Source organism: Oncorhynchus keta, chromosome 35 (genome assembly GCF_023373465.1).
Source record: "Oncorhynchus keta strain PuntledgeMale-10-30-2019 chromosome 35, Oket_V2, whole genome shotgun sequence".
Taxonomy (NCBI): Eukaryota; Metazoa; Chordata; class Actinopteri; order Salmoniformes; family Salmonidae; genus Oncorhynchus; species Oncorhynchus keta.
The window spans coordinates 68235787-68307875 of NC_068455.1; the positions used below are offsets into that span (position 1 = coordinate 68235787).

Consider the following 72089-nt stretch of genomic DNA (forward strand, 5'->3'; position numbering starts at 1 on the left):
TAGGCTAGTTGAGAACACTTTTAATTAACCAGGTACGCTAGTTGAGAACACCTTTATTTAACCAGGTAGGCTAGTTGAGAACACTTTTAATTAACCAGGTACGCTAGTTGAGAACACCTTTATTTAACCCGGTACGCGAGTTGAGAACACCTTTATTTAACCAGGTAGGCTAGTTGAGAACACCTTTATTTAACCCGGTACGCTAGTTGAGAACACCTTTATTTAACCAGGTAGGCTAGTTGAGAACACCTTTATTTAACCAGGTACGCTAGTTGAGAACACTTTTAATTAACCAAGTACGCTAGTTGAGAACACCTTTATTTAACCAGGTAGGCTAGTTGAGAACACCTTTATTTAACCAGGTAGGCTAGTTGAGAACACTTTTAATTAACCAGGTACGCTAGTTGAGAACACCTTTATTTAACCAGGTAGACTAGTTGAGAACAAGTTCTCATTTACAACTGCGACCTGGCCAAGATAAAGCATAGCAGTGTGAACAGACAACACAGAGTTACACATGGAGTAAACAATCAACAAGTCAATAACACAGTAGAAAAAAAGAGTCTATATACATTGTGTGCTAAAGGCATGAGGAGGTAGGCGAATAATTACAATTTTGCAGATTAACACTGGAGTGATAAATGATCAGATGGTCATGTACAGGTAGAGATACTGGTGTGCAAAAGAGCAGAAAAGTAAATAAATATAAACAGTATGGGGATGAGGTAGGTAAATTGGGTGGGCTATTTACCGATAGACTATGTACAGCTGCAGCGATTGGTTAGCTGCTCAGATAGCAGATGTTTGAAGTTGGTGAGGGAGATAAAAGTCTCCAACTTCAGTGATTTTTGCAATTCGTTCCAGTCACATGCAGCAGAGAACTGGAACGAAAGGTGGCCAAATTAGGTGTTAGCTTTAGGGATGATCGGTGAGATACACCTGCTGGAGCGCGTGCTACGGATGGGTGTTGCCATCGTGACCAGTGAACTGAGATAAGGCGGAGCTTTACCTAGCATGGACTTGTAGATGACCTTCGTAACAAAACGGATGGCACTGTGATAAACTGCATCCAGTTTGCTGAGTAGAGTGTTGGAAGCTATTTTGTAGATGACATCGCCGAAGTCGAGGATCGGTAGGATAGTCAGTTTTACTAGGGTGAGTTTGGCGGCATGAGTGAAGGAGGCTTTGTTGCGGAATAGAAAGCCGACACTAGATTTGATTTTAGATTGGAGATGTTTGATATGAGTCTGGAAGGAGATTTTACAGTCTAGCCAGACACCTAGGTACTTATAGATGTCCACATATTCTAGGTCGGAACCATCCAGGGTGGTGATGCTAGTCGGGCGTGCGGGTGCAGGCAGCGAACGATTGAAAAGCATGCATTTGGTTTTACTAGCGTTTAAGAGCAATTGGAAGCCACAGAAGGAGTGTTGTATGGCATTGAAGCTCGTTTGGAGGTTAGATAGCACAGTGTCCAAGGAAGGGCCGGACGTACACAGAATGGTGTCGTCTGCGTAGAGGTGGATCAGGGAATCGCCCGCAGCAAGAGCAACATCATTGATATATACAGAGAAAAGAGTCGGCCGAGAATTGAACCCTGTGGCACCCCCATAGAGACTGCCAGAGGACCGGACAACATGCCCTCCGATTTGACACACTGAACTCTGTCTGCAAAGTAGTTGGTGAACCAGGCAAGGCAGTCATTAGAAAACCGAGGCTACTGAGTCTGCCGATAAGAATATGGTGATTGACAGAGTCGAAAGCCTTGGCCAGGTCGATGAAGACGGCTGCACAGTACTGTCTTTTATCGATGGCGGTTATGATATCGTTTAGTACCTTGAGCATGGCTGAGGTGCACCCGTGACCTGCTCGGAAACCAGATTGCGCAGCGGAGAAGGTACGGTGGGATTCGAGATGGTCAGTGACCTGTTTGTTGACTTGGCTTTCGAAGACCTTAGATAGGCAGGGCAGGATGGATATAGGTCTGTAACAGTTTGGGTCCATGGACTTTACAGTGTCCCAGAACTTTTGGGAGTTAGAGCTACAGGATGCAAATTTCTGCCTGAAGAAGCTGGCCTTTGCTTTCTTGACTGACTGCGTGTATTGGTTCCTGACTTCCCTGAACAGTTGCATATCGCGGGGACAATTCGATGCTATTGCAGATCCTTAAGAGATATTAAGTAAGAGCGGATCCTTAAGAACTCAATGTCAATAGTGAGATCTGTCATGAGATTGTAGAATACATGAGATGTATACTAAACAATCATAAGATTAATGTTATGGTTGGATTACCTCAGAGGAGCTGGTGAAACAAAAAGTTTTTAAAATGTTTTCACATTCTAACACACCAAGTATACACATACTTGAACTATCTTTAAGATGTAGGACAGCAATACATATGAGAGCAATACGACAGCAGAGGACAGATTTGAAATCAAGCAATGATTATGAGGTTAACTTCCAGACTGTAAGCTTTAATTTCAATGTATTTTCATCCACATCGTGTGAACCATTTAGAAATGGTTCACACTTTTTTTTGTGCATAGTCCCCCTATTTTAGGAGACCAAAAGTATTCAGACAAATTAAAAAAGTACAAAGTTAATTGGTCCCATATTCATAACATGCAATGACTACAACAAGCTTGTAACTCTACAAATCTGTTGGATGCATTTGCTATTCGTTTTGGTTGTGTTTCAGATCATTTTGTGCAAAACAGAAATTTACGGTAAATAATGTATTGTGTTATTTTGGGGTCACTTTTATTGCAAATAAGAATTTTGTTTCTAAACACGTCTACATTAATGAGGATGCTGCAATGATTATGGATAATCCTGAATGAATCGTGAATAATGATGAGTGAGAAATTTACAGACACACAAAAAGCATACCCCCAGCTATTGAAAGGTTAAATTGTCTTGGGGGTATTTATTTAACTAGGCAAGTTAGTTGAGAACAAATTCTTATTTACAACGACAGCCTAGAAACTGCCTTGTTCAGGAGCAGATCAACTGATTTTTACCTTGTCAGCTCAGGGATTTGATCTAGCACTCTTTCGGTTGCTCGCCCAACGCTCTAACCACTAGGCTACCTGCTGCCCACAGCTCACTCATAACTATTCACAATTCAACTTCCATGTAGTTCACATAATCTGTTGTAAACAAACCAGTTTAAAATCTATAGGTTTACCAAACAGTTAGGTGATTATTAAAAAGTTCATCCTTTAAATCAACATTAACTCAATGAGAGAATTAAATACTATCTTTGCCTCTCTTTAAAAGGTGTAAGACCATTCTCAAGAGCCTGGATCAATTTCTCAAGATGGCTAGCTTAGCTTCAAATGTCTGTCAAGAGATTAGTCTCGTGTAATTCTGACTTTGTGATGAGAATGCCATTTTAGAGGCACGTTTTCAAAATCCAAACTAAATCCTTACCGCTGAAGAGACACTTTATAGCTCAATTGAAATGTAAAGGTTTCATCAGACCAGAGAATATTGTTTCTAATCGTCTGAGAGTCATTTAGCTACCTTTTGGCAAACTCCAACCGGGCTCTCATGTGCCTTTTATTGAGGAGTGGCTTCCATCTGGCCACTCTACCATAAAGGCCTGATTGGTGGAGTACTGCAGAGATGGTTCTCTTTCCGGAAGATTCTCCGATCTTCACATAGGAACTCTGGAGCTCTGTCAGAGTGACCATCGGGTTCTTGGTCACCTCCCCGACCAAGCCCTTCTCCCCCTATTGCTCAGTTTGGCTTGGTGGCCAGCTCTTGGAAGAGTCTTGGTGGTTCCAAAATTCTTCCATTTCAGAAGGATGGACGTCACTGTGTTCTTGGGGACCTTCAATGCTACAGATATGTTTTGGTACCCTTCCCCAGATCAGTGCCTCAACACACTCCTGTCTCGGAGATATATACACAATACCTTCAACCTCATGGCTTGGTTTTTACTCTGACATGCACTGTCAACTGTGGGACCTTATATAGACCGGTGTGGGGTTTTCCAAAGCATGTCAAATCAATTGAATTTACCACAGGTGAACTCCAATCAAGTTGTAGAAACATCTCAAGGATGATCAATGGAAACAGGATGCACCTGAGTTCAATTTCGAGTCTCATAGCAAAGGGTCTGAAAACACATGTACATTAGGTATTTATGTTTTTTAGAATAAGGCTGTAATGTAACAAAATGTGGAAAAAGTCAAGGGGTCTGAATACTTTCCCAATGCACTGTATATACACACATGGGAAATGGGGATTATTACATGGCAGTCTACAACCATATACTGTATTATAAGTTGTTATTAATAAGATGCAGAAGGTTTGATTGGCCTGCAGGGGGAAGTTTACAATCATATATTGTTAAACTTTAGAAATAAATAACTCTGTCATGAAGTAAGAAATAAAATATCTGTACTTGTCCTTGTCTTATTATTTACCTATTTTTTTGTTGTTGTAAGTGACAACTTATAAACAATAATTGGATACAATCCAGTATCGCCTTAAATTAAACGAATCACATGCATCTAGCACAGGATCATAAGATCTTGCATTCTGGAAGCACTGCAAGAGCTGCTGACCCAACCACACCAATGACACACACATCAAATATATGTGAATGTGTTTCGTTAACATGCAGCATCAATATACGGTATCACACACCACGAAAAAACGAACAAGAAGTTAGAGAAAGCTAACTGTATTCCTAACGTTATCATGCAAGTAACACTAACACACAATCACTGATGACTAGTCATATTACAGTACATTCAACACACCATGTAAAAACCAACAAAGAAGTTAATTGTTTAACTGTATTCCTAACATTATCATGCAAGCAAGCACATTTTAATAGATACAAAACATGAGCAGGAGAAAGTCAATAATCCATACAAAACGTACCATAGTGGAGGATAGAGAGTAGGAGTATTCCCTGTTTGGAGAAGCAGGAGAGGGGACCACCAGACATCTCTGTTAGGAGTTGTAAGTCTGTTTTCTCTATGACTGACAAGTAGCTTGCTAGACTCACCAAAACACACAGAGAAGAGAGATTAGAGAAGATATTTATTTTGATGAGACAGGTAGCTAGTAGAAGGGGGCCTTGTCGTGTTAGTTGAAGGGGGGCTTTGTATGTTAGCTGAAAAGGAAGTCGCACTCTATAGTCATTCTCTGAAAATCCCCTTTCACTCAGCTTCAGAGTTAGACCAAGAGGAATGGGTGTGTTGTCGTGGTAATTTCCTGTATTACTAAACATTGAGAGAGCAAACCACACACAAGTCAGAGTTATATTATAAAGTCCATCTTTAATTATATGAGCTTCACCATAGCCCTGTGACTCTCAGATCAGTTCAGTGTCTATAAATGAATTATCTGAGAGTGTTTACAAAATGGCAACTGAGATGTTTTATAGCAAAGATCCACCCCTAGTCGACATGACAAACCACAGATAATAGGAACTTCACAAAGTGCCTTTTACTTGAAAGAGGAGTATCCCATAGCCAGATAGCATTAGCTATAAATTATTGTTCCGTTTGGTCTCCTAAACTAAGTTCTTATCTCGTTCTTGGTACAACATACTGCCAAACCATTACCTCATCCAATGGCATATATCAATGGTCAATTCTAGATACTTCCATCTCAAATTCACCTCCTCCTGGACAAGATCAGAAAAGACAGTGAGCCTCTTAGGTCATATACTAGGTCAACATCAGAGGGGACATACAATGGTTCCAGACACTGCCATACTCTTCCCCCAAATGGGAAAAGTAGGGAGTGACAAGCACACAGACATTGTGGAGCCAAGAGATAATTGATTCCCCCTCAAACATCCCTTCACGTGGTTTAAAAGATACATTCACATATGAAGACAAGCCTGACCTCTCCCCTCTCTGGGGCCCAAGTGACTTTTCCCACATTAGCATACTTATGAAAATCGATAAAACATCTTATTTATCAATGCTACCTAACTTTGGGGTCTGTTACTGTGCTGATCAGACTGATGGTATCAGAACTGTGTGTGTGTGAATTTTCATGTAGGTGTTGCATGCCTGCAGAAGAGTTTGCATGAGTTATCTTCCATGCTCAGTGTGGCTGAGGTACATGAAACACCCGCCCACTTGTGCTTTTTCAGGAGGAAATGGGTCCTAACTTACTGACAAAGTCCCCCTAATTTTTAATACATTTGCAAACATTCTAAAAACCTGTTTTTGCTTTGTCCTGATGGGGTATTTTGTGATTAATGAGGAAAAAAATATATTTAATTCATTTCAGAATAAGGCTGTAACGTAACAACGTTGAAAAAGGAATCCTTCCAAATCCACTGTATATATTTAGGCTATTAGATCAAGGCATATGCCATCATTGTAGGCCTTCTGCCTCTGCCCAGATGAATACTAGACTTTGATGGCAATAGCTGTTAGAGCTCACTTTGCTGTGTATCAGCCCTGGTTAGAGCCCCTGTTGCAGCTTTAACTTTCTTCAGTTACACTGGTGGCAGCATTGGAACCACGTCCAGCTCACGTCTAGTTATGTGATCTAGTGGTGGGAAGCATTATTTTGTCCCACTTTGAGTTGGGTGTAATTCCATTGATACTTCTAGTGAACAATGGATAAGCAACAATGAGCATGACAGACAGACGTAGTCACTCCAGCTGTGATCAAAGTTGCCTGAATCTGAATGGAAAGTGCTAAGCGCTGACCAGTTATTCAGTAGAAAATCCTCTGTGACAGTCTAATTTAAATAAGTTGACTTACCAGTGTTGACCCAAAACAAACACATTCTACACATTTACAAACTACCTGTTTAAAGTGTTATTACAACCATGTTGTTAGTTTGTTACTGAAGCTTATATATCTAATAACCCGACAATATCCACATCATATGGATAGACAAATGATGTAAGTGTGTTATGAAGCAACAAACAAAATAACTATCCTTTTTTTGGATGCAAACCAGTATTGTGAGTCACTGTTGATCCATCCTGTTCTGATTTGATGTGATGGATTTAGGATTTTCAATGAAAGAAATGGTGTAACATACATGAAAAAGTGGAGACTTGTACTCAATGCATTTAAGAAAATTGTGTAATGTAAGCTCCACGGAATATGCGGAATATGCGTTATGAAGAAGATCACGTAGAGATCGCGTAGGCCGAATGTTGACTACAAAAGAAGGGCCTTCCTTACTACAAGTGCACCAGAATCCCAAAGTTAAGTGAAAACAACCATAGAAAACAGTATTGGCATTAATAAAATAAAAAATAACGCAAGGATACTATTATATTATAATTATATCGGTGTGTTGTTAACACGTTTGTTTTTGTTGGACTCAAAAAAGCAGTGTAGAAACACCATTGTCCATCATGCATTGATTATTATTATTATTATCTAATAACTTTCAAAAGACGGTTCGGAAGTTTGCCCCCCAACAAAAGTTTTTTCCTATGAATGAAGTTGCACGAAAATGTGTGTCTTTTTCTACGAATTACGATACTGTCACGTTCTGACCTTTATTTCCTTTGTTTTGTCATTATTTAGTATGGTCAGGGCGTGAGTTTGGTGGGCAGTCTATGTTTGTTTTTCTATGTTTTGGGGTATTTCTATGTTTCGGCCTAGTATGGTTCTCAATCAGAGGCAGGTGTCATTAGTTGTCTCTGATTGAGAATCATACTTAGGTAGCCTGGGTTTCACTGTGTGTTTGTGGGTGATTGTTCCTGTCTCTGTGTTTTGCACCAGATAGGGCTGTTTTGGGTTTTCACGGTTCTTGTTTTTGTTAGTTTGTTCATGTGAAGTGATTTATTAAAACATGAATCAAAACAACCACGCTGCGATTTGGTCCGCCTCTCCGTCAATGGATGAAATCCCTGACAGATACCACACAAAAATCTGACAAATACAGGTTTTTTTACTCCAATCTGGCAACCCTCATAAAATATTAAGCGAAAACAAGCATAGAAATGTAACGTCGTTCTTCGTTTGTCGAAAGAGAGTCGGACCGAAATGCAGCGTGGTTGTTACTCATGTTCTTTAATGAATGAAATGACGATACATGAAAATAACGTAATATAAAATACAAAACAACAAACGGAACGTGAAACCTAATTACAGCCTATCTGATGAAACTACACAGAGACAGGAACAATCACCCACGAAATACAAAGCGAAACCAGGCTACCTAACTACGGTTCCCAATCAGAGACAACGAAAATCACCTGACTCTGATTGAGAACCGCCTCAGGCAGCCAAGCCCATACAACACCCCTACTCAGCCGCAATCCCAATAATACAAAAACCCCAATACGAAATACAACAACATAAACCCATGTCACACCCTGGCCTGACCAAATAATTAAAGAAAACACAAAATACTAAGACCAAGGCGTGACAGAACCCCCCTAAGGTGCGGACTCCCGGACGCACCTCAAAACCATAGGCAGGGTCCGGGTGGGCGTCTGTCCATGGTGGCGGTTCCGGCTCGGGACGTGGACCCCACTCCATTAATGTCCTAGTTCCTCCCCTTCGCGTCCTGGGATAATCCACCCTCGCCGCCGACCATGGCCCAATAGTCCTCACCCAGAACCCCACAGAACTGAGGAGCAGCTCGTGACTGAGGGGCATCTCGGGACTGAGGGACAGCTCGGGACTGAGGGGCAGCTGGGGACTGAGGGGCAGCTCGGGGCTGAGGGGCAGCTCGGGACTGAGGGGCAGCTCGAGACTGAGGGGCAGCCCAGAACTGAGGGGCAGCCCGGAACTGAGGGGCAGCCCGGAACTGAGGGGAAGCCCAGTACTGAGAGAAAGCTCAGGCAGGTAGTAGGCTCCGGTAGATCCTGGCTGGCTGGCGGATCTGGAAGATTCTGGTTGACTAGCAGATCTGGAAGAGACTGGTTGACTGGCAGATCTGGAAGAGACTGGTTGACTGGCAGATCTGGAAGAGACTGGCAGATCTGGAAGAGACTGGTTGACTGGCAGATCTGGAAGAGAATGGTTGACTGGCAGATCTGGAAGAATCTGGCTGACTGGCGGATCTTGCTGCTCTAGCAGACGGACAGCTCCTTGCAGACTGACAGCTCTGGCAGCTCCATGCAGGCTGACAGCTCCTTGCAGACTGGCAGCTCTTTGCAGACTGACAGCTCTGGCTGCTTCATGCAGACTGACAGCTCTGGCTGCTTCGAACAGACTGACAGCTTTGACTGCTCCATGCAGGCTGACAGCTCTGGCTGCTTTATGCAGACTGACAGCTCTGGCTGCGTCATGCAGACTGACAGCTCTGACTGCTCCATGCAGGCTGACAGCACCCTGCAGACTGGCAGCTCCTTGCAGACTGACAGCTCCTTGCAGACTGGCAGCTCTTTGCAGACTGACAGCTCTGGCTGCTTCATGCAGACTGACAGCTCAGGCTGCTCCATGCAGACTGACAGCTCAGGCTGCTCCGAACAGGCAGGAGGCTCCGGCAGCGCTGTAGAGGAGGAAGGCTCTGATAGCGCTGAACAGGCGGGAGACTCCGACAGCGCAGGAGGGAAGGAAGGCTCTGGCTGTGCTGAACAGGCGGGAGACTCCGGCAGCGCAGGAGGGAAGGAAGGCTCTGGCTGTGCTGAACAGGCGAGGCGCACAGAAGGCCTGGTGCGTGGTGCTGGAACTGTTGCTACAGGATCGAGGACACGCACAGGAAGCCTGGTGCGGGGAGCTGCTACCGGAGGACTGGTGTGTGGAGGTGGCTCTGGATAGACCGGACCGTGCAGGCGCACTGGAGCTCTTGAGCACCGAGCCTGCCCAACCTTACCTGGCTCGATGCCCACTCTAGCCCGGCTAATACGAAGGGCTGGTATGTGCCGCACCGGGCTATGCACCCGCACTGCTCCATAGCATAAAACGGTGCCTGCCCGGTCTCTCTAGCCCCCCGATAAGCACAGGGAGTTTGCACAGGTCTCCTACCTGGCATAGCCATACTCTCATTAAGTCCCCCCCCCAATATTTTTTTTGGGCTGCTTTTCGGGCTTCCTTGCCAACCGTGTTCCCTCGTATCGTCGGCTCCTATCTCCGGCTGCCTCTGCTCTCTCTGCGTCGGCCGCCCACCTGTCTATTTCTTCCCACGTCGTATACTCCATGCCATTGCTGTCCATAACGTCCTCCTTTTTCTGCTCCTGCTGTCGCTGCCTGTAACCACGTCACTCGGTCCGTGTGTGGTGGGTGATTCTGTAACATCGTTCTTCGTTTGTCGAAAGAGTCGGACCGAAATGCAGCGTGGTTGTTACTCATGTTCTTTAATGAATGAAATGACGATACATGAAAATAACGTAATATAAAATACAAAACAACAAACGGAACGTGAAACCTAATTACAGCCTATCTGGTGAAACTACACAGAGACAGGAACAATCACCACGAAATACAAAGCGAAACCAGGCTACCTAAATACGGTTCCCAATCAGAGACAACAAGAATCACCTGACTCTGATTGAGAACCGCCTCAGGCAGCCAAGCCCATACAACACCCCTACTCAGCCGCAATCCCAATAATACAAAAACCCCAATACGAAATACAACAACATAAACCCATGTCACACCCTGGCCTGACCAAATAATTAAAGAAAACACAAAATACTAAGACCAAGGCGTGACAAGAAAACAGTATTGATATTAATAATGAAACATTTAAAGACATAAGTCAACTATTATAAGTATTTTGGTGACAACCTGGTTGATTAACAATATTGGGTTGTTAACACATTTGTTTTTTAATATAAATTAATATGGGACACAAAAGGCAGTGTAGAACATAATTTTCCAAAATGCATTGCTCCCAAAACTTTCGAAAGACTGTTCCGAAGATTGTCCCCCCAAAAAAATATTTTTCTATGAATCAAGTCGCACAAAATGTATTTTCACACGAATTACGCCACACAAAAATGCACAAAAAAACACAAAATCTGCTGAAATACTTTTAGTACATATTTGCACTAATTTAGTGTGAGATTGTGTTGGATATAAACAGACACAGAAATCCCCTAACAGGAACAGTGGCCTTACCAACCATGAAGGGACACTGTCATTAATCACGGTGACCTCGTCTGTAGGATGGTGAGGCTATTAGCAAGACCTGGTCAGGTAGTTTATACATGGAATGTAACACAGTAATGGAAATATTGATACTATTTCCATGTAGATACCACACCCAGTCTTATGAGTCTGACCTTGCGTTTGTTGGTTCCACTTTTCTGGGCACGGTTATTTACTTAATTAACAAATAAGGAATGTTCAAAATGTAATTTTAATCAAAATACAGCTGTAGACAGAAGTCAAACATCAAACATACAACTGATGTCTCTCCTGAGTTCTGCAAAATAGGAAAAGTCCAAGTTGCTTTTAATATGCTTGCATTCAACCCCTAGTGATGTAACTGCCTACGTCAAAACCTTCTACTCATGAAACCAAGACCATGCATATACAGTTTTACAAACTTGCAGGAGAGACAATAGTTCCAGTGTTTTCTAAGGACTCAGCAATAATCTTCCACTCTCCTAGTTGCTTTATAGTGGTATGTCTGACTAGTCTCTTATCTCTTTCAGTCCCCTGCAGGGTTCTGTGTCTATGAATCTCTTTTAGCTTTGAGGCGCTTTCTCACAGACACCCTGTTTTGACTGCAATAACTCACATCTCTCAGGCCATTTCTTAAAAGAAGCAAAGACTATGAATGAACTGGGGAACAATACTAAACCTTATAATGAATATGTATATTGCTAATCTGTAGTCCTGGACCATATAAATGTAGTGAGGGAGGGGTCAAATAGCCCTTCCCCTTCTATTAATACAACATAAGCATAATCAATTATTATAATACATCAAACATTTGGTGCAGCCCCTATCATGACCCCAAGTTGACCCCATCATGTTCTTGGAAGACCCTTTTGCAATCATAGGCGTGCATGTCCACATTTCAAAATAAAAAAACACAAGGTATTTGTGTGTGATGGTTTTTAGAACAACAGTAGTTTAATGTTAAAGTATAGTGTGAGGTCCTTTAATTGCCATGATGGCACCACTATAGCAGCCATGGATGATCACGCCCACAATTTTTTATTTGTTTGATTTTTACATATAATCATATTTAGTTGTTTTTTAACGGTCCAATGTCACTGATTTTATCTTAATACCAAATCATTTCTGGGTAACAATTAAGTACCTTATAGTTTCTCAGCAAAGAGTGATTTCCCAAGCAACAATGTTGCTAGGACTGACTGTTAGTGGTCTGAGTGGGGAGGGGGAAAATAAATTGGTGATTTAGGCCATGACGTCATACCACCAAAACAGGCTCAAATATCAGGCAGTCCTTTCAAACATCTAACACTAAAAGGGTATTATCTTTTTTACAATTTCGCAGTATTAGTCCAACCTCATAGGGTGGATATACAGTATATACACGTATATATAAATATCACAGGAAATCACGTTTTCGAGTGCGCTGGGCCTTCAAGTAATTTCGTATTGCAATTTTTCTATCAGCTTTTTGTTTTTCGATTGCTTTTTCATAATCCGTTTCACAGTTCGACTGTGCCAGTTTTTTGGCTTACTCGCTAGCTTGGAGACTTTTGATTTGTATGGATTAGAAAGCCACAACACTGGTTTGGAGAGAAGCAGAAGAAGTGAGAGAACTGCATGAGGAGATGGCTGGGACTAGTGGATAAGATACTCTGACTGCTAATGTTATTCTTCTAGTGCCTTTATGGCAGTATAATAGCATCACCCAAGTGGGAGTTACATAGAGTTAGTGGAGAGGAGTGGCTTGTCAGCGAAGCTAACTAACACCAGCCCAGATCATGGAGGACATGAGGGGACAGCATGGTGCCCTGCTGAGGCTACAGACACTGACTGTCTTTCTATTCTGACCGGCTCCCTCCTCTGCTCATAGAATCAATAGACAATCAAATCTGCTTCCCTGATCATTCATCATCTCTTCCAGTTCCATTACTCTCACAATTTATAGATTTGTTGATGTTTTTTTGTTTGTACTTCTATAAGCAATTCAGTTTTTAGCTGCTATTTATTGCAATAAAATATATAAACTAATCCAGGGAAACTGCTAGCCTCGTGGTTAGGAGCAACCAGAATACCTGAACCTACTAAGTGAAAAAATGTGTCTGTACCTCAAGGCATGTAACCCTAATTGCTTGTGTAAATCACTCAGGATAAGAGCATCTGCTAAATGACTCAAATTTAAAAAGCAACAAACACTTTAAATAGGTACAGCATACTTTGATATCAGAGCATTAGTTCCATAAGTGTATGGTGTAGGATCTTAATTTGATTACACTGTATTAAAGAGTATTCTAGAATTTTAGACTTGATTTTCCCTAACTACCAATGTATCAAGCCCTACAAAAATGTCCATTATACACATTATGCATTATACACACAATAGTTCAGATTTCCTTTTGCTGCAGGATTACTTTCCTTCTGTGAGAAACTGGTCAAATTAAGATCCTACACCTGTCAATAGCATATGGCTATTAGTCTTACAGGGGGCTGTGTGTGGCTTCACCTTAGAATAGACTGAATCTACCTCTGGTGGGGTTGTTGTTTCTGTAGTCGGATAAACATCAGCATAATATAGTAGTCATATCCAGAATAATATCCATGTCACGTTCGTCGTATTGATGAGACCAAGGCGCAGCGTAATATGAAGACATACCTCTTTTAATAAAGAAAGAACACTAAACAAAATAACAAAACGAACGTGTCGCTATATAAACCGAGTGCAGACAGGCAACTACACATAGACAATAACCCACAAAACCAAAATGGAAATGGCAATCTAAATAGGATCCCAATCAGAGACAACGATAAACAGCTGATTGGGAACCAATTCAGGCCACCATAGACCTATAAACCTAGACTAACAAACACCCCTAGATATACAAAAACCCTAGACAGGACAAGAACACCTAGACAATACAAAAACTAAACCAACCACCCTTGTCACACCCTGACCTAACCAAAATAATAAAGAAATCAAAGATTACTAAGGTCAGGGCATGACAGTAACCCCACCCCCCAAAGGTGCGGACTCCCGGCCGCAAACCTAAACCGATATGGGAGGGTCTGGGTGGGCATCTAACTTTGGTGGCGGCTCTGGTTCTGGACACCTCCCCCCTTCTTTACACCGAGTCCGCTCTTGTAGCACTGACCCATGGATCATCACCGGATGTTCTGGACTGGGGACCGTTGCTGGAGACCGTCGCTGGAGACCCCGGACTGGTGCGGGGAGGAGGAACAGGGCGTACTGGACTGCTGAGGCGCACTGTAGGCCTGGTGCATGGTCCCAGCACTGGTGGTTCCGGGCTGGGGACACGCACCTCAGGGCGAGTGCAAGGAGCAGGAACAGGGCGTACTGGACCCTGGAGGCGCACTGGAGGCCTGGTGCTGGCACTGGTGGTACCGGGCTGGGGACACGCACCTCAGAGCGAGTGCGAGGAGCAGGAACAGGACACAACGGGTTGTGAAGGTACACTGGAGACGTGGTGTGTATAGCCAGCATCAATTTTTCTGGAACTTTAACACGTTTCAGGATGAGTACAAGGAACTGACACAAGTGGCATCGGACAGCTAACACGCTCCACAGGGCGAATGCCGTGCATACTACGCCAAACCAACAGCTCGCTCTCTTCACTCTCCTCCAATCTCATCAACAACTCCTCGAATATCTCATAATCACCCCTCTGTTCACTCTCCTCCAATCTGTCCAATAACTCCTCGACAATCTCAGGCTCACCCCTCAACTTCGCCGACTGCTCCATGTGCCCCCCTGGAAAAAGGGATTGGGGTTTCTGTGGCCTACCTCCCCGACGTCGTTTCTGTCCTCTCTTACTTCGCCGTTCCTCCTGCTTTGTTTCCATCTGCTTCCATGGTAGGCGATCCTCTCCTGCCAAAATCTCCTCCCACGTCAAGGATCCTTTACCGTCCAGTATTTCGTCCCAGGTCCATTTTTCCACCAAGCGCTGTTCCTCCCTTTCACGCTGCTTGGTCCTGGTTAGGTGGGTTATTCTGTCACGTTCGTCATATTGATGAGACCAATACGACGAAGTATGAATACTTACTTTTTTTAATAAGTACTGTCCTCCATCAGAGACACTGACCCAGCTGAGTGTGTAGGAGTATCCAGAGGTTGTGGTTACTGGTGTAGAGTCTGGTCTGTGTCTGTATCAGTAAAACTTCCATCCAGAAGACTCTGCAGTACAGCTCAGTGTCACTCTGTCTCCTAGGAATATGTCCTGGTTGTCAGAACCCAGTGTGGCCGTCGGATGACTATCTGTTGGAATGAAGAAAAGGTTGTGATGTATCTAGAAAACATGGATCTGATCTGCTGCAAGATGTCCTCTTGAAAAGTCTACAGACACAGAAAATGTCTACATGATTGACTCTGAAACAACAGTGTCTATGTATCTGTATGACGAGAGAGAACAGAACAAAGTACTTTACCTTTTACAGTGAGAGTAATAGCATTACTTGGTTGTGAAGATGTGGGTCTAGACACTCTGTTCCCTTCACACCAGTACTGACCCTGGTCAGACTCAGCAGCTCTACTGATGTGAGAGAATCCAATGTTACTGTAACCAGACTGGGATCCTACATTATAATTCCTGTCTTTGTACCACTTAAAGCTCCAGATACTGTCAGACTCTACTGAACACGTCAGAGTAACTGTCTCTCCAGGAAACACAGGGTTGGGTTTTACAGTCAGTGTAGCTTTGGGAAAGGCTGAGAAAATAGAGCACAAAACATCTGGATACCTACGTGGTAATTCAGCTGATGCTGAAACGTTGTGATAAAATGTATATTTTACATATGGGTATGTTGACTCCATACAGTTAGAATTTACAGTGTATATATCTGTATTTAGATTAACTCTTATTGGCTCTGAATTTACAAAGTCCAGATTGAAGACAAACAGTGAGCTCACCAGTGATGATGATGGGGGGAGAAAAGCTGTAATATGACTTCTGGGGCCGACTTCTCCTCATCCCATCACACTGGTACTGACCAGCCTGGTCAGGGAGAGAGATGGTGATGTTTTTCCTGGTCTTAATGAGAAGCTCTTCATTGTTTCTGAACCAGTGGTATGTCCAGTCTGTGTAGTCTGATATGTCACACTGCAGACTGACTGTCTTTCCAGGGTAGAGGAGACCCTGTGGAGTGACTATCTTCACTGAGGCTGTGGGCAGAGCTGTGGAAACAGTTATATGAAGACAAATGCAGTCAGAGCAACAATCTTTCCATAGTATGATCTGACTTCAGTAATATGGTCACTTTTATTTTGGATTTACATACAGACCAGCAATGTCACCTCTAAACTGCGCACATGCGGACCAGGGGAACTGCCGTGTGCAGATGAAATAGCAACTAGATTGAACTTCACAGTTTTCTCCTTTAGGTAACACTATCAACTTTGCACGCTACAGTGGGAATTGTGATCGAATCAACACAATATTAGCCACTTTCAATATAACATATCGAAACAAAACAATCTATGCAAGACTTAGTATGCACAACTAACCGTGTTAGAGATGTTCCTGTAGGCAGAGGACAGTACTCTACACAGACCACATAACCGATCAGAGCTGCAATAGGCATATTTTGCAAATAGCCATTGCCATATGGATCTGTGCCATTCACTTTGAACTGGACTGTATGAGAGGTCGCAAGTAGATGAGCTTGTTTTGAGCTCAAGGCGAAAGCTACATGTGGCAATAGATGTGGCAATGTGTGCACATTGTTCATATTCTTTGTTCGTTAGTGAGTTTTTAGCCTAGTTATAGCTCATTTCTAGTCAACAATGGGGGAGTGGTGGCTTCCTACAAGAGCACAACATGTGTACATTTCTAGCCATCTTTGAAAAAGGAGTCAGGTAAAGAGCTATTTTTTATGTCTTAAAGGGGCAGTGTTGTATTTTGAGACGGCCTTGAATAAGTTAAGTAGCCAATAGGCAGAGTGCAGCATAATTTGTCTGATTTGCTAATAATGGCAATGGTATATTAACTAATGATATGTTGTAAAGTGGATAGAATTAAATGAATTAAATTGAATTAAACAACAACATTTTTAGTCACAGGTCAACTCTCTTTGAGTGTGTCCACAGATGAATAATGCAGAGAGAGAGAGAGAGAGAGAGAGAGAGAGAGAGAGAGAGAGAGAGAGAGAGAGAGAGAGAGAGAGAGAGAGAGAGAGAGAGAGAGAGAGAGAGAGAGAGAGAGGATTCATGAACCGTGACAATTTGCCCAGCCAGACACCAAATAGCCTAACGGAGATTCAGTGAAGTCAAGGCAGGGAAGTCACAGGCTTTAGGTCAGGCGTAGGACTAGTCTACCCATGTTAAACTACATAACATGCTGGCTAAAGTTTCTAATAAATGAGCCAACTAGACAAGATGATCATAGGCAGCACTCACCTCAACCGGAGTCCCCACAGTGCGATGGCGCTGGCCCAATCAAACCGGTGCTTAAGTTGTCATCTAGTTGAATACACACAGGTAGGCTATTGCTGCAGATTTATTATCATGATTGGATGACTTTGGAGGTTTCAGTAAGCAACAATTGGATACATGACTTCTATTGCATTAAACTACTTTATTTCAATATTTTCTAGGTTCAGTGATTTTTATTGTGACAGTAATTCTTTATTTTATTTTACCTTTATTTAACTAGGCAAGTCAGTTTATGGATCCATCCAATTGTGGTTAAGAAAACAGTGCATGCTTAGTGGTGGGCTATGTTAAACGATGGGAGAAGTGACATGCCTCAATGATAAGAACTCGCAGGAGGATGGTTAACTGGCGCTGCCTAGCAATCATCAAGGGGTTTACAGAAAGTAGTCATACCCCTTCACTTACTCCACATTTTGCTGTGTAATCTTCCAAATGGATTTGATTTCTTTTTTCTCACCCATCTACACCCATCTACAGTACCCCATAATGGCAAAGTGAAAATATGTTTTTCGAAATGTTTACACAATTAATGAAAAGGAAATACAGAAATATTTCATTTACATAGGTATTCGCACCCCTGAGGCAATTTTTTAAATGTAATTATTTTTATTTTTAAAAATTAAGTTTTACTTTCTGGGTAAATACCTAATAGTTTCCACACCTGGATTATGCACCTGGATTGTTGTTAGACAACCATTTGAAGGTCTTGCCATAGATTTCTAAGTAGATTTATGTAAAAACTGTTACTCGGCCACTCAGGAACATTCACTGTCTTCTTGGTAAGCAACTCAAGTGTAGATTAGCATTGTATTTTGTCCTACTGAAAGGTGAATTCATCTCTGGAAAGCAGACTGAACCAGGTTAGCCCCTAGGATTTAGCCTGTGCTTTAGCTCCATTCGGTTTCTTTTTTATCCTGAAAAACTCCCAGTCATTATTAACATGTTAAGGATACCCATAACATTTTTTTTTTTTTCACCTTTATTTAACCAGGTAGGCTGGTTTTCATTTGCAACTGTGACCTGGCCAAGATAAAGCAAAGCAGTTCGACACATACACAGAGTTACACATGGAATAAAAAAACATACAATCAATAATACAGTAGAAAAATCTATATACAGCATGTGCAAATGAGGTAGGAAAACACGATGCAGCCACCACTATGCTTGAAAATATGGAGAGTGCTACTCAGTAATGTGGACAGAAAGTCAATTGCTTTGTCACATGTTTTACAGTATTACTTTAGTGCCTTGTTGCAAATAGGATGCATGTTTTGGAATATTTTTTATTCTGTACAGGCTTTCTTTTCACTTTGTCACTTAGGTCAGTATTGTGGAGTAACACATGCAGGTCTCCTATCACAACCATTAAACTCTAACTGTTTTAAAGTCACCATTGGTCTCATGGTGAAATCCCTGAGCAGTTATCTTCCTGTTTGGCAACTGAGACAGGAAGGAAGCCTGTGTCTTTGTAGTGACTGGGTGTATAGATAAACCAGCCAAAGTGTAATTAGTAGCTTCACCATGCTCAAAGGGATATTCAATGTCTGCTTTTTTTTACCCATCTACCAATAGGTACCCTTCTTTGCTAGGCATTAGAAAACCTCCCTTACAGATAATTGCATGTATCAGAACTCAGGATAAGACCGTGATGCAGACAGTTAGAGTCACAGATGTTTATTGGCCATGAACAGGGGTTAGGCAAAAGACAGGTCAAAGGCTGGCAGAGGTCTGTAATCCAGGGCAGAATCAATAAGGTACAGAACAGCAGGCAGGCTCGGGGTCTGGACAGGCAGAGGTCTGTAATCCAGGGCAAAATCAATAAGGTACAGAACAGCAGGCAGGCTCGGGGTCTGGACAGGCAGAGGTCTGTAATCCAGGGCAAAATCAATAAGGTACAGAACAGCAGGCAGGCTCGGGGTCTGGACAGGCAGAGGTCTGTAATCCAGAGCAGACTCAATAAGGTACAGAACAGCAGGCAGGCTCGGGGTCTGGACAGGCAGAGGTCTGTAATCCAGGGCAAAATCAATAAGGTACAGAACAGCAGGCAGGCTCGGGGTCTGGACAGGCAGAGGTCTGTAATCCAGGGCAGAATCAATAAGGTACAGAACAGCAGGCAGGCTCGGGGTCTGGACAGGCAGAGGTCTGTAATCCAGGGCAGAATCAATAAGGTACAGAACAGCAGGCAGGCTCGGGGTCTGGACAGGCAGAGATCTGTAATCCAGGGCAGAATCAATAAGGTACAGAACAGCAGGCAGGCTCGGGGTCTGGACAGGCAGAGGTCTGTAATCCAGGGCAGAATCAATAAGGTACAGAACAGCAGGCAGGCTCGGGGTCTGGACAGGCAGAGGTCTGTAATCCAGGGCAGAATCAATAAGGTACAGAACAGCAGGCAGGCTCGGGGTCTGGACAGGCAGAGGTCTGTAATCCAGGGCAGAATCAATAAGGTACAGAACAGCAGGCAGGCTCGGGGTCTGGACAGGCAGAGGTTGTTAAACGGGTCAGAGTCAGGCAGGTACAGAACAGCAGGCAGGCTCGGGGTCTGGACAGGCAGAGGTTGTTAAACGGGTCAGAGTCAGGCAGGTACAGAACGGCAGGCAGGCTCGGGGTCTGGACAGGCAGAATGTCACGTTCTTTCAAAATCGAACCCAGGAGCAGACCAGGACAAGGAGAGTAGGAAGAAGGTGAGTAATTATTTACAAGTGAATGTGAATGGGTAGATATATCCAGGTGGCGTAGCGGGCAGCGGTGGTGAGTTGATGGGAGTAAATAGGTGGATCCAATGTGGTAGCGGAATTCTCCGACGATCAGGCGGGAATGGGGTAAATGATCCGGGTGAGTAACTGAAGACAGAACAAACGGAGGTAAGTTTAAGGCAAGCAATACGTAAAAAAAAAAATTCTATCCAACTTGAGGCTGATACTATGGCACAACATACTGTTCATGGCTAACGATCCGGCAGGGAATGGATGTCAGGTCCGGGCTTATGAAGAGGAGAGATGATGATCAGGACCAGGTGTGCAGATAGCTGATGGGATACAGGTGCGGGTAATCAGAACTCCCAACTGGCTACATTGCCCGGCAACCAGACAGGGTGCGTTCCAGGACGCCGGGGAAAAAAACACTCCAGGACAGAACACAGGCAAAAAACAGACTCAGGAAACGGGATTCGTGACACAGAATGGTCGGAACTGGGGAAACTAGGAAACAGAACTTGAGAAATCAGGTAGACGGGTAAACACGGTGGAAAGACCTGGCAAGTGAAGACGAACTAGCAACAGACAAACAGTAAAACATGGGGATAATGAGGAAGATGGACAATACCTGGAGAGGGGTGGAGACAAGCACAAAGACAGGTGAAACAGATCAGGGTGTGACAGTATGTGTGGGTTACAGAGAGGAGGTAGACATTAAAAGTAATTGATAAGCACATTTACGCCATTGTTTATTTAGGCTTGCAATAAAAAAAGGGGTTGAATACTTATTGGCATATATAAGACACTTATAAGACATTTCAGATTTCATTTTTATTAATTTGTAAATCTTTAGAAAAACATAATTTCACTTTGGCATTTTGAGGATTGTGTGTAGGCCAATGACAAAAAATACCAATTTAATCTATTTTAAATTCAGGCTGTAACACAACAAAATGTGGAAAAAGTCAAGGGGTGTGAATATATTCTGATGGCACTGTATATTGTGTGCTCCCCCCAAAAATGAGAAATTGTTTTATAAATGATTGATCAGAGAAGAGATTGTGTTTAGGCAACCGGTGAGACTGGAGGGAGCGCAATTCAAATGAATAATCATACAAAATTATGGATATTAAGCATTTAGGAATATACAACTGTCTTATATTGGTTAAAAGCTTAAATTATTTAAAATCCAACTGCCCTGTCCGAATTTACAATAGGCTTTACAGCGAAAGCTTTCCATGCGATTGTTTGAGGATGGCGCCCCACATCAAAATATTTTTCCATCAGCACAGGTTTCATAGTTTCACAAATAGCGATTAAATATTCACTTACTTTTTGAAAATCTTCCTCTGATTTGTCATCCAAAGGGTCCCAGCTACATCATGTAGTGTCGTTTTGTTAGATAAAATCCTTCTTTATATCCCAAAATTCAGTTTAGTTGGCGCCATTGATTTGAGTAATCCACTCATTCAACTGCAGAGAAAGGAATCCAAAAATCTACCGCTAAACTTTGGTAAAACAAATCAAAATATGTTTCTATGTAACCCTCAGGTATCCTAAAATGTAATTAAACTATAATATTTCATACGTAAAGAAGTATATAATATAGCAAAATAATATTTACAGGTGCGCATCCTCTTCATCATGCGCGCACAGACTGATTTCCAAGTCTGTATCCCAGTACGAAAGCTCGTAATTCTTCCTTGTTTGGGAAGAAACAAGACTGAAACCTTATACAAAGACTACTGACATCCAGTGGAAACCATAGGAATTGCATACTGGGATCTAGATTATTTATATTCCCTGTAATTTCTAATGAAAAAGCATGGGCTCTCAAAAAAAGGTTGATTTTTCTTTAGATTTTCTCCTACCATATCTATTGTGTTATAGTCTACATTATTTTAACATTTTCACAAACTACAGAGTGTTTTCTTTCCAATGATACCAATTATATGCAAATCCAGGCTTCAGGGCCTGAGCAACAGGCAGTTTACTTTGGGCATGTCAGTCAGGCGGAAATGGAGAAAAATAGACCCTAGCCTAAGAAGAATTATAAAACAAAAAGTTAGGTTTCAAAATGATTGTTAATTTTGGTTGTGTTTCAGATCATTTTGTGCCCAATAGAAATTAATGGTAAGTAATGTATTTTGACATTTTGGAGTCACCTTTACCGTAATCAAGAATAGAAGACGGTTTAGACGTCATCTAGTGAAAGCCCCTGAGGGAGAGGTAAAGAGACTACCTAGGACTACCCCTCTGTCTTTCCATTTCCTTCTTTCTCTCTCTCTCCAAATGTATAGGTCAAACATGTAGAACTGTCTAATAGGCACATTTTTCCAAGATGGCGTAGCAGTCAGATGTCTTTGGCTTTGTCTTGTCTCGTCCCATGTGTATATATCTTTTTCTTCGCGTTCTTTTTTATATTTTTCCTAAACCTCAACTTCAAAATACTCTCCTGCAAACCGCCTCACCCAATGTGGTGTGGGTCTTTTTTTTTCCTAAAGTATTTCTATTTACCTCCGAACTGGAATACCTCAACTGAAGCTAGCTAACTAGCTACCAGCTATCAGTCAGCTAACAACTGCTAGCGGTCATCAGCTAACCTATAGCTCGGAAAGCTCTCGCCAGTTCATACAACGCGTTTCAAACCAGAACATAACGGACCTATTTTTCTCTCCATATCCCCGAATTCCTACCACAAACTCTGAACCTTTTCATATGGATCATCACAGCTAGCTAACCTCAACCCGGGTTGACTACTCCTGGCTAACGTTTCCGTCCCAGAGCTAGCACCAACTATCATGGAGCTATCCCATGCTAGACCCATCTCCCAGCTGACTCCTGGGCTACAATATCCAGACCCCTTCGGAACCCCGCCGATCCTCTACGACTGGAATACCGACAGGCCCTTAGGCACAACGCCCGCTGAAGGCCCATTCTGCTAACCTGCTAGCTACTTAGAGCAACTTGGAACCTTATTAACTCCACGACTGGTCTAGCGACGTCACCGCACGAAGAGGCAAAAACAGACTTACCCCCATCGTGATGTCCCCCAAAGGCTAACTTGCTAGCCCCGGTCTACTAACTGCAAGCTTGCCTGCCCCAGTCTGCTAACTGCTAGCCCCTGGTAACTGCTTGCTTGTTAACCCGGTCTGCTAACTGCTAGCTTGTTTAGTACACTATGCCTTGAATCTATGCTATCATGCCCAGAAGCCTGCTCCTTTTACTCTCTGTTCTGAACGTGCTAGACGGCCAGTTCGTATAGTCTTTAGCCGTACCCTTATCCTACTTCTCCTCTGTTCCTCTGGTGATGTAGAGGTTAATCCAGGCCCTGCAGTGCCTAGCCCACTCCCACTCCCCAGCTGCTCTCATTTGTTCACTTCTGTAACCATAAAAGCCTTAGTTCCATGTATGTTAACATTAGAAACCTACCCCCTAAGTTTGTTTTACTCACTGCTTTAGCACACTCTGCTAACCCGGATGTCTTAGCCGTGTCTGAATCCTGGCTTAGGAAAACCACCAAAAACCAAAATGGAGTTCCAAGAGAGCCCTCAAAAAAGAGTCAAATTGAAAGGAGCTGTCATTATGAAATGATTATTGTAACACATAATTTGATGATATCTGATGTTCTATGATATATTAGGATTATAGAAATAATGTATTATCTGATGGCTTTCTTTAACGATCTATCATGAATTAAACTTATCTGAAAGATAACATTTTATATCGCTATATACTTACAGCTAGCTAGAATCCTACCTACAGTAAATTCTACAGGCCATGTTTGTATGAGCATGACAAGCCAACTGTCCTGGAACTGCCATTAGAAATGATATCAGTAATACAGATCAATGACAGGGTTGCTAGTTTACAACATATTCAAATGACGTTCTAGTTTATCACATATTCAAATTAAGCCCAGCTGTAAATAGGAACTGAATATACGTTTTTTTACTGCACCTCCCTACCCCACTGCAGTTCCTCATCATTCTCCTGGGACGTGTGAGTGTGTGTGCGGGCATTCGTGCGTACATGTTTGTGTGTGTGTGTGTGTGAATGTTATTTGCATAACATCCTGTGTATTCCATAACAGTTGTGGTTGTGTACTGCCAGTGTGTGTGTGGTTGAGTGTGTGAGTGTTTGTGGGATTTAAATGAGTGAGTGTGTGTGATGAGGGCCATCTTCCTCTTCTGGTCCCCACTCTGAAAGAGAACTTAGAGCTGTGATGATGTCTGGTGAAATCATCTACTCTGATGTTACATTCACTCGGCATCAGAACCAAGATACTGGAGCAGAAAGTGAAGTTTCTAATGGTGAGTTCTCTCTCATTTATATGGCTTTATTAGTTTTCAACATTTCATCACATTGGGGGGCGAGGGTGGAGATGTCATAATTCAACTAGGAGTTAGTAACAGAAGAAGGCTGTATAGACTGTTGTTAACTGGTTATAATTATAGTGATGATGGTTTACTGTATGGTTGTGTCATGAACATTAAATGTGTAAACCCAGGGGCTATAGGGAAAAGAAGACAGTATTTTGGTTGGGATCAATATTTGTAATTGTACTTATTAATATGAATTAGTATTATATGTTTAACATGTGGTAGTGTATGAGTCACTGGGCATCTCTTTTAGAATGTACTATAGCATAGTTATATATAGTGCAATGTTTGTGTTTTATTTATGACTCTCAGACACGTTCATTTCCTTTTGAATACATTCCACATGGCCTCAACAATGGTTCTCCACAGAGAATCCTATTTTGAAGGATATCTACAGGAATAGATGCATTATAAAGCACATGAGAATATGACAGTTCCATCTAAATGAGTTGTTACTCGTCACCCTCTGGACGTATCTGTTGGATTTCACACTGTCAACCATCTTACAGACAGACAGACAGCCAGACAGACAGCCAGACAGACAGCCAGCCAGCCAGCCAGCCAGACAGACAGACAGACAGACAGACAGACAGACAGACAGACAGACAGACAGCCAGCCAGCCAGCCAGCCAGCCAGTCAGACAGACAGACAGACAGACAGACAGACAGACAGACAGACAGACAGACAGACAGACAGACAGACAGACAGACAGACAGACAGACAGACAGACAGACAGACAGACAGACAGCCAGCCAGACAGACAGACAGACAGACAGACAGACAGACAGACAGACAGACAGACCAGCCAGCCAGACAGACAGACAGACAGACAGACAGACAGACAGACAGACAGACAGACAGACAGACAGACAGACAGACAGACAGACAGACAGACAGACAGACAGACAGACAGACAGACAGAGCATCAACCTGTAACATTTGGTTTATGGCCTAAAGTGTTTCCTCATTTCTCATAACAATATGTCAGCTTTTCTTCATATATGTTGAATTAGAATATTAGACGTTGTATATTTTGGTTAGTGACCCGAACAGTTAATAAAGTGATTTGCATGTTGGGACTGTCAAGGGACTGTAACTTAGTAGAGCTCAAAGGAAATAATGCTGAGATAGTGGATTGTTAAAGAGGAACTAGAGTGATATCTTTCTAATAGAATGTTGATATAGTTGATTGTAAGAGAGGTACTAGAATGGTATATTTCTAAAATAATATTGAGATGGTGGATTGTGAGAGAGGAATGAGAACGGTATCTTTTTAATAGGATGTTGATATAGTTGATTGAGAGAGAGGAATGAGAACGGTATCTTTCTAATATAATGTTGAGAGTTGATTGAGAGAGAGGAATGAGAACGGTATCTTTCTAATATAATGTTGAGAGTTGATTGAGAGAGAGGAATGAGAATGGTATCTTTCTAATATAATGTTGAGAGTTGATTGAGAGAGAGGAATGAGAACAGTATCTTTCTAATAGAATGCTGAGATCGTTGATTGAGAGAGAGGAATGAGAACGGTATCTTTCTAAGATAATGTTGAGAGTTGATTGAGAGAGAGGAATGAGAATGGTATCTTTCTAATATAATGTTGAGAGTTGATTGAGAGAGAGGAATGAGAACGGTATCTTTCTAATATAATGTTGAGAGTTGATTGAGAGAGAGGAATGAGAACGGTATCTTTCTAATATAATGTTGAGTTGATTGAGAGAGAGGAATGAGAACGGTATCTTTCTAAGAGAATGTTGAGAGTTGATTGAGAGAGAGGAAAGAGAACGGTATCTTTCTAAGAGAATGTTGAGAGTTGATTGAGAGAGAGGAATGAGAATGGTATCTTTCTAATAGAATGTTGAGAGTTGATTGTGAGAGAGGAATGAGAACGGTATCTTTTGTAAGAGAATGATGAGAGTTGATTGAGAACGGTATCTTTTGTAAGAGAACGCATGGTCTGCGGTTGACATTAGCAAACTGCTTGCCCACACAAAGACATACGCATGGTCTGTTGTTGACATTAGCAAACTGCTTGCCCACACAAAGACATACGCATGGTCTGTTGTTGACATTAGCAAACTGCTTGCCCACACAAAGACATACGCATGGTCTGTTGTTGACATTAGCAAACTGCTTGCCCACACAAAGACATACGCATGGTCTGCGGTTGACATTAGCAAACTGCTTGCCCACACAAAGACATACGCATGGTCTGCGGTTGACATTAGCAAACTGCTTGCCCACACAAAGACATACGCATGGTCTGCGGTTGACATTAGCAAACTGCTTGCCCACACAAAGACATACGCATGGTCTGCGGTTGACATTAGCAAACTGCTTGCCCACACAAAGACATAAGCATGGTCTGCGGTTGACATTAGCAAACTGCTTGCCCACACAAAGACATACGCATGGTCTGTTGTTGACATTAGCAAACTGCTTGCCCACACAAAGACATACGCATGGTCTGTTGTTGACATTAGCAAACTGCTTGCCCACACAAAGACATACGCATGGTCTGTGGTTGACATTAGCAAACTGCTTGCCCACACAAAGACATACGCATGGTCTGTTGTTGACATTAGCAAACTGCTTGCCCACACAAAGACATACGCATGGTCTGTTGTTGACATTAGCAAACTGCTTGCCCACACAAAGACATACGCATGGTCTGTGGTTGACATTAGCAAACTGCTTGCCCACACAAAGACATACGCATGGTCTGTTGTTGACATTAGCAAACTGCTTGCCCACACAAAGACATACGCATGGTCTGTTGTTGACATTAGCAAACTGCTTGCCCACACAAAGACATACGCATGGTCTGTTGTTGACATTAGCAAACTGCTTGCCCACACAAAGACATACGCATGGTCTGCGGTTGACATTAGCAAACTGCTTGCCCACACAAAGACATACGCATGGTCTGCGGTTGACATTAGCAAACTGCTTGCCCACACAAAGACATACGCATGGTCTGCGGTTGACATTAGCAAACTGCTTGCCCACACAAAGACATACGCATGGTCTGCGGTTGACATTAGCAAACTGCTTGCCCACACAAAGACATACGCATGGTATGCGGTTGACATTAGCAAACTGCTTGCCCACACAAAGACATACGCATGGTCTGCGGTTGACATTAGCAAACTGCTTGCCCACACAAAGACATACGCATGGTCTGTTGTTGACATTAGCAAACTGCTTGCCCACACAAAGACATACGCATGGTCTGTTGTTGACATTAGCAAACTGCTTGCTCACACAAAGACATACGCATGGTCTGTTGTTGACATTAGCAAACTGCTTGCCCACACAAAGACATACGCATGGTCTGTTGTTGACATTAGCAAACTGCTTGCCCACACAAAAGACATACGCATGGTCTGTTGTTGACATTAGCAAACTGCTTGCCCACACAAAGACATACGCATGGTCTGCGGTTGACATTAGCAAACTGCTTGCCCACACAAAGACATACGCATGGTCTGTTGTTGACATTAGCAAACTGCTTGCCCACACAAAGACATACGCATGGTCTGTTGTTGACATTAGCAAACTGCTTGCCCACACAAAGACATACGCATGGTCTGTGGTTGACATTAGCAAACTGCTTGCCCACACAAAGACATACGCATGGTCTGTTGTTGACATTAGCAAACTGCTTGCCCACACAAAGACATACGCATGGTCTGCGGTTGACATTAGCAAACTGCTTGCCCACACAAAGACATACGCATGGTCTGCGGTTGACATTAGCAAACTGCTTGCCCACACAAAGACATACGCATGGTCTGTTGTTGACATTAGCAAACTGCTTGCCCACACAAAGACATACGCATGGTCTGTTGTTGACATTAGCAAACTGCTTGCCCACACAAAGACATACGCATGGTCTGTTGTTGACATTAGCAAACTGCTTGCCCACACAAAGACATACGCATGGTCTGTTGTTGACATTAGCAAACTGCTTGCCCACACAAAGACATACGCATGGTCTGTTGTTGACATTAGCAAACTGCTTGCCCACACAAAGACATACGCATGGTCTGTTGTTGACATTAGCAAACTGCTTGCCCACACAAAGACATACGCATGGTCTGTTGTTGACATTAGCAAACTGCTTGCCCACACAAAGACATACGCATGGTCTGTTGTTGACATTAGCAAACTGCTTGCCCACACAAAGACATACGCATGGTCTGCGGTTGACATTAGCAAACTGCTTGCCCACACAAAGACATACGCATGGTCTGTGGTTGCAGTTCGGTTGCAGAATTCTCTTAAACGACGCTGGAGGCGGCTTATGGCTCTGGTGACATTCCTGCAGTCACAATTCCAATAGCATGTTCCCACAAAACTTGAGACATCTGTGGCATTGTGTTGGGTGACAAAACTGCCTTTTATTTGTGTCATCATAACGTTTTTTAATCCGCTTCTTAATATGCCACACCTGTCAGGTGGATGGATTATCTTTGCAAAGTAGAAATGGTCACTAACAGCGATGTAATTTTGTGCACAAAATTTGAGAGCAATAAGCTTTTTGTGTGTATGGAACATTTATGGGATCTTTTATTTCAGCTCATGAAACATGGGACCAACACTTTACATGTTGAATTTATATTTTTGTTCTGTGTAGACTGATACATTTCTAATAGAGTGTTGAGATAGTGGATTCATAGAGAGGAACTAGAATGGTACAATTCTAATAGAATGTTGAGATAGTGGATTCATAGAGAGGAACTAGAATGGTACAATTCTAATAGAATGTTGAGATAGTGGATTGTTAGAGAGGAACTAGAATGGTACAATTCTAATAGAATGTTGAGGTAGTGGATTCATAGAGAGGAACTAGAATGGTACAATTCTAATAGAATGTTGAGATAGTGGATTGTTAGAGAGGAACTAGAATGGTACAATTCTAATAGAATGTTGAGATAGTGGATTCATAGAGAGGAACTAGAATGGTACAATTCTAATAGAATGTTGAGATAGAGGATTCATAGAGAGGAACTAGAATGGTACATTTCTAATAGAATGTTGAGGTAGTGGATTCATAGAGAGGAACTAGAATGGTACAATTCTAATAGAATGTTGAGATAGTGGATTCATAGAGAGGAACTAGAATGGTACAATTCTAATAGAATGTTGAGATAGCGGATTCATAGAAAGGAGCTAGAATGGTACAATTCTAATAGAATGTTGAGGTAGTGGATTCATAGAGAGGAACTAGAATGGTACAATTCTAATAGAATGTTGAGGTAGTGGATTCATAGAGAGGAACTAGAATGGTACAATTCTAATAGAATGTTGAGGTAGTGGATTCATAGAGAGGAGCTAGAATGGTACAATTCTAATAGAATGTTGAGATAGTGGATTCATAGAGAGGAGCTAGAATGGTACAATTCTAATAGAATGTTGAGGTAGTGGATTCATAGAGAGGAGCTAAAATGGTACAATTCTAATAGAATGTTGAGGTAGTGGATTCATAGAGAGGAACTAGAATGGTACAATTCTAATAGGTGGTAATCACCATGGGGTTAGTTTTAGGGAAACAATATAATCACGCATGGGGTGCAATATGTGTAATATGTATAAAAATATGTATAAAATAAGTGAAAAAAAAGTATCTTTCTTCATCTCTCTCTCTGTAACCATAGGAGTAGCCGAACGTGAAGAGGATGTCACATACTCTGAGGTTAAAAGACCGGAAGGTAGAGCTAGTGAGCAGAAGGATCCTGGGAAAGGTGAGATGTATTTGTGTTACAGTTAGCTAAGGGTTATATTAAGTACCCCTTTCAGAGTAAATAACTCACAGACACCAGAGAAGCTTTAACCAAGTTTAATTCTTCCCAAAGGGTCGTTACAGCTGTAATTCAGACAAAAACATGTTCTCACCATCACAAGTATATATCCTCCACTTTGGACACTCCTCCTTCTCTCCAATCCTTACATCTTATGGTTCCACGGGAAGAGGGTACTAGGATAATAAACCCTTATTACTTCCTTCAGGGGATCTGACCTGACCTCCTGACCTCAACTCCTCCTTCGCCTAATCCACAGATGTCCATCCGCTTCCCCTATAGCAATCCAGTGGTCTCCTCCCGTCCACCCAACACATTCCAAAGCCATCTGTCTTTCTGCAGAGACCCACCACCTCCTGACATAAAACCCAATCTCTTCCATTTCTTATTCACTATGCGTCTGATCTATCATGTATTTAATATCTCAATGTTCAAAGTTTACCCTGAATATAACAAACCTTATGACCTTTTAAACTCTGACACCCACTTCTTTTACAGGAAGGGACCCTGGCAATAGTGACCCCACTCCCCCAGTGGGGTCAAAGGCTACAATCCCTGAGGGAGGGTCTGGGAGAGTTCCCGTGGCGACCCTGGTGTGTCTCTGTGTTCTACTGCTGGGCCTGGCAATCACTCTGGGAGTCCTCTGTGAGTATATAACCATTATACGGAACCCTGACCCTTTTACACTGCTGAACCCTTTTACACTACTGAACCCTTTTACATTACTGAACCCTTTAACACTACTGAACCCTTTTATACTACTGAATCCTTTTACACTACTGAACCCTTTTATTCTACTGAGCCATTTTATACTGCTGAACCCTTTTACACTACTGAACCCTTTTATTCTACTGAGCCATTTTACACTACTGAACCCTTTTACACTACTGAACCCTTTTACACTACTGAACCCTTTTATTCTACTGAGCCATTTTACACTACTGAACCCTTTTACACTACTGAACCCTTTTATTCTACTGAGCCATTTTACACTACTGAACCCTTTTACACCACTGAACCCTTTTACACTACTGAACCCTTTTACACTACTGAACCCTTTTACACTACTGAACCCTTTTACACTACTGAACCCTTTTACACTACTGAACCCTTTTACACTACTGAGCCCTTTTACACTACTGAACCCTTTTACACTACTGAACCCTTTTACACTACTGAGCCCTTTTACACTACTGAACCCTTTTACACTACTGAGCCCTTTTACACCACTGAACCCTTTAACACTACTGAGCCCTTTTACACTACTGAGCCCTTTTACACCACTGAACCATTTTACACTACTGAACCCTTTTACACTACTGAACCCTTTTACACTACTGAGCCCGTTTACACTACTGAACCCTTTTACACTACTGAGCCCGTTTACACAACTGAACCCTTTTACACTACTGAGCCCTTTTACACCACTGAACCCTTTAACACTACTGAGCCCTTTTACACTACTGAGCCCTTTTACACCACTGAACCATTTTACACTACTGAACCCTTTTACACTACTGAACCCTTTTACACTACTGAGCCCGTTTACACTACTGAACCCTTTTACACTACTGAGCCCTTTTACACAACTGAGCCCTTTTACACCACTGAACCATTTTACACTACTGAACCCTTTTACACTACTGAACCCTTTTACACTACTGAGCCCGTTTACACTACTGAACCCTTTTACACTACTGAGCCCGTTTACACTACTGAACCCTTTTACACTACTGAACCCTTTTACACAACTGAACCCTTTTACACTACTGAACCCTTTTACACTACTGAACCCTTTTACACTACTGAACCCTTTTACACTACTGAGCCCTTTTACACTACTGAACCCTTTTACACTACTGAACCCTTTTACACTACTGAACCCTTTTACACTACTGAGCCCTTTTACAGTACTGAACCCTTTTACACTACTGAGCCCTTTTACACCACTGAACCCTTTAACACTACTGAGCCCTTTTACACTACTGAGCCCTTTTACACCACTGAACCATTTTACACTACTGAACCCTTTTACACTACTGAACCCTTTTACACTACTGAGCCCGTTTACACTACTGAACCCTTTTACACTACTGAGCCCGTTTACACAACTGAACCCTTTTACACTACTGAGCCCTTTTACACCACTGAACCCTTTAACACTACTGAGCCCTTTTACACTACTGAGCCCTTTTACACCACTGAACCATTTTACACTACTGAACCCTTTTACACTACTGAGCCCGTTTACACTACTGAACCCTTTTACACTACTGAGCCCTTTTACACAACTGAACCCTTTTACACTACTGAACCCTTTTACACTACTGAGCCCGTTTACACTACTGAACCCTTTTACACTACTGAGCCCTTTTACACAACTGAACCCTTTTACACTACTGAACCCTTTTACACCACTGAACCCTTTTACACTACTGAACCCTTTTACACCACTGAACCCGTTTACACAACTGAACCCTTTTACACTACTGAACCCTTTTACACCACTGAACCCGTTTACACTACTGAACCCTTTTACACTACTGAGCCCTTTTACACAACTGAACCCTTTTACACTACTGAACCCTTTTACACCACTGAACCCTTTTACACTACTGAACCCTTTTACACTACTGAACCCTTTTACACTACTGAACCCTTTTACACAACTGAACCCTTTTACACCACTGAGCTGAGCTGGACTAGTTATGCATCCACCATAGTTGCTGGCCTGGAACTCTGTTGAAAATGACAATGTGCAAAGAAAATATCCAAGCCAACCCAGACCAGTACATTTCAGGTTGGTACAATAGTGACAAACACAAGAGAAAAACCACAACCCTCCATCTTGTCTTATTGTCTCTGTTCCAGATGCTTCCAACATGACTGGTCTTCAAGCTGAGGGGGCTCGCTTTGCCCAGATGAAAGAGAATCTAACAGGTGATTCCCATGATCAAACCCTTATATAAATGTTTGAGAGAATCCTTCATATAAATCATTAAGATGCAGTTTGTCAATGGGGGACTGGCTCAGATTAAAATACTGCCATTTCACTGTAATATATAAAGAAAATATTGTTTCATTTGAATAGGTCTATTGTTGGATAATAGGTCATTCTAGCTTGTACAAGGTTTACTTTCTTACTTTATGGTTAGATATGTAAATAAATTAATGTTATTCCTTCATATGATTTGCTCTTTAATAACAGGGAAACTGCATGAACTGCAAGACAGCTATAAGAGACTACAGAATGAGATCCACAACGTAACAGGTAGGTAGTCTAGGACAGGACTCAACTGACTGACCACAACACTCCTATTCATATCATATATTCATTCATTATTCATGTGAAGTTTAAAAGTGGAAGTTGAACCCAATTTAACTCAAACTTCTCATTTCAGTACAAAGTTCCATGTTATCAAGGTTAGGATTACATTTACAGCAGTATTGTAATGTATATGAGGAAGCAGAGGGGTTTTACTTGGCCAGAAAATACATCTGGCCCTAATGGAAACCTAGTCATATCAGTGTGGTGAAGTGTATTGGAAAGTCATTTTGTGTAAGGACCGACGCTGGAGACGAGAAGCAGGTACGGGGAGTTGACATTTAATTAGGAACAGACAAAGAGCAAGACAGAAACAGCGCCAGCACACGGATACATAACGACAAACGACAATCAATGCAGCAGAAGGGGAACAGAGATGGGGAACTGATAAATATAGGGGAGGTAATAAACAGGTGATTGAGTCCAGGTGAGTCCAATAATACGTTGATGCGCGTACTGGGGAAAGGCAGGTGTGTGTAATGATGGTGACAGGAGTGCGTAATGCTGGGGAGCCTGGCGCCTTCGAGTGCCAGGGTGGGGGAGCGGGAGCAGGCATGACAATTTTGTACTTCCAATGTTTTGTTCGTCAAATACATACCTTTGTATTACGGCCTTATTTCAACAGTTTTATAATAAAGGTAAATAGGTTTAAAAAATACGTTTAAAAAATACATGTATATATTTTGATTTGATTAACACTTTTTTGTTACGACATGATTTCATGTGTTTTTTCATAGTTTTAATTTCTTTACTATTATTCTACAATGTAGAAAATTATAAAAATTAAAGATAAACCCTTGAATGAGTAGGTGTGTCCAAACTTTTGACTGGTACTGTACATATTTTAAATAATATATACACTACCGTTCAAAAGTTTGGCGTCACTTAGAAGAAAATGTGTCCATTATTAAAATAACCTCAAATTGATCAGAAATACAGTGTAGACATTGTTAATGTTGTAAATGACTACTGTAACTGGAAATTACATATTTTTTAATGGAATATCTACATTGGCGTACAGAGGCCCATTGTTAGCAACCATCACTCCTGTGTTCCAATGGCACGTTGTGTTAGCTAGTCCAAGTTTACCATTTTAAAAGGATAATTGATCATTAGAAAACCCTTTTGCAATTATGTTAGCACAGCTGAAAACTGTTCAACTGGAGCATCAGCCTTTGTGGGTTCGATTACAGGCTCAAAATGGCCAGAAACATAACCCTTTCCTCTGAAACTCGTCAGTCTATTCTTGTTCAGAGAAATGAAGGCCATGCGAGAAATTGCCAAGAAACGGAAGATCTCTTACAACGCTGTGTATTACTACTACCTTCACAGAACAGCGCAAACTGATTCTAACCAGAATAGAAAGAGGAGTGGGAGGCCCCGGTGCCCAACTGAGCACGAGGACAAGTACATTAGAGTGTCTAGTTTGAGAAACAGACACCACACAAGTCCTTAACTGGCAGCTTCATTAAATAGTACCCTCAAACACCAGTCTCAAGGTCAACAGTGAAGAGGCGACTCCGGGATGCTGGCCTTCTAAGCAGAGTTGCAAAGAAAAAGCCATATTTCAGACTGGCCAATAAAAAGAAAAGATTAAGATAGGAAAAATCTTCTAATAAGATATCAATCTATTCTGTTCTCAGTCCAGAGAGACCTGTTTTCCTCAGAGCTACAAGACTGTAATGACAACCTTACTAGCGTCAAATATCTCCTGGCAACCATCCAAGGTTAGTTCTATCCTCCTCCAATGCATGAGAGTACAAAAGTGGATGCCTCATGAACAGTTATAATATACTGCCATATAGTACTACCATATATTGTAGTTCTGAATATTATACTGTATTATATTGTACTTATATTATTATGCTGTATTTACTGTATATACATATAAGTATAGGACATACTATAGTACTGAATATTATACTGTATTATACTGTATATCCTGGATATACATATAAATATAGTATATACTGTAGTACTGTAAGTCATCAAATACAAATGGCATCTCATTGTCTCTCGTCTCCTTGTCTTCTTGTGTGTTCTTGTCTCTCCTCTCTCTTTTACAGGGAATCAGAAGAGATGTAATACCAGTCAGCTGTGTTCTCCTGGCTGGGAGTTCTACAATGGATCATGTTACTACTTCTCTAAAGACAAACTGACCTGGGAACAGAGTCAGTACGCCTGCATCCACGATGGAGGACACCTGGTCATCATAGAGAGTCAGCAGGAGCAGGTAGGATTGGAGGTGTAGTACACTATATATACAAAAGTACATGGACACCCCTTCAAGTTAGTCAATATGTCTATTTCAGCCACACCCGTTGCTGACAGGTGTATAAAATCGATTACACAGCCATGCAACCTCCATAGACAAACATTGGCAGTTGAATGGCCTTACTGAAGAGCTCAGACTTTCAATGTGGCACCTTCATAGGATGCCACCTTTCCAACAAGTCAGTTCCATTTTTGCCCCATCGAACACCTTTGGGATGAATTGGAATGTCGACTGCAAGGCTCTTGTGGCTTAATGGAAGTAAGTCCCCACAGCAATGTTCCAACATCTAGTGGAAAGCCTTCCCAGAAGAGTGGAGGCTGTTATAGAAGCAAAGGGAGGACCAAGTCCATATTAATGCCCATGATTTTGGAATGACATATTTGAGGTGTCCACATACTTTTGGTCATTTAGTGTAATTAACTGCTACTTGACTCTCATATAAAGGGCGGACTTCAAGTTAGGATATGGCCTTCTTTAAGTGTCTCTCTGTGTTTTGCATGTCTGTCTCCATTGGTTGACTTGAGTGGAAAGCAGACAGGGTTCTCGCTCTTCAAGTTAAAAATATACTTTATTTAGAGAACATAAGGATGAGCACCTTGGGTCCATTGGTTGACTAACATGTGGTTTTCTCCATAGGAGTTTATAAAACAGAGAGTGGTAGCACTGGGAATTGATCCTTATGATCACAGCCCCTGGATTGGACTGACAGATGAGAAGCATGAGAAATTGTGGGTCTGGATGGACAATACAACTCTTAATGAGAGCATCAAGTAAGGATGTTTCTAAGGCATAAATTCACACACACACACACACACACACACACACACACACACACACACACACACACACACACACACACACACACACACACACACACACACACACACACACACTCAAAGACAAATCAGCTGTACACTCAAAAGCACAACATAGTAAACATAGTTTTGTAAGCCTTGTACAGTTGAGGGCAAATATATTGGCACCCTTCCACTTTTATTAAATCATTCCATATTTCTTCACAAATAAGTTGAAATAGAAAAAATGCCTTTAATATCCACACCTTGTTATTGGATTTTCATGGCATCGACAATGTGCTTGGAGCTAGTACTTGATTGTGCAGTCTTTTGCCAACATAACTGAAGACAAATGCTTCTTGTAGCCACAAATGAGCTTGCTGCAGCTTTCTACTGGCAATTTGACCCAGTATTTAGCAGCAAACCACTCTAATTCTTCAATGCTTGATGGGTGCCCTCAACCAACTGCTTTTTTGGCCGGCAGGTAGCCTAGCGAATTAGAGCTAAACCGAAAGGTTGCCGATTTGAATACCCGAGCCGACAAGGTGAAACAATCTGTTGATGTGCCTTTGAGCTTCATTTCCAGAGTACTACTATAGCTGACCCTGTATAACAACACATTTCACTACACCTATCATACTACTATAGCTGACCCTGTATAACAACACATTTCACTACACCTATCATACTACTATAGCTGACCCTGTATAACAACACATTTCACTACACCTATCATACTACTATAGCTGACCCTGTATAACAACACATTTCACTACATCCTATCATACTACTATAGCTGACCCTGTATAACAACACATTTCACTACACCTATCATACTACTATAGCAGACCCTGTATAACAACACATTTCACTACACCTATCATACTACTATAGCAGACCCTGTATAACAACACATTTCACTACACCTATCATACTACTATAGCAGACCCTGTATAACAACACATTTCACTACACCTATCATACTACTATAGCAGACCCTGTATAACAACACATTTCACTACACCTATCATACTACTATATAACTGTATAACAACACATTTCACTACACCTATCATACTACTATATAACTGTATAACAACACATTTCACTACACCTATCATACTACTATAGCAGACCCTGTATAACAACACATTTCACTACACCTATCATACTACTATATAACTGTATAACAACACATTTCACTACACCTATCATACTACTATATAACTGTATAACAACACATTTCACTACACCTATCATACTACTATATAACTGTATAACAACACATTTCACTACACCTATCATACTACTATAGCTGACCCTGTATAACAACACATTTCACTACACCTATCATACTACTATATAACTGTATAACAACACATTTCACTACACCTATCATACTACTATATAACTGTATAACAACACATTTCACTACACCTATCATACTACTATAGCTGACCCTGTATAACAACACATTTCACTACACCTATCATACTACTATAGCTGACCCTGTATAACAACACATTTCACTACACCTATCATACTACTATAGCTGACCCTGTATAACAACACATTTCACTACACCTATCATACTACTATAGCTGACCCTGTATAACAACACATTTCACTACATCCTATCATACTACTATAGCAGACCCTGTATAACAACACATTTCACTACATCCTATCATACTACTATAGCAGACCCTGTATAACAACACATTTCACTACACTTGTCATACTACTATAGCTGACCCTGTATAACAACACATTTCACTACACCTGTCATACTACTATATAACTGTATAACAACACATTTCACTACACCTATCATACTACTATAGCTGACCCTGTATAACAACACATTTCACTACACCTGTCATACTACTATATAACTGTATAACAACACATTTCACTACACCTATCATACTACTATAGCAGACCCTGTATAACAACACATTTCACTACACCTGTCATACTACTATAGCTGACCCTGTATAACAACACATTTCACTACACCTGTCATACTACTATAGCAGACCCTGTATAACAACACATTTCACTACACCTATCATACTACTATAGCTGACCCTGTATAACAACACATTTCACTACACCTATCATACTACTATATAACTGTATAACAACACATTTCACTACACCTATCATACTACTATAGCTGACCCTGTATAACAACACATTTCACTACACCTATCATACTACTATATAACTGTATAACAACACATTTCACTACACCTATCATACTACTATAGCTGACCCTGTATAACAACACATTTCACTACACCTATCATACTACTATATAACTGTATAACAACACATTTCACTACACCTGTCATACTACTATAGCAGACCCTGTATAACAACACATTTCACTACACCTATCATACTACTATATAACTGTATAACAACACATTTCACTACACCTATCATACTACTATAGCTGACCCTGTATAACAACACATTTCACTACACCTATCATACTACTATATAACTGTATAACAACACATTTCACTACACCTATCATACTACTATAGCTGACCCTGTATAACAACACATTTCACTACACCTATCATACTACTATAGCTGACCCTGTATAACAACACATTTCACTACACCTATCATACTACTATAGCTGACCCTGTATAACAACACATTTCACTACACCTATCATACTACTATAGCAGACCCTGTATAACAACACATTTCACTACACCTGTCATACTACTATAGCTGACCCTGTATAACAACACATTTCACTACACCTGTCATACTACTATAGCTGACCCTGTATAACAACACATTTCACTACACCTATCATACTACTATATAACTGTATAACAACACATTTCACTACACCTATCATACTACTATAGCTGACCCTGTATAACAACACATTTCACTACACCTATCATACTACTATAGCAGACCCTGTATAACAACACATTTCACTACATCCTATCATACTACTATAGCTGACCCTGTATAACAACACATTTCACTACACCTATCATACTACTATAGCAGACCCTGTATAACAACACATTTCACTACATCCTATCATACTACTATAGCTGACCCTGTATAACAACACATTTCACTACACCTATCATACTACTATATAACTGTATAACAACACATTTCACTACACCTATCATACTACTATAGCTGACCCTGTATAACAACACATTTCACTACATCCTATCATACTACTATAGCAGACCCTGTATAACAACACATTTCACTACACCTATCATACTACTATAGCTGACCCTGTATAACAACACATTTCACTACACCTATCATACTACTATAGCTGACCCTGTATAACAACACATTTCACTACACCTATCATACTACTATAGCTGACCCTGTATAACAACACATTTCACTACATCCTATCATACTACTATAGCAGACCCTGTATAACAACACATTTCACTACACCTGTCATACTACTATAGCTGACCCTGTATAACAACACATTTCACTACACCTATCATACTACTATAGCTGACCCTGTATAACAACACATTTCACTACACCTATCATACTACTATATAACTGTATAACAACACATTTCACTACACCTGTCATACTACTATATAACTGTATAACAACACATTTCACTACACCTGTCATACTACTATATAACTGTATAACAACACATTTCACTACACCTATCATACTACTATAGCAGACCCTGTATAACAACACATTTCACTACACCTATCATACTACTATAGCAGACCCTGTATAACAACACATTTCACTACACCTGTCATACTACTATAGCTGACCCTGTATAACAACACATTTCACTACACCTATCATACTACTATAGCAGACCCTGTATAACAACACATTTCACTACACCTATCATACTACTATAGCTGACCCTGTATAACAACACATTTCACTACACCTATCATACTACTATAGCAGACCCTGTATAACAACACATTTCACTACACCTGTCATACTACTATAGCTGACCCTGTATAACAACACATTTCACTACACCTATCATACTACTATAGCTGACCCTGTATAACAACACATTTCACTACATCCTATCATACTACTATAGCAGACCCTGTATAACAACACATTTCACTACATCCTATCATACTACTATAGCAGACCCTGTATAACAACACATTTCACTACACCTATCATACTACTATAGCTGACCCTGTATAACAACACATTTCACTACACCTGTCATACTACTATATAACTGTATAACAACACATTTCACTACACCTATCATACTACTATAGCAGACCCTGTATAACAACACATTTCACTACACCTGTCATACTACTATAGCTGACCCTGTATAACAACACATTTCACTACACCTGTCATACTACTCTAGCAGACCCTGTATAACAACACATTTCACTACACCTATCATACTACTATAGCTGACCCTGTATAACAACACATTTCACTACACCTATCATACTACTATAGCTGACCCTGTATAACAACACATTTCACTACACCTATCATACTACTATAGCTGACCCTGTATAACAACACATTTCACTACACCTATCATACTACTATATAACTGTATAACAACACATTTCACTACACCTATCATACTACTATAGCTGACCCTGTATAACAACACATTTCACTACACCTATCATACTACTATATAACTGTATAACAACACATTTCACTACACCTATACTACTATAGCTGACCCTGTATAACAACACATTTCACTACACCTGTCATACTACTATAGCAGACCCTGTATAACAACACATTTCACTACACCTATCCTATCATACTACTATAGCTGACTACCCCTGTATAACAACACATTTCACTACACCTATCATACTACTATATAACTGTATAACAACACATTTCACTACACCTATCATACTACTATAGCTGACCCTGTATAACAACACATTTCACTACACCTATCATACTACTATAGCAGACCCTGTATAACAACACATTTCACTACACCTGTCATACTACTATAGCTGACCCTGTATAACAACACATTTCACTACACCTATCATACTACTATAGCTGACCCTGTATAACAACACATTTCACTACACCTATCATACTACTATAGCTGACCCTGTATAACAACACATTTCACTACACCTATCATACTACTATATAACTGTATAACAACACATTTCACTACATCCTATCATACTACTATAGCAGACCCTGTATAACAACACATTTCACTACACCTATCATACTACTATATAACTGTATAACAACACATTTCACTACACCTATCATACTACTATGACTGACCCTGTATAACAACACATTTCACTACACCTATCATACTACTATAGCTGACCCTGTATAACAACACATTTCACTACATCCTATCATACTACTATAGCTGACCCTGTATAACAACACATTTCACTACACCTGTCATACTACTATAGCTGACCCTGTATAACAACACATTTCACTACACCTATCATACTACTATAGCTGACCCTGTATAACAACACATTTCACTACACCTGTCATACTACTATATAACTGTATAACAACACATTTCACTACACCTATCATACTACTATAGCTGACCCTGTATAACAACACATTTCACTACATCTATCATACTACTATAGCTGACCCTGTATAACAACACATTTCACTACATCCTATCATACTACTATAGCAGACCCTGTATAACAACACATTTCACTACACCTGTCATACTACTATATAACTGTATAACAACACATTTCACTACACCTATCATACTACTATAGCTGACCCTGTATAACAACACATTTCACTACACCTATCATACTACTATAGCTGACCCTGTATAACAACACATTTCACTACACCTGTCATACTACTATATAACTGTATAACAACACATTTCACTACACCTATCATACTACTATAGCTGACCCTGTATAACAACACATTTCACTACATCTATCATACTACTATAGCTGACCCTGTATAACAACACATTTCACTACACCTATCATACTACTATAGCTGACCCTGTATAACAACACATTTCACTACACCTGTCATACTACTATAGCTGACCCTGTATAACAACACATTTCACTACACCTATCATACTACTATAGCTGACCCTGTATAACAACACATTTCACTACATCCTATCATACTACTATATAACTGTATAACAACACATTTCACTACACCTGTCATACTACTATATAACGGTATAACAACACATTTCACTACACCTATCATACTACTATATAACTGTATAACAACACATTTCACTACACCTATCATACTACTATATAACTGTATAACAACACATTTCACTACACCTATCATACTACTATAGCAGACCCTGTATAACAACACATTTCACTACACCTATCATACTACTATAGCAGACCCTGTATATCAACACATTTCACTACACCTATCATACTACTATAGCTGACCCTGTATAACAACACATTTCACTACACCTATCATACTACTATAGTTGACCCTGTATAACAACACATTTCACTACACCTATCATACTACTATAGCAGACCCTGTATAACAACACATTTCACTACATCCTATCATACTACTATAGCTGACCCTGTATAACAACACATTTCACTACACCTATCATACTACTATATAACTGTATAACAACACATTTCACTACACCTATCATACTACTATAGCTGACCCTGTATAACAACACATTTCACTACATCCTATCATACTACTATAGCTGACCCTGTATAACAACACATTTCACTACACCTATCATACTACTATAGCTGACCCTGTATAACAACACATTTCACTACACCTATCATACTACTATAGCTGACCCTGTATAACAACACATTTCACTACACCTGTCATACTACTATAGCTGACCCTGTATAACAACACATTTCACTACACCTGTCATACTACTATATAACTGTATAACAACACATTTCACTACACCTATCATACTACTATAGCTGACCCTGTATAACAACACATTTCACTACACCTATCATACTACTATAGCTGACCCTGTATAACAACACATTTCACTACATCCTATCATACTACTATATAACTGTATAACAACACATTTCACTACACCTATCATACTACTATAGCTGACCCTGTATAACAACACATTTCACTACACCTATCATACTACTATAGCAGACCCTGTATAACAACACATTTCACTACACCTATCATACTACTATAGCAGACCCTGTATATCAACACATTTCACTACACCTATCATACTACTATAGCTGACCCTGTATAACAACACATTTCACTACACCTATCATACTACTATAGTTGACCCTGTATAACAACACATTTCACTACACCTATCATACTACTATAGCAGACCCTGTATAACAACACATTTCACTACATCCTATCATACTACTATAGCTGACCCTGTATAACAACACATTTCACTACACCTATCATACTACTATATAACTGTATAACAACACATTTCACTACACCTATCATACTACTATAGCTGACCCTGTATAACAACACATTTCACTACACCTATCATACTACTATAGCTGACCCTGTATAACAACACATTTCACTACACCTATCATACTACTATAGCTGACCCTGTATAACAACACATTTCACTACACCTGTCATACTACTATATAACTGTATAACAACACATTTCACTACACCTATCATACTACTATAGCTGACCCTGTATAACAACACATTTCACTACACCTATCATACTACTATAGCTGACCCTGTATAACAACACATTTCACTACATCCTATCATACTACTATATAACTGTATAACAACACATTTCACTACACCTATCATACTACTATAGCTGACCCTGTATAACAACACATTTCACTACATCCTATCATACTACTATATAACTGTATAACAACACATTTCACTACACCTATCATACTACTATAGCTGACCCTGTATAACAACACATTTCACTACACCTATCATACTACTATAGCAGACCCTGTATAACAACACATTTCACTACACCTATCATACTACTATAGCTGACCCTGTATAACAACACATTTCACTACACCTGTCATACTACTATAGCAGACCCTGTATAACAACACATTTCACTACACCTATCATACTACTATAGCTGACCCTGTATAACAACACATTTCACTACACCTGTCATACTACTATAGCAGACCCTGTATAACAACACATTTCACTACACCTATCATACTACTATAGCTGACCCTGTATAACAACACATTTCACTACACCTATCATACTACTATAGCTGACCCTGTATAACAACACATTTCACTACATCTATCATACTACTATAGCTGACCCTGTATAACAACACATTTCACTACACCTATCATACTACTATATAACTGTATAACAACACATTTCACTACATCCTATCATACTACTATAGCAGACCCTGTATAACAACACATTTCACTACATCCTATCATACTACTATAGCTGACCCTGTATAACAACACATTTCACTACATCCTATCATACTACTATGACTGACCCTGTATAACAACACATTTCACTACACCTATCATACTACTATGACTGACCCTGTATAACAACACATTTCACTACACCTATCATACTACTATGACTGACCCTGTATAACAACACATTTCACTACATCCTATCATACTACTATGACTGACCCTGTATAACAACACATTTCACTACACCTGTCATACTACTATAGCTGACCCTGTATAACAACACATTTCACTACATCCTATCATACTACTATAGCTGACCCTGTATAACAACACATTTCACTACACCTGTCATACTACTATAGCTGACCCTGTATAACAACACATTTCACTACACCTATCATACTACTATAGCTGACCCTGTATAACAACACATTTCACTACACCTATCATACTACTATATAACTGTATAACAACACATTTCACTACACCTATCATACTACTATAGCTGACCCTGTATAACAACACATTTCACTACATCTATCATACTACTATAGCTGACCCTGTATAACAACACATTTCACTACACCTGTCATACTACTATAGCTGACCCTGTATAACAACACATTTCACTACACCTATCATACTACTATAGCTGACCCTGTATAACAACACATTTCACTACACCTATCATACTACTATAGCAGACCCTGTATAACAACACATTTCACTACACCTATCATACTACTATAGCTGACCCTGTATAACAACACATTTCACTACATCCTATCATACTACTATAGCTGACCCTGTATAACAACACATTTCACTACACCTGTCATACTACTATAGCTGACCCTGTATAACAACACATTTCACTACACCTATCATACTACTATAGCTGACCCTGTATAACAACACATTTCACTACACCTATCATACTACTATATAACTGTATAACAACACATTTCACTACACCTATCATACTACTATAGCTGACCCTGTATAACAACACATTTCACTACATCTATCATACTACTATATGACCCTGTATAACAACACATTTCACTACACCTATCATACTACTATAGCTGACCCTGTATAACAACACATTTCACTACACCTATCATACTACTATAGCTGACCCTGTATAACAACACATTTCACTACACCTATCATACTACTATATAACTGTATAACAACACATTTCACTACACCTATCATACTACTATATACTGTATAACAACACATTTCACTACACCTATCATACTACTATATAACTGTATAACAACACATTTCACTACACCTATCATACTACTATAGCTGACCCTGTATAACAACACATTTCACTACACCTGTCATACTACTATATAACTGTATAACAACACATTTCACTACACCTATCATACTACTATAGCTGACCCTGTATAACAACACATTTCACTACACCTATCATACTACTATAGCTGACCCTGTATAACAACACATTTCACTACACCTGTCATACTACTATAGCAGACCCTGTATAACAACACATTTCACTACACCTATCATACTACTATAGCTGACCCTGTATAACAACACATTTCACTACACCTGTCATACTACTATAGCAGACCCTGTATAACAACACATTTCACTACACCTATCATACTACTATAGCTGACCCTGTATAACAACACATTTCACTACACCTATCATACTACTATAGCTGACCCTGTATAACAACACATTTCACTACATCTATCATACTACTATAGCTGACCCTGTATAACAACACATTTCACTACACCTATCATACTACTATATAACTGTATAACAACACATTTCACTACATCCTATCATACTACTATAGCAGACCCTGTATAACAACACATTTCACTACATCCTATCATACTACTATAGCTGACCCTGTATAACAACACATTTCACTACACCTATCATACTACTATAGCTGACCCTGTATAACAACACATTTCACTACACCTATCATACTACTATGACTGACCCTGTATAACAACACATTTCACTACACCTATCATACTACTATGACTGACCCTGTATAACAACACATTTCACTACATCCTATCATACTACTATGACTGACCCTGTATAACAACACATTTCACTACACCTGTCATACTACTATAGCTGACCCTGTATAACAACACATTTCACTACATCCTATCATACTACTATAGCTGACCCTGTATAACAACACATTTCACTACACCTGTCATACTACTATAGCTGACCCTGTATAACAACACATTTCACTACACCTATCATACTACTATAGCTGACCCTGTATAACAACACATTTCACTACACCTATCATACTACTATATAACTGTATAACAACACATTTCACTACACCTATCATACTACTATAGCTGACCCTGTATAACAACACATTTCACTACATCTATCATACTACTATAGCTGACCCTGTATAACAACACATTTCACTACACCTATCATACTACTATAGCTGACCCTGTATAACAACACATTTCACTACACCTATCATACTACTATAGCTGACCCTGTATAACAACACATTTCACTACACCTATCATACTACTATAGCTGACCCTGTATAACAACACATTTCACTACACCTATCATACTACTATAGCAGACCCTGTATAACAACACATTTCACTACACCTATCATACTACTATAGCTGACCCTGTATAACAACACATTTCACTACACCTATCATACTACTATAGCTGACCCTGTATAACAACACATTTCACTACACCTGTCATACTACTATAGCAGACCCTGTATAACAACACATTTCACTACACCTATCATACTACTATAGCTGACCCTGTATAACAACACATTTCACTACACCTATCATACTACTATAGCTGACCCTGTATAACAACACATTTCACTACACCTGTCATACTACTATATAACGGTATAACAACACATTTCACTACACCTATCATACTACTATATAACTGTATAACAACACATTTCACTACACCTATCATACTACTATATAACTGTATAACAACACATTTCACTACACCTATCATACTACTATAGCTGACCCTGTATAACAACACATTTCACTACACCTGTCATACTACTATATAACTGTATAACAACACATTTCACTACACCTATCATACTACTATAGCTGACCCTGTATAACAACACATTTCACTACACCTATCATACTACTATATAACTGTATAACAACACATTTCACTACACCTATCATACTACTATATAACCCTGTATAACAACACATTTCACTACACCTATCATACTACTATAGCTGACCCTGTATAACAACACATTTCACTACACCTATCATACTACTATAGCTGACCCTGTATAACAACACATTTCACTACATCCTATCATACTACTATATAACTGTATAACAACACATTTCACTACACCTGTCATACTACTATATAACTGTATAACAACACATTTCACTACACCTATCATACTACTATAGCTGACCCTGTATAACAACACATTTCACTACACCTATCATACTACTATATAACTGTATAACAACACATTTCACTACACCTGTCATACTACTATATAACTGTATAACAACACATTTCACTACACCTATCATACTACTATAGCAGACCCTGTATAACAACACATTTCACTACACCTATCATACTACTATAGCTGACCCTGTATAACAACACATTTCACTACACCTATCATACTACTATAGCTGACCCTGTATAACAACACATTTCACTACACCTGTCATACTACTATATAACTGTATAACAACACATTTCACTACACCTATCATACTACTATATAACTGTATAACAACACATTTCACTACACCTATCATACTACTATAGCTGACCCTGTATAACAACACATTTCACTACACCTGTCATACTACTATATAACTGTATAAAAACACATTTCACTACACCTATCATACTACTATGACTGACCCTGTATAACAACACATTTCACTACACCTGTCATACTACTATATAACTGTATAACAACACATTTCACTACACCTATCATACTACTATGACTGACCCTGTACAACAACACATTTCACTACACCTATCATACTACTATAGCTGACCCTGTATAACAACACATTTCACTACACCTATCATACTACTATAGCTGACCCTGTATAACAACACATTTCACTACATCCTATCATACTACTATATAACTGTATAACAACACATTTCACTACACCTATCATACTACTATAGCTGACCCTGTATAACAACACATTTCACTACACCTATCATACTACTATATAACTGTATAACAACACATTTCACTACATCCTATCATACTACTATAGCAGACCCTGTATAACAACACATTTCACTACATCCTATCATACTACTATATAACTGTATAACAACACATTTCACTACATCCTATCATACTACTATAGCTGACCCTGTATAACAACACATTTCACTACACCTATCATACTACTATAGCTGACCCTGTATAACAACACATTTCACTACACCTATCATACTACTATGACTGACCCTGTATAACAACACATTTCACTACATCCTATCATACTACTATATAACTGTATAACAACACATTTCACTACATCCTATCATACTACTATAGCAGACCCTGTATAACAACACATTTCACTACACCTATCATACTACTATAGCAGACCCTGTATAACAACACATTTCACTACACCTATCATACTACTATGACTGACCCTGTATAACAACACATTTCACTACACCTATCATACTACTATGACTGACCCTGTATAACAACACATTTCACTACACCTATCATACTACTATGACTGACCCTGTATAACAACACATTTCACTACACCTATCATACTACTATGACTGACCCTGTATAACAACACATTTCACTACACCTATCATACTACTATGACTGACCCTGTATAACAACACATTTCACTACACCTATCATACTACTATAGCTGACCCTGTATAACAACACATTTCACTACATCCTATCATACTACTATAGCTGACCCTGTATAACAACACATTTCACTACACCTGTCATACTACTATAGCTGACCCTGTATAACAACACATTTCACTACACCTATCATACTACTATAGCTGACCCTGTATAACAACACATTTCACTACACCTATCATACTACTATATAACTGTATAACAACACATTTCACTACACCTATCATACTACTATAGCTGACCCTGTATAACAACACATTTCACTACATCTATCATACTACTATAGCTGACCCTGTATAACAACACATTTCACTACACCTATCATACTACTATAGCTGACCCTGTATAACAACACATTTCACTACACCTATCATACTACTATAGCTGACCCTGTATAACAACACATTTCACTACACCTGTCATACTACTATATAACGGTATAACAACACATTTCACTACACCTATCATACTACTATATAACTGTATAACAACACATTTCACTACACCTATCATACTACTATATAACTGTATAACAACACATTTCACTACACCTGTCATACTACTATATAACGGTATAACAACACATTTCACTACACCTATCATACTACTATATAACTGTATAACAACACATTTCACTACACCTATCATACTACTATATAACTGTATAACAACACATTTCACTACACCTGTCATACTACTATATAACTGTATAACAACACATTTCACTACACCTATCATACTACTATAGCTGACCCTGTATAACAACACATTTCACTACACCTGTCATACTACTATATAACTGTATAACAACACATTTCACTACACCTATCATACTACTATAGCTGACCCTGTATAACAACACATTTCACTACACCTATCATACTACTATATAACTGTATAACAACACATTTCACTACACCTATCATACTACTATATAACTGTATAACAACACATTTCACTACACCTATCATACTACTATATAACTGTATAACAACACATTTCACTACACCTGTCATACTACTATATAACTGTATAACAACACATTTCACTACACCTATCATACTACTATAGCTGACCCTGTATAACAACACATTTCACTACACCTGTCATACTACTATATAACTGTATAACAACACATTTCACTACACCTATCATACTACTATAGCTGACCCTGTATAACAACACATTTCACTACACCTGACCCTATAGCTGACCCTGTATAACAACACATTTCACTACACCTATCATACTACTATATAACTGTATAACAACACATTTCACTACACCTATCATACTACTATAGCAGACCCTGTATAACAACAACTACACCTATCATACTACTATAGCCTGTATAACAACACATTTCACTACACCTATCATACTACTATAGCTGACCCTGTATAACAACACATTTCACTACACCTGTCATACTACTATATAACTGTATAACAACACATTTCACTACACCTATCATACTACTATAGCTGACCCTGTATAACAACACATTTCACTACACCTGTCATACTACTATATAACTGTATAACAACACATTTCACTACACCTATCATACTACTATGACTGACCCTGTATAACAACACATTTCACTACACCTGTCATACTACTATATAACTGTATAACAACACATTTCACTACACCTATCATACTACTATAGCTGACCCTGTATAACAACACATTTCACTACACCTGTCATACTACTATATAACTGTATAACAACACATTTCACTACACCTATCATACTACTATGACTGACCCTGTATAACAACACATTTCACTACACCTATCATACTACTATAGCTGACCCTGTATAACAACACATTTCACTACACCTATCATACTACTATAGCAGACCCTGTATAACAACACATTTCACTACATCCTATCATACTACTATAGCAGACCCTGTATAACAACACATTTCACTACACCTATCATACTACTATAGCTGACCCTGTATAACAACACATTTCACTACACCTGTCATACTACTATATAACTGTATAACAACACATTTCACTACACCTATCATACTACTATAGCTGACCCTGTATAACAACACATTTCACTACACCTGTCATACTACTATATAACTGTATAACAACACATTTCACTACACCTATCATACTACTATAGCTGACCCTGTATAACAACACATTTCACTACACCTATCATACTACTATATAACTGTATAACAACACATTTCACTACACCTATCATACTACTATAGCTGACCCTGTATAACAACACATTTCACTACATCCTATCATACTACTATAGCTGACCCTGTATAACAACACATTTCACTACACCTGTCATACTACTATAGCTGACCCTGTATAACAACACATTTCACTACACCTATCATACTACTATAGCTGACCCTGTATAACAACACATTTCACTACACCTATCATACTACTATAGCTGACCCTGTATAACAACACATTTCACTACACCTATCATACTACTATAGCTGACCCTGTATAACAACACATTTCACTACACCTATCCGGTGACAATAAAACATTTTTGGGGACGATATCGGCAATTTTGGATGTGATTCAGATCTGGACATTGCTGGCCACTTTAGAACAGTCCAGCGTTTCTTCTTGAACCATTTCTGGGTGCTTTTGATGTGTGTTTGGGGTCGTTGTCCTGCTGGAAGACCCACAACCTTCAATGGAGACCCAGTTTTTGGACACACGGTTTAACATTGGACTTCAAAACTCCTTGATAATCTGCTGATTTCATGATGCCTTGCACATGTACAAGGCCCCCAGGACGAGATGCAAACCTCCCCCATGTTTGATTGTAGGGAGGGTGTTATTTTCATTGAATGCTTCATCTGGTCATCGGTAAACACAGTGCTGATCTGTAACTCAAATGTAGTTTGGTTTGTTTGTGGCCAAAGAAGAGTCCAGATCTAAATCACATCCGTAACCTATGGCGAGAGCAGAAAACAGCACTTGGTGGAGGGCACCCCTCAAACTGAAGAATTGGAGCAGTTTGTTGCTATATACTGGGCCAAATTGCCTGTCGAAAGGTGCAGCAGATTATTGATGGCTTCAAGAAGCATTTGTCTTGAGTGATCTTGGCCAAAGGCTATGCAACCAAGTACTAGCTCCGGGGTGCCAATAATTTTGTCCATGCCATTTGTCTTTATTTTCTAAATTAAAATTGTAAAAATCCATGGTGCCAATACATTTGGTCGCAAAAATGTATTTATTCTGGGACATACTGTATGGAGTAATGGGTTCTCTTCTCCCTTTTCTAGGTACTGGGACTCTGACGAACCCAACAACCATGGGCCTAATGGTGAAAGTGAAAACTGTGTCCGAATTGGTCAAAAATGTCACAACCAAATAAATTGTTGGTTTGACTTTCCATGTGCCGAACCATCTAAGAGAATCTGTGAGAGTCGTGCAGTCTGTGAAAGTCGGGCAGCCACTCCATAGTGAAGCCAAATGTAGTGTATTGAATGAGTAACCAGCACAAGGCACCGTATTGTTGGGAAGTATTTAGGGCCCGTTTTCTAGAAACAGACCAAACCTACACTCTTAGAAAAAAAGGTTCCAAAAGGGTTTTTCGGGTGTCCCCATAGGAGAACGATTTTTGACTCCAAGTAGAAGCCTTTTTGACTCCATGTAGAACACTATTGGGTTCTGTGTAGAGGAAGATCTCTCTGTTGAAAGGGTTCTACCTGGAACCAAAAGCACTACTTCAAATGTTTCTCCTATGGGAACAGACAATATATAGCCACTTTTTTTCTAAGAATGTATTGCTGGACTAAGTATTACCTTCATTTGAGCTTGTGTCCACACAACAAATACTTCTGCTTTGAGCTATAATTGAATGTCATACCTGTGTAGTTCCTCCACATAGCCAGCTGGATCTGACAGATCCTACTGACATGGATTTAACTTCTTTATTTATATTGGTAAATATGCTTTCCATTGTAACATTTGATATTTTAGTCAATTAACAGACGGTCTTGTCCACAGTGATATACAGATCAATGCAGTAGTATTAGAAAGCCTGCATGGTTTAGCCTGCATGGGTTAGCCTGTATGGTTTAGCCTGCATGGGTTAGCCTGTATGGTTTAGCCTGTATGGTTTAGCCTGCATGGGTTAGCCTGTATGGTTTAGCCTGCATGGGTTAGCCTGTATGGTTTAGCCTGTATGGTTTAGCCTGCATGGGTTAGCCTGCATGGTTTAGCCTGCATGGGTTAGCCTGCATGGTTTAGCCTGCATGGTTTAGCCTGTAAGGTTTTGACTGTCATCTCAACCTTCTATTCAGGAAAATGTATCTAGGTTGGATTTCTAACAATATGATTACATGTATTTATTCAGTTGATTTACAGATTTATTCGTAACAATGGGATTCATTCATTCAGCTGTTTTTACAGGTGTATTTGTAACATTGGGATTCATTAATTCAGCTGTTTTTACAAATGTATTTGTAACAATGGGATTCATTAATTCAGCTGTTTTTACAGGTGTATTTGTAACATTGGGATTCATTAATTCAGCTGTTTTTACAAATTTATTTGTAACATTGGGATTCATTAATTCAGCTGTTTTTACAGGTGTATTTGTAACATTGGGATTCATTAATTCAGCTGTTTTTACAGGTGTATTTGTAACAATGGGATTCATTAATACAGCTGTTTTTACAGGTGTATTTGTAACATTGGGATTCATTAATTCAGCTGTTTTTACAGGTGTATTTGTAACAATGGGATTCATTAATTCAGCTGTTTTTACAGATTTATTTGTAACAATGGGATTCATTAATTCAGCTGTTTTTACAGATTTTTGTTGTAACAATGGGATTCATTAATTCAGCTGTTTTTACAGATTTTTGTTGTAACAATGGGATTCATTAATTCAGCTGTTTTTACAGATTTTTGTTGTAACAATGGGATTCATTAATTCAGCTGTTTTTCCAGATTTTTGTTGTAACAATGGGATTCATTAATTCAGCTGTTTTTACAGATGTTTGTTGTAACAATGGGATTCATTAATTCAGCTGTTTTTACAGATTTTTGTTGTAACAATGGGATTCATTAATTCAGCTGTTTTACAGATTTTTGTTGTAACAATGGGATTCATTAATTCAGCTGTTTTTACAGATTTTTGTTGTAACAATGGGATTCATTAATTCAGCTGTTTTTACAGATTTTTGTTGTAACAATGGGATTCATTAATTCAGCTGTTTTTACAGATGTAATTGTAACATTGGACTTCATTAATTCAGCTGTTTTTATATATGTATTTGTATGTGCAGGTCTAATAGATGGAATTAGACATGAAGTAATACATAAATAAAAATTGAATGATCTAAATGTTAAAAATTTGCTGTGTTTGCGGTTCAGTATCTGAGTCTACGTCCAGTCTCTGAGAGGGATGGAGGGGGAGTTTAGTAGGGTAGTTTATCTCCTATTATGAAGTACACTGTGTCTGGTTTGTTGACATTATTCTCAAATTATTCTGTTTTATCTTTAAATCTATAATCTACACATGGGCTTGCTCCTACCTATCTCTCTGATTTGGTCCTGCCGTACATACCTACACGTAGGCTACGGTCACAAGACGCAGGCCTCCTAATTGTCCCTAGAATTTCTAAGCAAACAGCTGGAGGCATGACTTTCTCCTATAGAGCTCAATTTTTATGGAATGATCTGCCTACCCATGTGAGAGACGCAGACTCGTTCTCAAACTTTAAGTCTTTACTGAAGACTCATCTCTTCAGTAGGTCATATGATTGAGTGTAGTCTGGCCCAGGAGTGTGAAGGTGAACGGACAAGCACTAGAGCGACAAACCACTCTAGCTGTCTCTGCCTGGCCGGTTCCCCTTTCTCCACTGGGATTCTCTGCCTCTAACCCTATTACAGGGGCTGAGTCACTGGCTTACTGTTGCTCTTCCATGCCGTCCCTAGGAGGGGTGCGTCACTTGAGTGGGTTGAGTCACTGACGTGATCTTCCTGTCTGGGTTGGCGCCCCGCCTTGGGTTGTGCTGTGGCGGAGATCTTTGTGGGCTATACTCGGCCTTGTCTCAGGATGGTAAGTCGGTGGTTGAAGATATCCCTCTAGTGGTGTGGGGGCTGTGCTTGGCAAAGTGGGTGTAACATCTTGGCCATGTTCTGTTATAATCTCCACCCGGCACAGCCAGAAGAGGACTGGCCACCCCTCATAGCCTGGTTCCTCTCTAGGTTTCTACCTAGGTTTTGGCCTTTCTAGGGAGTTTTTCCTAGCCACTGTGCTTCTACACCTGCATTGCTTGCTGTTTGGGGTTTTGGGCTGGGTTTCTGTAGAGCACTTTGAGATATCAGCTGATGTAAGAAGGGCTGTATAAATACATTTGATTCTGTAGTTCTTCATACAACCAGCTGGATGTGACAGAAGTTAATAGATTTGTAAATATGTCTTCTCGTCTTATTAATAATTAGACATACAGTACAGTATATATCAGAACAATTGTTACAGAAAAAACATGATATACTCAGATGACTGATTGGTTGCTTAATTGGTTAATTGGTTAACTGATTGATTGATTGTGTGCTGTGATATTCTACCAATTTTATTTTTGCTATTGTATGGTTTAGCCTTAACATATGTTTTCATTTTTTTAAGCTCTCTTCCTCACAATTTTCCCATGTGTAAAAAATAAATAAAGTAGTATAATAAAATAACAATAACGTGGCTATATACAGGGGGTACCGGTACCAAGTTGTGCAGGTTAGTCGAGGTAATTTCAGGCTGTATCACAACCGGACGTGATAGGCCGACGCACAATTGGCCCAGCGTTGTCAGGGTTTGGCCAGTGTAGGCCGTCATTGTAAGTAAGAATTTGTTCTTAACTGACCTTAGTTAAGTAAAGGTTAAATAAAATATATTAACAAAATTGGTAGTATGTACATTTAGGTAGGGGTAAAGTGACTATGCATAGATAATAAACAGTGAGTAACAGCTGTGTAAAAATATATATGAATAAAATAAATTAAACATGGTTCAATATGCTGATAAATCAGCACAATCTACTTTTTCAAATTTCCAGCATCTTGAAGCAAAAATTGGGATCATGTTTACCGTGCTAATCAACATACAAACAAATTGAGTTTGTTTGAGTCGCACGTTCCATTGGATGGTGCTCTTGTACCGCTGGTTGCTGGGGAGGACTGTGATTGAGTCTTCTATTTTGGTGAAGTGCTCACTTTGTCCACTGGGTGGTGGACTTCCCCTGCTGCTGCTCGTCTCCCAGCACTAATGTAGATAGATGTCACCTCAGATCCAGGGGTGTTCTGTGATTCTGGTCTTTCTGGTATAGTGCTCACTGGGTTGTCAACTTCTGGAACAATGACCTGTTCGGAGATGAGAAATCATAGCAACATTTAAATTATAATTCTTTAAAAATGTATTTAAACAAAATAAGTGGTTGACAGAGACCTACCTGTTGTTCAAAATGTTACTGGAGAACAACATAACTGCAGTGATGTTAAAACACAGAAGGTGGAAGCTAGTAAATTAGACTTACATATGTCCTCCATGCGTTGTGAGCTGGTCTCTGCACTGAAGTGATTTCCCAGCTAGCAATGAGGAATTGGCCCAAAAACGGCCCTCTTCTGGGGGGCCGGAACTGATTGAATCGGCCCGGAAGCGGGTATCGGACTCGGCCCAGAATCAAAATGAAGGACTGCCCAGAATCGGCCCAAGTACATCAGGCCGTTTCCGTCTACCGGAATTTAGCAGGCCGCATCTTATCAGAATCCCCCCAGAAGCGGCCCGATGCAAATATAAATAAATGTATTCCCCAATGGTGGAACAAACTCCCTCACGACGCCAGGACAGCGGAGTCAGTCACCACCTTCCGGAGACACCTGAAACCCCACCTCTTTAAGGAATACCTAGGATAGGATAAGTAATCCTTCTCACCCCCCTTCTAAGATTTAGATGCACTATTGTAAAGTGACTGTTCCACTGGATGTCATAAGGTGAATGCACCAATTTGTAAGTCGCTCTGGATAAGAGCGTCTGGTAAATGACTTAAATGTAAATGTATAGAAAATAACCTGATTTGGTCATTTAAAATATTACTATTATACATTTTGTACATTCAAATTATACCCATCCACAAAAAAAATTACACTTGTTTTTATTTCTTACCCCCTTTTAGTCATATCCAATTGTCTTGTCCTGCAACTTCTGTACGGCCTTGGGAGAAGCAAAGATCGATAGCCAACCATGCCGGCGTGGCTGCGCCTGGCACGCCACAGGAGTGCCGCAATGGGTCAAGGACATCCCGGCCGGCCAAACCCTCCCCTAACCCAGACGACGCTGGGCCAATTGTGCACTGCCTCACATGGTTCTCCCGGTCACGGCTAGCACGGGTATCAAACCAGCATCTGTAGCATCGCACATTGTCTTAGACCACTGCACCACCTAGAGGACCCATCCACCAAGTTTTTAATGATTATCAATTTGCACAAAGTATCAAACTTCTAAATACTACTTAAACAGGACTTGAATTGAATGTAAATGTTAATTACATTTTTTGATCACAGAAACAATGACAAAATATGGAAAAATAAATAATGAAATGTTAATTATATAAAGCATCCGGTGTAATCATCTGCCAGAGAGTAGCTACAATCGACCCAAGCACAAAGTAATATATTAGGAACAGATAACTCACAACGGAATCGGCCCGAGCTCAATCCTCACATCCTAGCCATAAGTAAGTTCCCCAACTCTCAGCCGGAATCGGCCCAGATCCACTGTACTAGCTGGGTTCTGCCACTGCCACTGGAGATGTTGACTCTGGTGTGGACAGAGACTGCTGTGACAGTGTGCACTGACCTCCATCGCAGACAGACAACACCCACACACCTTTAGCTGTAACTGAACAGTTCACTGGGACGTCCAGCAGTAGAGTTGAGTAGAGAGACACCACCTCCATGACTGGTCTGGAAACAGCTTCTATAAGAACCAGTGGAGTTGGGAAAGAATGTTGCATGACTTTAGACATTATGAGATAATACATGTAAGCAGAAACATGCAGCAGATTGTACCAGAAATAAAACTGCACCAAAACTCACCCTGCACTGTGAATCTGTACATAATAGTTGACTCCTACCAATTTATCTCATAGGTGGCAATGTGTGGTTCACTGTATTATAATCCACCTTCTACTTGTATTTTGGAGAGATCTCTTTATCATCAACTATTACAGTACTATTGACCTTCCATCTAAGTTCTTCAGGTGGTTCTGCTACAGTCAGACACACTGAACCTCCCTTCCACCTATTTTTTTTATTTAACTAGGCAAGTCAATTAAGAACAAATTCTTATTTTCAATGACGGCCTAGAAACAGTGGGTTAACTGCCTTGTTCAGGGGCAGATTTTTACCTTGTCAGTTCGGGATTCATTCTTGCAACCTTCCGGTTACTAGTCCAAAGCTCTAACCACTAGGCCACCTCCCACCCCATACTAGTCCTTTGGAGGGACTTCAGCCCAGGTATCTAAAGAGAGGAAGAGGTTGCACCTGTTTTTCAGTGAGGGATAAAACACCAAAAACAAACCAGGCTAAAACATGAAACTGTGTTCATTTACAATTTACTTTTTAAAGTATTTATCCTTTTTCTTCTGTCCTCAATGTTTAATTCCATTTGGAAAATCCAGGCGCACCAATTAGTAGATCTGTCCACTTGACATCTTATCAACTATCTTTACCCCTTTCATGTTGTTGTTATTCACCCAGTGTTCACGGGTCTGATGGACCCACAACATTATTGGGTTTTTGAAACAATACATCCACAACAATTTACGTAAAAATACCTTAGACTGAGATGTTGACTTATATCAATTACGTGCAATATAGACAGCATACATTGTTGATATTTGCCACTAACCTTTACGAGATCACATTTATCAATAAAAGCGCTATTTGTTTTTATAATCAAGACATGGGTATAATAAATCATGTTTATCTCGAACAAATATAAATGAAAAAAGGTTTTCATCACTATTGATGTTTATTGCTTTGAACTGAACAAATTGTAAGGACAAATTTTGCTCTCAGTATTTTATGGAAATGATAAATGAGTCCTATTGAACACAAATTAAGGCCGGTCTACACACCACATGAGGGACAGAGTTTACTGTACTGTGTCTTCCTGTCCTTCTTGGGTCCACACACATTGCAGCGCTTCTTCTTGTTCCTATTCCTTCTTGTTCCTGCAATCGAGAATGATGAAAACACTACGTTCAGGAATTTTACTAACATCTCACTCAATCACTCACATATATAGTTACAGCAGGCCAAGGTAGGAGAGTCAGACACACACATGCAACAACATCACTCACACTTACTTCCGGTATTGGAGTTGTTGGTTCTGTGGGGTGGGCGGATGGGGCACCGGCATCCTCCCCCTGAATCCTCCTCACGATAGCTGCAGAAGCTGGGGTCCTTGGGATATGTTGTCTCCTCTGGACTTGAGGTCTTACCAATGCCTTTCCCAGCTCCTCGAGAAAGATCTGTCTCCTCTGGAGCTTCCCTCTGTTCCAATCTGGGTTCAACGCCATCCAGACGACAAACGCGTTGTACACCGAGATGTCCAAGATGTTGAAGAATATCACAAGTGGCCAGAGTAGGGTTCTTTATTTACAGCTGTAGCCAGTCACCAGCTTGTCTAAATTCTCCAGCCCTCCTTTTGTGGCATTGTAATCCATTATGTTCCTGGCCACAGATTATCCCATCCCTATGCAGTGTACTGCAGTGTACCACATAGGACACTAGGGACGTGTCGGCCGTCAACACAAACTTAGAGGAATTGATAGGCCTGTTCCCTGTATTCAACAGCTGAGGTGGGAGCTCTGACTTGTTTTTTGTACTGTTCCTACCATCATCAGCTTCCTCCTGAGGAGCTCCTGTCCCAGCTTGTGCGAAGAAAAAATCATCACATGTTATGTTGTGGCCAGAGTCCCTGTGTCACATCCAGGATAACCTGTATTCCTTGGTTCTTCTCAAGGGCTCCTCCATCTGGATCCCCTGTACACACTTGCAAGTTCCACGCAAATGATGATGTAGCATCACAGGCAGTCTAGATCTTGATTACATATTTTAGGGGTTTCCACTGAAGGGGCAGTGGACCCTAAATGGCATAAGCTGCTCATCAACAGTAGTGTTGGGCCCAGGGTTGTAGAACAGGGGGAGGCGGTCCACCCAGTTGTCCCACACTGACCTGATTGCAGCAAGCTTGTCTCTCTGCTGCCGAGCTGGTCTGGTGTCTCAAAGTGGATAATCCTGAAAATAATGTGGATGTTTTCCAGGGACATTGTTATTCTCTGCCAGCTTCTGCATCCCGCAGGGATTCTGTGGATTCCCCATTGGATCTGAAAACACCAGCAAGGATAAGAACCCCAAAGTATGCATGTCTCCAAAAACACACCTTCCCTCCAAGTTAGTACAGTCCAGAGTGATTTTCTGGATGGTGTCTGGGATGAAAAGTTCAAAAGAAGACTTTATGTCCTGAACATGAGTAACCGCCATCCAGTCCTGGTTGCATCTTTATCACATTGGCAGCCATGCTGGGTGGCTCATTCCTTAGGCAAGAAGACCATTACATTTCACAATTGGTTGTCATCCATATTTCTCCTCCTGCAGGCTGCTAATGAGCTGGTTTCTGACATGCTGGTCCTCAGGCTGGCTGAGGGTCAGTTTCATCCTCTTCTTCCAACTCACCGTCAGACTCCGAAGACGCTCCATCCACACTATCTTTACTCTTATTTCTAAGGCCCTCTGAGCAGAGATTAAGTTTGCAATGCTGATTGATTGTGGTAAGGAGCAACACATGCAAAGCTATTTATTTGTTGTGTTCCTCCCCCAACATGCACCTGGGTGGGGTAGAGAGTGTGATAATGAGTTAATTGGAGGTGTGCCTGTGGATGTATTTCAAGGCCTACCTTCAAATTCAGTGCCTCTTTGCTTGCCATCCTGGGAAAATCAAAAGAAATCAGCCAAGACCTCAGAAATACAATTGTAAATCCAACCCCCTTTTCCTTTGTGTAACCAGCCGTCATGTTGGCTCCGTCCACCAGGGACGTTTTCTGTATGCCATCATTTTCATTCTGTGTATATGTAATTCTGTGTGATTAGTTAGGTATTTAGTAAATAAATAATTAAACTCAATTTTGCATTGCTGATTCAACTTGTTAGCCAGGGTACGTGAAGATAACCAATAATTTACAACTTTCAGATGAGACTGAAATAAGGTGACAATTAATATTAACTGCTATTGATGTAAAATATTACGAGGTCTTTAAGAGTTTATTCGGAAGATAACTGCTCTATAAATATTATTTTGTGGGGCCCCGACTTTCTAGTTACATTTACATGATTAGCTCAATCAGGTAATATTAATTACAGAGAAAATATTTTATAGATTAGCATGTCATATCACTTAATGCGGCATAGCCAAAGACAAGACACCGCCATAATAAAGCCAGACTACAGTTTGCAACTGCGCAAGGGGACACAGGTCGTACTTTTTGGAGAAATATCCTCTGGTCTGATGACCATCGTTATGTTTGGAAGGAAAAGGGGGAGGCTTGCAAGCCGAAGAACACCATCCCAACCATGAAGCAGGGGGGTGGCAGCATCATGTTGTGGGGGTGCTTTGCTGCAGGAGGGACTGGTGCACTTCACAAAATCAATGGCATCATGAGGGAGGAATATTATGTAGATATATTGAAGCAAAATCTCAAGACATCAATCAGAAAGTTAAAGCTTGGTCGCAAATGGGTCTTCCAAATGGACAATGACCCCAAGCATACTTCCAAAGTTGTGGCAAAATGGCTTAAGGACAACAAAGTCAAGGTTTTGGAGTGGCCATCACAAAGCCCTGACCTCATTCCTATAGAAAATTTGTTGGCAGAACTCAAAAAGCTTGTTCGAGCAAGGAGGCACCTGACTCAGTTATACCAGCTCTGTCAGGAGGAATTGACCCAAATTATTGAGGCAAGCTTGTGGAAGGCTACCCAAAACGTTTGACCCAAGTTAAACCATTTAACGGCAAATACTCCCAAATACTAATTGAGTGCATGTAAACTTCTGACCCACTGTGAATGTGATGAAAGAAAGAAAGTATATGTACAGTACATTCTCTCACTCTCATGGGGTGGCAGGTAGCCTAGTGGTTAGAGAGTTGGACTAGTAACCGAACGGTTGCCAAATCGAATCCCCGAGCTGACACGGTAAAAATCTGTCGTTCTGCCCCTGAACAAGGCAGTTAACCCACTGTTCTTAGGCTGTCATTGAAAATAAAAATGTGTTGTTTATTCTTATATTTAATTACATTTTTATCTAGTTTGAAAAGGCTTATCCCACATTTCCAAACGTTTTGGAAATGTCAACAACTTCCTTGTTCTGTTTTTATACTTTGAGATTACTCCGTCAATAAAAAATAGAAAATAGGAATTCTACTCTTTAAAATGTCCCCTTTTACTGATGACCTAAACAGATAAACTTTACCCCCATAAAAGAGCATCCATTGGATGTCTCAGTCAACCAAGAAAAGACCCAGACAGAAGCCCTGAAGACATCTAAAGAGACTCCTTGAATTCTTTCTTCCTCATGGAGCAAGGTGAGTTGAATTTCCAATATGAATAAGGCTTTTATATCGATGTCACATTTTTAAGCATCTTTATTTTCGTGCATATAACTTATCAAAAAGCATTTTTATGACCAAATTCACATTCTTTAGTGTCAACAATATTTTTTTTAATGAGTGTTTGAGATTTGGCCCCTGATTGGTCAAAAACTCTTCAAATATAATTATGTTCGAAGCACAAAATATTTTGCAGGTAGGCCATCTCTCTCTTTCTCTCTCATCATGTCACAAGCTGACAGGCTCCCGAAGAGGTAGGGCCTCAAAAGTCCCTAGCTCACTCAACTGCCACTCCCCTCTCCAACAGCCATCAGCCCAGAATGTCCTGAAGTCAGAACATCTAAAAGATCATCTGGGAATCCTTTCTTCCTCATAGAGCTTTTTGAACATTATTTGGATATTCAATGTGATGTTTGGATATAGATATATATTATTTAAGACATTTGTATTCATTGTTTTCGTTGACATGTATGTTTTTATTTTTATATGAAGGCTATTTATCTATTCAGCAGTAGCTGTTGTTTGTATTCATACTGTTTGTAGACAATAGCTTCTGCCCTCTTGGGTTCTATTTGACTCTCTTATCGTGTCAAAACTACTCTGACTAGAAACTATGATTGGAAACTATGATTAGAAACTATGACAAACTATGATCAAACCATGATAAGAAACTATGACCAACATTGAAGCCAGGTCTGTGGGTGTGATGATCTATTATGTCATTGTGTAATACTACTGTCTCGCTCTCTATTTCGACTACCTCCTTCAATGTATACAGAAGTAAAAAATAGACAATGACATCAAATTAATATAATGTGTTATATAGTGTGCATCTGCGATAACTTTATGTAATAGATTATCTCTCTCTCTCTCAATTCAGTTCAATTCAATGGGCTTTATTGGCATGGGAAACATATGTTAACATTGCCTTAGCAAGTGAAGTAGATAAAATACAAAAGTGAAAAAAAACGTCTCTCTCTCTCGCTGATAAAATACAAATTACAAGACATTGACTCCTCCTAATTTTTGCCCACTCTATAGCCACCCTGGTTAATATCTGACCCTGCGGGTCATCTATTGGAACATCTTGAATAACAATAAGGGGCACATGTTCTCTTAAATGTGCCCCCAGCACAGCTCTCGGAGCGCTTTTCTTCTCTATGTTTAATCCTAGTTTATGACTTATAGGGAGTGTTTACTAGATGCTGTGCTTCAGCATATTCATTGATTAGTATTTGGTTTTTAGGCTGGATATGTGTAAAACACTTTGTGACAAATGCCGATGCCAAAAAAGGGTTTTAAGAAACACATTTGGGTGATTGACAGATGTATTATTATAAAAATATAACATTATTATTTTTATTATCATGATCATTATTATTTGTTACAGCTGAGACATACCCAGAAATGTCAAGGTTTCACAAACATAAAACAACTATCTAGTTCATGTTTCTCAGACTTACACACTGTTGAGTTTCCTATTTACTAAAGAACAATCATTAAGATAAAACACAAAAAGTTGTAATATAATCGTTATACATGTCATTATATACTGAAAACAGGTACATTCTGAAAGATTTTTATTCACATCTCAATTTGGGACAATAGTGTTAATTTTTATTTGACTTAAATTGTATTATTTATGTTGTCTAATACCATGCTAATACACTCCCAAGCAATGCAAGCAGATGTGGAATTAAACCCCAAACAGTCTGGGATTTCTTTTAACCTTTATTTAACTAGGCAAGTCAGTTAAGAACAAATTCTTATTTTCCATGACGGCCTAGGAACAGTGGGTTAATTGCCTGTTCAGGGGCAGAACGACAGATTTGTACAATAGATTTAAACATACATTTACAATTATTCAAAGTTTACTATGCAATAAAAAACTATTAAACTAAAGCATTTTCTTCCTAAACCTTTATAGTAGGTGTATCTCACTGATCATCCCTAAAGCCAACACCTCATTTGGCCGCCTTTTGTTCCAGTTCTCTGCTGCATGTGACTGGAACAAATTGCAAAAATCACTGAAGTTGGAGACTTATATCTCCCTCGCCAACTTCAAACATCTGCTATCTGAGCAGCTAACGGATCGCTGCAGCTGTACATAGTCTATCAGTAAATAGCCCACCCAATTTACCTACCTCATCCCAATACTGTTTATATTTATTTACTTTTCTGCTCTTTTGCACAACAGTATCTCTACCTGTACATGACCATCTGATCATTTATCACTCCAGTGTTAATCTGCAAAATTGTAATTATTCGCCTACCTCCTCGTGCCTTTTGCACACAATGTATATAGACTCTCTATTTTTTCTTTTTTTCCTACTGTGTTATTGACTTGTTAATTGTTTACTCCATGTGTAACTCTGTGTTGTCTGTTCACACTGCTATGCTTTATCTTGGCCAGGTCACAGTTGTAAATGAGAACTTGTTCTCAACTAGCCTACCTGGTTAAATAAAGGTGAAGTAAATAAAATAAATAAATATAAATCCTACATATTATTATTACACAATACAACACTGTAATGCCCAATAAATGTTTATATGTGTAATTATTGTTTTTGTCGAGACAGAGGGACAGAGAGAGAGAGAGATTTAATTAATTGAAGGTAAATACAATTTTCTTTCAAAACTTTTATTATCTTCAAAAACTTTACTACATTAATTTAAGCATAGTATACAAATTATTAACGTTATACTATACAATATAAAATATTAAACTATAACACTAATGTTTATTGCTAAACCTTAATATGGATCAGAACTGTTATTATTACACGTCACTACACAATACATAATAATAATAATAATAATATAATAAATGCCATTTAGCAGACGCTTTTATCCAAAGCGACTTACAGTCATGTGTGCATACATTCTACGTATGGGTGGTCCCGGGAATCGAACCCACTACCCTGGCGTTACAAGCGCCATGCTCTACCAACTGAGCTACAGAAGGACACCAATACATGTTTTCTTTTGTTGTAAACACATGAGAAAAGCTCCCATTTTTGGGCTGGAATAGGATGTTGAGGCAGCTGTGTGTGGAAAATCTTCACCGTTGAATCGTCCGGTTGGAAAATGTAACCCATATGGCCCTCACTCATATCAATCCCACCATTAAAACAAACATGAAGGTCACAATTCACCTAGAATAGGTCTAGCAGACATTTTTCTGTAGTTTTCTGTGGTTTATCTCTCATGAGGTTTCTTCTCGCTCGTAGTGTTCACAGGACAAGTCTAAGACTTACTAATACTCAGGCAGACCTACCCGGAAATTACTTTTTTTCAAACACATTTTCTTTAAGTTCAACAAGGTCACTACTCGACACATCAATCACCAGGCCGTCACTTATTATTTCAAACGTGCTTCACTTCAAAGAAACAGCTGCACTATCAAGTTACATAAGCACACACTCAATATTGTGAGAACATTAACAAGTCAAACACAGGAGACGGAAAAAAATGATCAATCACTTTTTGACATCAACCATCTACTATATTGTCTCTAATGTGCTTAGAGTTTTGAAACAACTGCCTTTTTTATTTTCTCTTTGGAGTCTTGTACTAAGCACATACTTGTGAAAATTGAAGACACACACTTGTTTTTTTTATCCTTGTGGGGACCTAACATTAACCTTAAACCCTAAACCTAACCCTTCATCCTAATTGTAACCCTAAACTTAACCCCTAAACCAAACCCTTCATCCTAATTGTAACCCTAATCTTAACCCTTAATCTTAAATTGTCTTTGCCCTTGTGGGGATGTGGGAAATGTCCCCCCGAGGGAGAGTTGTCCTTGTTTTACTATCCTTGTGGGCACTTTGGGGGATTTCATGTCTCCACGAGGATAGATGAACAAAAACCACACAGACAACAAACTGTGGAACACTTCAAAACTTTGCAACTATCTTAAAGAAAACTGTAATGTGAACCTCAGCCTGAAGAGAAGGAGAAGGAGGTAGAAACCACACAATGTTCAATTTAGAAGTGTGGGAGATTAAATCTGGTATCTTACCCTGATCTGACAACTTTGAATGACTCAAATACTAAATAAACAACGGTAGCATTTACTCACCTCACTACTTCCTCCATCCTCTTTGAAGTTGTTTATGACTCAATGGGGGACTTCTGTGTTGTGCAAAGTTGACTTCCTTATGACATACTTTGCTGAAGTAAAGTGTCAAATTAAATGATAATGCCAAATAATAATGAGGTTGACAGTATTTTTTCCCAGATCTGTGCTCTACAGTCTTGTTGCTGGTGCTGAGCAATTAGTGCTTTTTGAGATCTGTTCGGGTTTTGGTTCGATTATTAAAAAATAATCACGGATTTCGGTGATGATTATTTGGGTTGAACGCTGTAAAAAAAAAGACAATTAATAAATAAACAATTAATATAGGTCCCATGATGGTAGTGGCTGTCCATTACTGCTTATCATTTATTCACATGACTTTAATAATACGTCAGTTGTTGTGTAAATGACGTGTTTCATCTGATTGCTTTATTACTTCATTCCATTTCATCTCATCTCTATAAATGCTGCCTATGCTGTCTGAATAAATTGCTATTTTGTAGTTCTTTAATAGGGCATACTTTTATGATCATGTATTTTCAGGTACAGACAGCTCGCAAAGCATCAGCTGCTCTCTATGTCCCCTCACGGTCATGCATTATTCTAATAATAATAATAATAATATATGCCATTTAGCAGACGCTTTTATCCAAAGCGACTTACAGTCATGTGTGCATACATTCTACGTATGGGTGGTCCCGGGTATCGAACCCACTACCCTGGCGTTACAAGTGCCATGCTCTACCAACTGAGCTACAGAAGGACCATTCTGTCTCTTCTGTAGCAGGCATAAAAGAAACACAAATGGACAAGTAGATGCGCAATGGATTATGGTCACTGTAGTTAATTGCCACGTTTTATGCACTAAACTATGTAGAATTTTGTCTTGTTGGAAACTACAACTCCCTACTTCATCGCTCAGTTCAGGCTGTCTCTGATTTATCTATAGAGAAACTGTGCATTGTGTGCATCAAGCTCCCCCCCCCAACATGTAGGTTAACCTCTCAGCATTACTTTTTGCTATCGTAAACGTAGAAATATCCAACATCTTAAAGCTACTTCCAGAATATGTATTTCTGGTGCTTCAGCAGCCACAGCTGTAGGAAGTAGAGGTGCTTAGGGTGCTGCAGCAGCCACAGCTGTAGGAAGTAGAGGTGCTGAGGGTGCTGCAGCAGCCACAGCTGTAGGAAGTAGAGGTGCTGAGGGTGCTGCAGCTTTGCGCTAGTAGGACTATCATTTGTTTTTCAATAGGACAATGACCCAACACACCTCCAGGCTGTGTACGTGCTATTTGACCAAGAAGGAGAGTGATGGAGTGCTGCATCAGATGACCTGGCCTCCAAAATCACAGGACCTCAACCCAAATGAGAAGATTTGGGATGAGCTGGACCACAGAGTGAAGGAAAAGCAGCCAACAAGTGCTCAGCATATTTGGCAACTCCTTCAACTTGTTGGAGGATATTTGGCAACTCCTCCTTCCTTGTTGGAAAAGTATTCCAGGTGAAGCTGGTTGAGAGAATGCCAAGAGTGTGCAAAAATGTAATCAAGGCAAAGCGTGGCTACTTTTAAGAATTTAACATCTAAAATATATTTAGATTGTTTAAAACCATTTTGGTTACTACATGATTCCATATGTGTTATTGCATAATTCTGATGTCTTCACTATTATTCTATAATGTAGAAAATGCTAAAAAATAAAGAGAAACCCTTGAATGAGTTGTTGTGTCCACACTTTGACTGGTAGTGTATATTGAGTTGCTTAAATTAGCTATTCCTATCAACGTTAATAAGAATTTCAATGACAGTGTGAAAAACTATCTCTGCCTGTCTATAGGTATAAGGCTCTCATGAGCCATAATCTAGTTCAGCTTTAAATGTCTGACTTTGTTATGGGAATGAGATATTGGCTATTTCTAACACATTTTGTAATTGCTGAAATTAGACACAATGCCTAAACATTATAGACAGGTGTGTCTAAAAGAAATTCATGACTTTGAGAGGTAAAAATATACGGTTAGGGTCAGGGGGTGTAGGTACCTTTTAAAGTGTGAGTGACTGTGACAAGAAACTGAAAACCACTTCCTGTTGACTGGGTTCTGTGCTGAGAAGAGCTGTTTAAAGTTCTCAGGTGTGAAGGTGCTCTGTTGAAGTTCTCTGTGTGTGAATCACTGTATTTCCATGCCAAGAAAGAATCAACTTTATCAGGCCCACATTTCATATAACAACATGGAAATGGAACTGAATCACTTCCTGGGTCCTATTGATTCATACAGTTGAAGTCGGAAGTTTACATACACTTACATACACTCATTGTTCAACCATTCCACACATTTCTTGTTAACAAACTATACTTTTGGCATTTTTTGTGCATGACACAAGTCATTTTTCCAACAATTGTTTACAGACAGATTATTTCACTTGTAATTCACTGTATCACAATTCCAGTGGGTCAGAAGTTTATATACACTAAGTTGATAGTGCCCTTAAACAGCTTGTAAAATTGCAGGAAATTATGTCATGGCTTTAGAAGGTTCTGATAGGCTAATTGACATCATTTGAGTCAACTGAAGGTGTACCTGTGGATGTATTCCATGGCCTACCTTCAAACTCAGTGCCTCTTTGCTTGACATCATAGGAAAATCAAAAGAAATCAGGCAAGACCTCAGAAAAAAATTGTAGACCTCCACAGGTCTGGTTCAACCTTGGGAGCAATTTCCAAATGCCTGAAGGTACCACGTTCATCTGTACAAACAATAGAACGCAAGTATAAACACCATGGGACCACGCAGCTGTCATACTGCTCAGGAAGGAGACGTGTTCTGTCTCCTAGAGATGAACGTACTTTGGTACGAAAAGTGCCAATCAATCCCTTAACAACAGCAAAGGACCTTGTAAAGATGCTGGAGGAAACGGTACAAAAGTATCTATATCCACAGTAAAACGAGTCCTATATCGACATAACCTGAAAGGCCGCTCAGAAAGAAAGAAGCCACTGCTCCAAAACCGTCATAAAAAATCCAGACTATGCTTTGCAACTGCACATGGGGACAAAGGTCGTACTTTTTTGAGAAATATCCTCTGGTCTGATGAAACAAAAATAGAACTGTTTGGCCATAATGACCATTGTTATGTTTGGAGGAAAAAGCGGGAGGCTTGCAGGCTGAGGAACACCATCCCAACCGTGAAGCACGGGGGTGGCAGCGTCAGGTTGTGGGGGTGCTTTGCTGCAGGAGGTAGGGTCCACTTCACAAAATAGATGTTATCATGAGAAGCTAAATGATGTGGATATATTGAAACAACATCTCAAGACATCAGTCAGGAAGTTAAAGCTTGGTCACATATGGGTCTTCCAAATGGACAATGACTTCATACATACTTCCAAAGTTGTGGCAAAATGGCTTAAGGACAACAAAGTCAAGGTATTGGAGTGGCCATCACAAAGCCCTGACCTCAATCCCATCGAAAATGTGTGGGCAGAACTGAAAAAGCTTGTGCAAGCAAGGAGGCCTACAAACCTGACTCAGTTACACCAGCTCTGTCAGGAGGAATGGGCCAAAATTTACCCAACTTATTGTGGGAAGCTTGTAGAAGGCTACTCCAAAAGTTTTACCAAAGTTAAACAATTTAAAGGCAATGCTACCAAATACTAACAGAGTGTATGTAAACGTCAGTCCCACTGGGAAAGTGATGAAAGAAAGAAAAGATTAAATAAATCATTCTCTCTATTATTATTCTGACATGTCACATTCTTAAAATAAAGTGGTCATCCTAACTGACCGACAGGGACTTTTTACTAGGATTAAATGTCAGGAATTGTGAAACACTTTGTTTAAATGTATTTGGCTAAGGTGTAAGTAAACTTCCGACTTCAACTGTAGGTGCTTAATTTAAAATAACATCCTTCCCAATATCAAAATAAAAATGTAAAAACCCCTGCAAGTTGTGTCTTCGGCAGACATGTTGGGGCTTTGTTAGAATTGAATAACACCTCCGTGTGAAATTCCTTGGTCCATAGCGATGGACCAAATCAAAGCTGTTGTAAATCTTCACATTTATTAAAGCGAACACTTCATAGTATATTAGCTATTAGCATGATGAGGTTCCAGTATTAGAGATGTGC

The 72089-nt window shown here is 39.9% G+C and overlaps 1 protein-coding gene across 1 annotated transcript; it reads left to right on the forward strand.

The window, feature by feature from the left end:
* The first annotated feature begins 24010 nt into the window (after positions 1–24010).
* Positions 24011–55577, forward strand: LOC118376128 (C-type lectin domain family 4 member F-like). Its single transcript, XM_052497433.1, has 9 exons — positions 24011–24473; positions 30204–30290; positions 30846–30992; positions 33219–33287; positions 33556–33618; positions 35316–35399; positions 35739–35905; positions 36584–36717; positions 53498–55577. The coding sequence occupies exons 1-9, from the start codon at positions 24386–24388 to the stop codon at positions 53676–53678; spliced, it is 1020 nt and encodes a 339-aa protein (XP_052353393.1). The 5' UTR covers positions 24011–24385; the 3' UTR covers positions 53679–55577.
* Positions 55578–72089: the final 16512 nt, after the last annotated feature.

What these genes read in the sequence shown, in the direction of transcription:
- LOC118376128 (XM_052497433.1), top strand. Translation starts at nt 24,386, where the DNA reads ATGATGTCTGGTGAAATCATCTACTCTGATGTTACATTCACTCGGCAT. An exon ending in GCAGAAGGATCCTGGGAAAG is followed by an intron (nt 30,291 to 30,845) that starts GTGAGATGTATT and finishes CTTCTTTTACAG; the next exon opens with GAAGGGACCCTGGCAATAGT. An exon ending in TGAGATCCACAACGTAACAG is followed by an intron (nt 33,619 to 35,315) that starts GTAGGTAGTCTA and finishes TTCTGTTCTCAG; the next exon opens with TCCAGAGAGACCTGTTTTCC.